This window comes from Papaver somniferum, chromosome 6 (genome assembly GCF_003573695.1).
Source record: "Papaver somniferum cultivar HN1 chromosome 6, ASM357369v1, whole genome shotgun sequence".
Classification (NCBI taxonomy): Eukaryota; Viridiplantae; Streptophyta; class Magnoliopsida; order Ranunculales; family Papaveraceae; genus Papaver; species Papaver somniferum.
In genome coordinates this window covers 173,101,208-173,173,296 of record NC_039363.1, presented here as the reverse complement: position 1 = coordinate 173,173,296, position 72,089 = coordinate 173,101,208, and the positions used below count along the sequence as shown (strand labels likewise).

Genomic DNA, 72,089 nt, shown 5'->3' with positions numbered 1-72,089 from the left:
CTGTTATCTTTCCCGACGTTTCCGGTGCCCGTGTGAACGCCAACTTTATTCAGCTGTTGCAACCATTTGACAAGATTCACAAATACTCTTGGAGCACTGCCATCCTTGCACACTCGTTGAACGAGTTGAGAAAGGCTTCTAGGCTGACATGAACCAAATCGGAGGGAATATGGATTTTCTGCAGACTTGAATATATTTGCACTTCCCAATATTTTCTAAAAGGGCTTTGGAGAACAGGGAATGGGACGGTAACTTTTATGGATACATGTACACCTACAAGAGTAAGGAAAAGTCCCAAGATGTGAGTTATCTGAAGTTGAGACGCCAGTTGGAAAACTTGACGACGAAAGATGTTGTCTTTGGCCCTTAGAAGAATGATTTTGCCAAAGAAAAAGGAAAGATGGTTGGGGGAGACGAGCAAGCTCATTATTTTGGGCCTTTGTTTCACCCAAGAGGATGTGCAACCCGACGAGAGTCGCAAGACAATGTGGATACGTACAAAAAATCCCAAAGGAACACAAGAAGTTTCAAATCGATGAGAAAAGAACCAAGTCATTTGATAATGATATTGATATTGTTCACGACCCTTTACCATCATGTAAATATTGGGATGAGAGAAGGTACAACGGACATGCTATGGATGGTCGATTGAGAACAGATGATGAGGCAATTCTGAGTTACATGTCGTGGTACCTCAATATTTCGCATACTCGAGTGATACGAGTAGATGAGAGGCCCCGGATAAAGGACAAAGATGCAGTTCTCGAATTCCTGGTGCGTATTATTTCTCAATTACGGTTTCGTTAATTGTTTTAGCATTATTTGTTTAATGTTTGTTGTTCAAAATAGAAACAGAGAAGACGAGTCGGGTACTTGATAACCCAAGCACAACTAGCTATCAGGGAAGGGAAATATGTTAAGGCCAATGAAAAGTTGATTGATGAGTTGAACAGTCTCGAAGATGTAGAAGAAGGTGCAAAGTTTGGGGAACCGGTGGAGGAGACATAGAAAAAGAGGAAGAGAGTCGCCTCAAAAAAGAATTTTGAAAGTGCATCGAGCAGCGCCCAACCTGCTAAACGAGGACGAGGTGGTCGTGGACATGGTCGTGGTGGGGATGTTGATGAATAAATGGTTTCAAACTTATGTCTTTAACTATGGATAGTTATGGTATCAAAACTTATGTCTTAAACTTATTGTCGAATTATGTTTGGTTATATTCCTAGTTTATGAATGACTGAATCTAGTTTCTTTTGATAATTGTTTGTGTTTTTCTAAGACGCGACAAAAGAACCAACTACAATATGTGTGTGCAAAAAATGCATGATTCTGGAAGTTTTTTCTGTCACAATCGGTTTACATTTACCTGTATAAAATCCGATTCTGGCAATTCTCCAGGGGAACAATTTCAAAATCGGGTTCTGAAGGTGCACCACATAGACCGATTCTGGAAATTTTGTTCACCTGGTTTTTTAGTTTTCATAATCGGTTTATAAGGATATTTCTAAAGTCCGATTCTGAAAAAACAAAAAAAAAAAATCAGTATTTTGATAACCTCAATAATCTGTTTATGTGGCCATCCCATGTAATCCGATTCTTATGAGGAAAAGTGACAATGTTCCTGTATCTTTTTTTGACAAGAATCGGATTACAAGTGACACATTAAAAACCGATTATGGAGCGGCAGATTTTGACAACCTTTATAATCGGTCTATGTTGGCATCACATGTAATCCGATTCTTGCAAGGAAAAGTGGCACCTTCTCTGTAACTTTTTTTTGCCGAGAATTGGATTACATATGCAACTTTACATCCGATTATTGAGAGGAATATTTTATACTCACTCCGTTTCAAAATAATAGGCATGTTTGTGTGTAAATTGAGGGAGTATGATTTTGCAAGGACACAATAAGTCTATTTAGACATCCCTAAATTCTGATTGTGTGAATTGAATTTGAAAAAAATAGTCGTTGAGTCTTTATCTATATAAAGACAACCTCTTTGAGCCACTCCCGCATCACACACTTAGCCTAGAAAATGGAATGGGAACCGTATGAAGATTTGTGTGTCGTTAAATCGTTTGCTAATACGTTCCGTGAACGTCCGAATGAAATTTTATTCAATGTTTTAGAAGAGAGTTAAAGAGTTCTTTTACGGGCGTACCGAGAATCCGAAGTACCGCAAATGGAGAGACTTGGCATTTCGATTCAACTACATAAAAAGTGCAACGCGAGAGTATGTTAAAGTTAGAAATATGGTGTACCAACATCATCCACAAGCTCCTCTTAGGGAAAAAGTGAGTAATCCCATAATATTTATACTTATGTCATCGTTAAAAGTTCGCATACTAACATTTAAGAATTCAATGAATTTCAGCTGGAACGTTTCAATGAGCTTTGCAGAATTCGTAATGGGGAAACTAAGTTCATTTACCACAAAGAATATACAACGTTGTACCGACGTGCTCGGAGGTTCATTGACGAACATTCGATGTGTCAAATTCTAGAATAGCCATACTGAATCCTATATATGTAATGCGCTAATTTACTAAACTATGTAATAAATATTTTTTTCCTTAAAGTAAGATATAGTCGGATTATTTGGGCATATGTAAACACCGATTCCGATAATCTGTTTATTTGGGTATTGAAAAAACCTGATTCTGGGTTTACTTCATCCTTTGAAAAAACTCAACCCAAAATCGGTTTACAACTGCACTAACATCAACAGATTCTGGATCGAGTTTTGAAAAACAAATTAAATTTTTTCAAGTTTTATGATGAATTAATGGTAGTTGATTTCGGGGTTAACTTGATTAAACATCATTTAACCTCCCAATTCGCACTAATGAATCAGGATAGTTTTGCCATTTAGTAAAATAATTGGATAAGGGACTATTCATTTTACTTCAAAATATTATTTTTTTGTCTTGTAGTCGTAGGCCCAAAATAATGGTTGTAGACCCCAAATTAATCAGGCAGATAAGGCCATCCACTGAGACATCAAAATTTGAGGCAACCAGGTGTAGTAACTTAGAAAAATAGAAAAATAAAAGTAAAAAGGATTTGTCCTTTGTAAAAGCAAGAATATTGTCATGTTAATCTCGTTAACAACCTTGGCAGAAGCTTCATGTACTTTTGCCTCTTTTTCTGTGCTAGTACCGTGCTCTCTATTGGAGGAATAATACTTGTTTTATAGCAGAGCAGAGCAGTGTACGGGTTCATCCTGCCATATTTGATGCCCATCACCCAAACAGAGAGAGACAAGGAGCAGAATTAAAACCCACAAAGAAGGGAGGAAGCAGCAGAAGAAACCCACCACCATCAGAGAGAGAGGATGAAGGCAAAAGCATCATCAAGTAGCAGTGGAGGAGGAGATGGGATGAACGGATCAATTACAGAAAGAGTAGCATTAAGGAGTGCAAGTGAAAAAGAGAAAACAAAGATGAGAGAAAGGCAAAGAAGAGCTATAACAACTAAAATATTCACTGGTCTTAGGAAACATGGTGGTTATAATCTACCCCCAAGATCTGATATTAATGATGTTCTTCGTCAACTTGCTCGTGAAGCTGGTTGGTTTATAGAACCTGATGGTACCACTTATCGCGTTCAAAATCATCATCAACAACTTTCTGCTGCTAATCCCCATTTCAATACCACCACCACCACCACCATTACTACCCCAACATCATCTTCACTGAGCCAACAGCAGCAACAGTATTACTACTATTGCAGTACTACTAGTGGTACTCCAACTCCTACTAGTAGTTTTGGAGGCGGGTCAGGTGAATGTTCTACTACTGCTTCTCCTCATCATCACCATTCAACACCAGCACCTCTATTACCACCACCACCACTGCCACCTGTCGGATCTCTGAACAACCAAACACCAGATAACCAGATTTTCTCTCCAGCTACTACTAATGAAAATGGTGATAACGGTGTTCATCCGAGTTCTGTCTACTTTGGTATGCCTAGTTACTACAACAACTGCGATGTCGGTATTAATGGACAGATGAACATTGGTACTACTACCAATACTGCAGAGATGTCGTCAATGGAGATGCCACAGCCACTACCAAATTTACAACAACTGTATTACTTCCAACAGCAGCAACATGAAGATCATCAGGAGACCCTAGCATCAAATCTGAACACACCAATAGCATCCCCTCAACATCAGTCTTCTACTCTAGCCTGATAACTATACTTCCACTAAGAATTTCCACTACTTCAGTGTGCTCAGAACTAATATTCATATGTTCTTCAAGGTATCATCTATTTGGTTGAGTCATGTAAAAAACGCCTCAAGGAATAGTTTCACTTTTTGGGTACAAATAAGAATTTCCAAATTATGTCTTTGTTATCGGTTCTTAATTTCTTATTATGTCTTTAACCAATTCTAATTTTTTTCCCTGGTCATTTTAATGAAGGAAGCTAGGATTTTGGAATGCTGATGACCTTTCATATTTTTAGTTTTAACTTCAGTCTTTATCAGCATTAACTGATTGATTGATATGCATTTAAACAGCTTTATTACTGTAGAATGGAAGGCATTTAAACTGTTACATACAGGTGCGTTTGAATGTTGGTCTGGTTAATTTTAGATACCTGCCCCTCTGGTTGACAGTCTGTTTTCAGTTTTTTTTCTGTCTCTGCTTGTATTGGTAACTTTAATACCCCTCTCTACACTGCCAAAAGCATTTTAAACACTACCTGACATTGGCAAAAGGGACTCACCAGAAAACACAAATATTATCCCCCGGACCCAATCCCAAACAGTTACTTCTAAAATTTGAAACCCTTACCTCCCAGTGTTTGAATAACAGTAATTGAACTCACTTGATATTTGATTCCAAAAAAGGAAAAGACCTTGATTAAATCACAACTTGAATCATCTAAAATATGCCCTTACAAGATAAAGGATAAAAATTCAATCTCCATCCATATAAAAATTTAACAAAGATATACTACGGCGTTCTGTGCCAAGGTTGTCGGTAACTAACTATTGGCATGAAGGATGTACGACCTACTTACCACCTAATGCACCTAATACACTGTCAGTGATAAAGATTAATTTGAGAAAGTTATCTTCTCTTCCAAAATAGACCACATTACCACTTTACCAGTGAAAAAAAGCAAAAAAAATTGAAGCAAGGGTAAGTAAAAGCTAAACAGACTATACTGCAACAAAATTCATAACCACATGACTCGATTATGAGCTCAATATCACAAAAAATATGGTGAGATGGCAGTTACAGGTGATATAGCAATAACAAGGTAGCAATACCATGAAAAGAAATTGATTGCGTTGAGGTTGCAACAATCGTGGTGGTAATGGTGAACCATGAGGTGGAAACAGTGATGGTGATCAGGCAGTAGGGGACAAATACCAGATCATGAACTTCTTATCCATATAACTATCAGGCAGATATAATGTTTGAGCAACATAATATAATGATAGCATATGTTCCATGTGCGGTGGTTGGAAGGAAAAGGTTTATATGATCGTTCGAAGAACTTACAGAAACAACAAACGCGAGAAACAGTTCATTCCCAAAGGTCTACCAAGATTGTATTATAGCATATTGTTTATAAGTAGACATAAATGTGCCCTCACTGAAGAGCTCATAGTAGTTAACAACACTGTTCTGCTGATTTTCTGAAAATCTTTTTGAAGAAAATGAAGTACACTTACAGACTTGTCTTGTCTTATACAGCAATGCATATCCTGAACAACAACGTAGCATAAGATTGTTGCCTTTAGGATTTCAAGCAGTCTTTGAACAGTAAATGTGCTTCCGAATAGTCATCAGCTGGTCTGCATCAAGATAACCATTAAATTATGATCACCTACATGTCTTTCGTTACCCAGAGGAGTTGTCACTGTGGATGTCTGAACGGAGCAAAAAAAATATTAACCAACACCACAAATGCTGAGCAAAAGCAGCAGACATGCCAAAACAGTCCTACTCAAGATCACTTACATTGTTCTTCTTTCTAGGTTTCCTTCTAAGTGTAACCTGGAATTTCCCCAGCCACTGGGGCCAGCTCATTCTTACCAAACTTCTCTTCGTCAAAGAATGTGCCACGAACTACTCTTCCACCAAAGAAACGACCATCAAGATCAACAAGTGCCTTGGTAGTTTCCTCTGATCTCTCGAACTGCACAAATATCCTAACTGCCTCGTCTACTGGGAAATCTGGCTCTGTAATCTCAAAAATCAGGACCCTAGTCACCGTTCCATATTTTGCGCATTCTGATGCTACCTCATCCTCTAGCTCATCATCCACCTCCCCAGGGCCCACCTGTAAATGAAATAGTAAGTTAGCAAGAACTTGTACAGCTTTCCAAGATAACAAGGCTGACGCGGAAATGCACAACTTTCAAAACAGCATTTGATACATTTAAGGATAACTGCTCCATTCCAGTTTCACTTTATTTCAATAAATATACTTTTGTAAGTGAAAGGAAAAGATAGTGCATAAGTGCATTAACTTCAGTGCTGGCCATCAAAGTACTAACTGGAGCATGAAAAAAAATTGGGTGTCTGCCCTAACACAAAGGTACTTCATCAAGTTATCTCAAGCATAGAACACAACCTCAAACTTCATTTGGAGAGCAAAATGCTAATGCAGCAGACATCAGCTAATGGATCTAGATACAGTACCCATTCATGGTAAACCTCTTGACATTGTAGACATTGTATCTCTTACTTCACATAACCTATGTCCTTAGTTTAAGCAGTTTCGTTTCAACTCTCAAGTACACAGTCCCATCAATTGCACCATAATAGGTCTAAACAGCGGAAACCTAACAAATTCATCACCAACCATGTCATGTAGTGCAAGAAATACAGGTTTCTGGTTACCCTTAATCAAATGAGTAAAACTAGTCATACATGACAAGATTAAAAGAGCTAGTCTATTTTCTTCTTTTCCTTCTTATTCATTCAATCCCTCCATTCACTTGTCAGATCTTTCTAAAGGAAAAAATGAATTCAAGTCTTGAAGATTGTGCAATCACGTGAATACAAGATATGGGAAATCAGTCATAAAATGTTCTTCACCATATAGGTTACATTTATTGATGTATTGTATCCCGTAGTGAAATTATATGTAATCTAATGGAATTATTTCAAGAAGAGGCATACCAATTGAATATTATGGATGTAATGCATCAATTATGGATGTAATGCATCATACAGTTATAGTTCAAACATCCATGCGTGCTTAATTGGTCAGCAAAAGTCGTTAAAATACATAAATGCCTAAACTAAACCCAATCAACTGATCAAGAAATTCCCTATTTGTATTTTACAAATCACCCTGCCCAAAGAACAAAAATTAGTTTCTACACATGGAGTCACGATGATCGTTCAACACAATTTGTAGGTTCTAGTTGGCCGAAGCTTAAGAAAGGGCAGATATTCAAGAAAGCACTGGTGTAGTATGACCATTATGACTTGTCTCTTATTCTATACGCATCAGACTAATCAGTGAAAATCTAAGCTATAATTGTTTATATCCTGATATATAAACATGCATTCTTGTATGCTGTTGAGAGTTGACAGTAGTACTTCATAATGAAAAATTAGAGAGGGATATACGCTTACCATATTCCGGAGCAAGAGAACACGAGTAGGTGCACCATTAATGTTGACACTCTTTGGTTTCTTCTCTGACTTGGGTTCACTAGCATTCACAATCACGCCAGCACGTCTATCTGTTTTCTTTGCCATCAAAGGAGTAGTTATCCCCTGCTCCTGTTTCCCAAGTCCTTGACCCTGCTTCCACCCCATCTTTGCCATCATCTTTTGTGCTGCAGTCATTTGCCCACCTGCTCCAACACCTAACCCAACAGACCCTGACTTCCCAATACTAAACCCTCCATCCCCCTTAGACGTCGGAGATGGTGATCTCGGTGCAGATGATCCACCCATATTCCCGCTCATTGCTGCTCTTCTTTTCCAAGCTTCTTCACCAGATATATTCAATGGCGCTGGTCTTGAACTTGATTCATTAGAACCCCTTTCCCTTTCTCTCTCTGCAGCTTCCCTTTCTCTTTGTTCCCTCTCCCTCTCTCTCTCCTCTTCTTCTTGCCGTCGTCTCTCAATCTCATTATTCATTTCAGCTTCCACAGCCTTTCTCTTCTTCTCTCTTCTATACTCCTCATAATCATTAGGTCTAGCAGGATCATACTCCTCCATTACATTCGACGTAACCCCAACTAATGCAGGTTGTTGATTTGTTATTTTCGGCAGTCTCACTCCCTCATCTGGCATCACCACCGAACTAACAACAACAGGCTTGGGGGTCTGTGACAAACTTTGAGTTTTGGGTTTCATCTGTGACAGTTGTGATCTCAAAACCGACTGAGGTGGTGTAAAAAGTGACGATGATGTTTTCCGTAATGCAGCCGGTGCAAATTTTGCACTACTGGACCACACAGCAGAGTTACTACTGGTGTTGTTTTTGCTTTTTTCTTCATCAGCTGAAGAAGGGGGTGGTAAATCCCCGTATAACCCACCTAACATTCTATCTCTCTGTGTAAATTTACAGAAATCTAAGTCTTCTTCTCAGATACTATACCAACCCAGAGCTTAATAATTAAAGGTTTTTAGGTATGAATTTTGGAATTTGCAATTGTTAGGGTTTAGACAAAACTGATAATTAGTTGTTCCAAAAGACAAGAGATTTCTAGGGTTAGGGTTTACGAAACTTACAGGTTCGCTTCGGCGGTGATCTCCGGAACTCTCCAACAATTTGTCTTCTTTCAAATGAAACAATGAAATCGTCGTGATTAGTTGTTTGTTTCTCCTGTGTGTTGAGTTTTTATCTCCATTCTCAAGTAGAAGAAGTCCGTGTTAGGCCTCCAAAGATTTACAGGGAGTTTGGCATCTTCCCTGTAATCATAAGGGGTGTCCTAAGACATTGAAATGACTAACATACCCTTAACCTAATTTAATTTAAAACCAACCCAATAACTACCTGTATATATAACTACCACCTCCTCCCACCACCACCTCTTCCGATTATCACCACCACCAACCACCGATTATCACCACCACCACCGCCGATTACCACCACCACCTCCGATTATCACCACCACCAACCATCGATTACCACCACCACCTCCGATTACCACCACCACCAATATATATATATATATATATATAGCTTAATTTGAAACATTAACAAAGATATTCTCACAAACTCATTACTTGTCATTCGTTTTTGGTTGAATAAATGAGAAGTAATCATTAAAATGAGTTGAAAATGGAAGTTGCAGAGAGGTTTAATGGAGGGTTTTTTTCAGAGAAAAGTTCGGTTATCACGAATTAAATTTTTCTTAACCGAACTCAAAGTTCGGTTGATTCGTAAAAAAATACGTTTAACCGAACTCCTCGTGTTAGAACAACACAAGTCCATAAGTTCGGTTCCTTCGCAAAATAAGGATATCACCGAACTTTAGTTTACGAAAATAATGAGAAGTCCACAAGTTCGGTTCGTTCGCAAAAATGTCAAGTTTTCTTTGTAACCGAACTCTACCTTTGAAACTTCGTAACCGAACTCTACCTAATTCGCCAAGAAATAAATTTCGTAGTAACCGAACGTTTTCCTAATTGCATATATGCATATATAAGCCCAGTTCGGTTGATTCGCAAAATATGTTGAAGTTTGCGAACCAACCGAACTTCTAATACTAGGTTACTTTTAACCTGCAGTTCGGTTAGAAACTTGGTTGCGTTGAAGTTTGCGAACTAACCGAACACACAAGATGTACCCAAATAAATTGTTAAGTTCAAAGTTCGGTTACCTACCATTTTATCCTAGGTAACCGAACATTACACTGTACGACCAAAACCTCCATTAACGAGCGAGTTCGGTAACCTGCGTGTTTGGAAAACGTAATCGAACTACACTGTCAGGTGTGTTCTGTTACATGTTCTTGACATATGGTAACCGAACTGGCCCAAATCTACATAAAAAATTTCATTTTTTTTTGATAGTTTGGAGCAATTCAACCAGCATTATCTAAGTTTTAAGCACACCTGGGTACCCAAATACCCTTCCTCCGGTTGTGGTTGGTAAAATCCATCGTTTTTCATGTTTTCCTTCTTCATCTTCTCTAACTTTACTCTCTCAATAATTCTACTTCTTTAAAAAAAAAACCATCTGATTTTTTAATCTCACTAATTATCTTTAACTTAATCATCTCACTAGTCATTACACTAACTATTATTAACACTAACTAATCATCACCCAAAATTAATCAGGAGGGTAATTTAGGTATTGATATAAATATCTAGATAAAGGGTGACCTAGATTTACTTCTAATGTCTTTACCCAAAATAAAACCATGGTCCCCCAAAAAAACCATGGTCCCCAAAAAATCATTCTTGGCAAAGTACGTGTTGGGCCTGAAAGATTTATAGGGTTTTAAGAAATTTTCCTTCTTTTACCTTATTAATCTGAGAATGATTTTTAAAAGCGAAAAGATAATTTTACTGAGAAGCGAAAAATCTATTCTTCTCTTTTCTGATTTCTGGAGTTGGTCGGAGAGATAGAAATCAAAAAGTTATAAGCAAAATGGTTTCACTTCACAAAAAGTTAACTTTAAGTTGAAAGCAAAGAAATTTTACTTCACCAATTTTTTTTTTTTCAGACGTCATTTTGAAATTGTATCACCTAACTAACTTTTGATTTTTGAACTAAGTCAAAAAATAACTTACAAAGGTGTGTATCCAAACAACCTATACGAGTATAACATATCCAAACCGATTTATGCTCTTTTGCTTTTAGAAGTTAGGAAACAATTTTTAGTAAGTTGTTTGAAATAGGGTGTTTAAAGTTTATTTTATTAAGTCAAAATACAAAAAGTATGTTTAATAACCCTATTACTAACGACTTATAGGAGTAAAGAAGTTATTTATTTATTTTTGAGCAAAAACTTTTTGCTTTTTCTACTTTTAAGGCTGACTCATATGGAGAAATTTTGTGGGATGATGGGACGTAAAGCCGTTGCCTAAACTTTCTTTCCCTTTTTCTCTACTCGAAAGTAGGGAAGGTTCAAGGGAAGTTTGACAAATGCGAGGTTTGAATCCTCGCCCAGAAAAAGTGGAAAGAGGGAATTTGATCCTCGCTTCCGTATCTTTTCCAATTTAATATTAATATGAAGTTGATTCGCCAAACAACATCAACAAGTGGACCTTGATCTAAGAGTTTAACTAATGGGATCAACCTAAATTCACAGAACCTAAAGCATTTCGATTGGATAACACCTTGAGTGATCTACTACTTGGTGGTTCAGACAAATAGAACCTGGTGGCGAGAACTCCCATATCCAGTGATATAAGTGTTGGATATCTAAGGCTATGGATGCTATAAGCGCAAACAAGGCTTAATCGAGGCGTGATACAATCACTGTCCTTAAGAATAGATTTCTCCCCTCAAGGTGCAACACAGTTTAACGACATCTATTCTCCAGGATTCAACGATCTCAATCCGGTATAAGAGTGCACTCTCTTACATTGGATTCTTGTGAACAATAAGATATCTGTAATGACCCGTCCCTCCACCTATACTGTCCCCACTTAGCCACTGCGGTTATCCGGCAGTGCGGGGTTTTCAATGGGCGTCGCTGCGATCATCCAAAAACAACTTCCCGGGAGGTCACCCATCCCTGGATTGCTCCCCCCCCCCCCCCCCCGAGCACGCTTAACTGCAAAGTTTTCTGCCAACTCTGGAGCCAATTGTGCTAAAAAGGCCTCGGTGTTAGGAAAGGACAAATCATTACTTATATTCCATTCGGCCAACCACTTCCGAATATCGAGGTATTACAATATCAGTTTACTGTAAAGACAATGTTTATGCACCGTAAGTATAAACATAGGACACTGCAGTATAGGAGGAAGAGAAGATAACTGACAATTAGAGTGAGAGATATTCGTATCTATTTCATCTCATAAACACCTATGTATATATAGAGTTTGAACACATGTTTGTATAGATGTGTCTCCTGGGTTGAGACCCTGATATACATCTGTTCACTTTCATGCACCTCTTTACATAAGTGTTAAACCAATCAACACTTCTCTTCACCAAGTGAAACACCTGTTGGGATTGGTATATATCTCTTTCAAACCACTTGAAGTCAGTTACTGTAACCAACATAGTGGATACAATACAATTCCTCCTACTGTATTTTGAAACCCATTGATATAAATTCCAACGATCCCCCACATTTCGAAATATTGTATGAGTTTTCCAGTACACAATATAAACCTTGTGCAATAGAATTGGTACCTTTCGGGTATGAACCAATTTTAGGATGATAAATCATAGCTTACTAAAAGAACACGGTGAAAAGACATTTTCTATGAACCAATCCTTCTTTTATGTAAATTAGAGGATTTAACAACCACACTAAGCTTATAAATGATTATTGTTCTGCGGTTTGGCGTATTTTTTGTCCTGCGCCCTCCTGGTTTCATGAGTCTATGCAGAAACAACACCTTAGTTTTTGTTGGAATTGACCTCATTCCAAACTCAAATAGGTGAACTTCCATCGAATATGTATTGCAGTCGTACACACCAACAAATGGTATGGAATTCATTAAGAGTATATGAATAACTCATCCTTACATACTGCATATAAGTACTATCACGCCACAACAGGCTTCTCACAAAGTTTTATAGTGCTTTAGAGCGAGTATAGTGACTTGTTTTGACTCTATGAACCTATTTGTTGGAGTTTCCAGACATATAGGTGAGGTTACCATCACTATTGTTCTAACATTTCTAAGCCACTAAGTCTTAGAACATGTTTTCTCTACTTTCATAACTTGACATTTCGCGCGGTCACAAAGACTGTTCACTAGAGACTACATTTCTAGTTTGTAGATACAACACTTTAGTATCTCTACAAAGACATTTAATATGGTTTGCACTTAGCAATTATTGTTAACCATAACCATGTTTTCCTTTAATCGGAAAACCTCCAACTTTTACAAGGTGCACATACACCACCATAACTCTAACCAACTTGTTAGAAGTATGTAAATTAACAATTTTCCCAATCTGTTTTTGTCGACTGATTACGATAAGTTGTCACTTGGATCATAGATAACTATCTCCTAATTTCTCAAATGTTTCGGATAGTATAAATCTATAACCCCCACATTTCCTGATTTGCCTAATTGAAATTTCCAATTATACTAGCATGACCAAGGGAAATGAAAGTACCGTGAAGTTAGTCACAATTACCATTCAGAGTACTTTGGTACCCACATCTAACAAGGTATATCCAATTCATTTACATACGTTTCAAACCCACTTTTTTATCAATAAGATATAATAGATGATATGAACTACCTTAAAACTATAACAATCATCTCCCACTGATGATATGAACTACTTTTAGTTCGTAGCAATCATCTCCCATAATGATATGAACTACCTAATATGTGGTAAACATCTCTTTATAACATCATCATCTGACACAAAGTCCAGTGAGGTTTGAGTTAGATATTCAACCCAAAGGATGTTGTTAGCCAACATCTATAGTACAAGTTGACTTATTCGACGAATTCGATTTTATTTCACACAATTCCAATTCTCATAATATACTCATTTTTGAGAAATGTAGATTCCATAATTTCCAAACATATCTTTTGGTAAACATATCAAGTTAGATGTACCATTAATCTTTAAATGGTTCACGTTATATGTACCATTAATCTTTAAATGGTCCATCTTTGCACTCAGATATTTGCAGCACATTGATATGATGAGGGTACACCGTTCTATGCCCTTATGTGGTGTTACTACTCTTATGACATGAGTTAAAACAATTGGAGATGATCCATGGCCCTAAAAGTATTTATGTTCCATTGCACTGGCATGCCAATACTGGTGGGTTTTGAAAACAACCTACAAATTGACCTGCAAGTGCACAGGGTCAGTTGTAGCTAGTGATGGGAAGAAAGGGTTTGTCCACAGGGACTTGGAGGGAGCTATTGTTGTTTTCTAAGTAAAATCTGCCTAAACAGGGAATTGGGGAAAACTAGGATATTGAATCCACCTAAATCCTCAGCTATATCATGTCCAGTGCAAGTCTTGCTCTTGGCCTTAGTAAACAAGGTGAAGGTTCAGGCCTGCCTTGTGTTCTGGGCTTTCATCTAGGAAAAGCTATTCACCTAGTTCACTAATGCACCCCTAGCATTGATGGTCTTCTTACAGCACCATCAATCACAGATGGACTTGATCACTAATTGACTAACTATCCTATATCTAAGGAAAATTGCTCACCTAGTTAATCCTGTTCACCCCTAGCATTGGTGGTCTTCTTACAGCACCACCAATCACAGGTTACTATCATCACTGAGTAATCAATTCTCCATGGTTCTAATTCAAGCTCATCAAGAACAAAACTAATCATTTACTTCACAGTGGCATAGAGGCTTCATCTACTTCCTAGTGATGAACTAAAACATGGTAGTGATGAACTAAAACATGGTTAACAAAAAGAGTAATTTGAAATTGAAATAGAAATTGAAACTGAAATTAAAATTAAACCTACTCAGACCCAAATTGGGGGTTAACTTGGCTAGCCCAAGAACACCCTTCTCTCTACACATCAATTGCCTTTTATAGTTTTACAAAATATCCCCAAATTTCGAAACCCTAACTTGCAAACCCTAATTTTTGAATTGAAAATTCCACTCACCTAATCCCTGAATTGATGTCGACCCATGCCTATTCTCTCTTCTCTGCTTCTTCTGCTCCCTATTCTGCTCCATTTGACGCCCTAAATCGAAGTGTTGTATCAAACCCACACCTAGGTCAGTGAGATGAGTGTGGGTTAGGTATAACAGCTAGATTTAGGGAGATGGGATGTTGGGGGAAGTGTGGAGGTGATGTTTAGGGTGGTAGGGTGATGATGGTGTTCGTTGTGGTGATTGAGGCAGTGGAGTTGGCGGAGTTGGTGGTGAAGGTGGTGAAGGTGATGGTGGTTCTCTGTGACGGGGTGGAGGAGAAGATGGGTTCGATGGAGAAAGGGGAAGGGTGCGTTTGGTTTGATGGGATATAGGGTTAGGTGTTATAGTGTGTGTCGGGATCAGCAAGGTTTGATGTATCGCAAAGCAAAACCGTGGGATGATAACTTCTGAAACGGATCTAACGGAGAAATTGAGACAGATCATGAGCGACCGTTGGATGCAAAAATACAACGAAACTGACGGCTCAAGATGGAGTTAGGTGCTGTGGTGTTGGTCAGGAAATTCAGACTTTGATGCACGAAGAGGAGGCGACCGTTGGATGATGATATGGATCCAATCTGACGGCTACATGAGAAGTGGGTTATGGATTTGGGTTTTGGTTTGGGAGATAAGTTGGGCTTGGGATAATTCTGAGCCCATTTCTTCTTTAAGAACAATTTCTTCCTCTTCAAGCCCACTTCTAGCCTTTTGATCTTGTGCACAACATTCTTCGCGGCTTCCTTGTGTAATTCCTCCCGGCTTTTCACCGCTCTTCAGCTCTTTTCCGCTCCGCAAGTTATCCAGACTTTATTTATTACCTAAAAATGCAAAATTAAGTAAGAAAAATATTTATTCTTGAAAACAATGAAAATACAGAATATGGGATAAAATGTAGAATTAATGCACAAAAGATGAGTTAAATGCCAAGAAAAAATATATAGAAATATGCACTTTTTAGCACTCATCAAATACCCCCAAACCTGAATTTTACTTGTCCTCAAGTAAAACAAAACTAAGGAAATCCTAACTATACCACTGTCGCTGGTCTCTCGAATGCATTTAGCGTATGCACTAAGCCTTTTAAACCACTAAGTGTCCCTAGTGGACGAGTTGAAGTCTCGTGAAGGTTTGCTTAGAACGTACCTACAAAGTTCTAGGTCAAAATATAAGCTCAGATTCCATCAAATGTGACATGTGCAAAACAGTTTAAGCTCACAGCAAAATGGAGATGTCAATCTAGCTATCGAAGGCACAATCCTAGCACTGATAACAAAAAAAGACATGTGATAAGAGTGTAAAGTGTATCTACACATGTGTAAAGAAAGATCTGAAGTTATGACTACTAATCACCAAGAGATAGTTTCTCAGGCTAAGAACTGAGGTCGAAATCTAGCTAGCTGTCCGGACTTTACGAGAATTGTGAATGAGTTGGAGGTATTTCACAATTACTCGCGTTGTACATCAATGGCATACACCCTCCTTGCTTATTACAACGAAACAACAAAATGACTATTTACATGACTCTTATTTACATTGACTACTCTCTTTTATTTTTAGAACAAGAGATGATGGAACTGATAAATACTTGATTTTTTTGTATTTTTCTGATATTATTTTTTTTTTTTCTTTTTTTTTTGTAGCTAAAAACTTTTGATACAAATACAAAAGGAAACAAAAGATTACATGACACTTTGCAAGAGGTAGCCCTTTTTGATGCACCCAGTTAAATTCGATGGTTGTCTTTCTTAATGTAACCTCCACCTTCTATCCCAACCAACCAAAGAACAAGCTAGTCAAGTTTCGTTCAGTATTCTAAAGTGATTGGCAATCGTAACTTCCTATCAAACACCTTGAAGATCGAGGCCATACATGTATTGGTAGATCGTGCGCGTGCAAATTTCTTATCACTATGTGAATTGTGCTAGAATCAGGGTGCCTAAATATCTAGACTAAGACTCCTAATAAAAATACATATTTGCACAAGAGTCAGCATTTCAAGGTAAATGAGCTCCATTTTTATGATTTTTTTCATTTTTTAATTTTTTTTTTTGAATTTTGATTTTTCAATTTTTTTTGGAATTTTTCAATTTTTTCAAAAAGAAGAAGGAGTTCGTTTTCAATTATAGCATATTATCAAAGTATCTACTCTATACCCCCAAACCTAAACTAAACATTGTCCTCAATGTTTCAAAATATGGAAAGAATTAAAATGCAACATATGGAAAGGGACATGCTGAGTAGAGTAAAAGGAGAGAGAATACCCGATTTCGGCGAAAGCAGAATTAAAACTCCGTTATTCAAGGCAAAAATCCAACATATTTCAGCCGAGATCATATTGGATTAGCAAAATATATACAAAACGAACAAAAGGGGTTTTTAAGAAATTTTATCTACTGGATTATATACAAAAATTCACCATACACTAACAATCTAAAGAGTTGAGGATCAACCCAAAAGACAAAGTGTAGAGGTTTCAGCAGCTTCACACAATAATAGGAAAGAAACGCAAGTGAAACTGTGAAACAAAATGAGCTACCCCCAAACCTGGATTTTACAGAAGATATAATTTTGAAAACAAAATCGCGCAGTTTCGGGGGTTCATCATGCAAAAGGTCTAGCTCGAAATGAACTGTGCTAGGGACGGGCAAACATGCTAATTCCAACTGTGGTTCCTCAATGTATTATACTTAGAAGCAAAATAGTCCAAGAGGACTTGGGAAGCACACAGTTCCAAACCTAGGTTGGGCATTCTCAGAAAAATTGGTTTTACAATATTGGTACAAACCAAATCTAGGTTGGGTGGAAGGCCATCAGATTGTGACTCGTGTAGGAGGATAGGCACATCATTACTAATCACATCAACATCTCCTAAGTCTTCTACAAGTGTCACAACATGCTCACAATCATCAAACAAATTGGCAAGATCACAATCAGAGTCATCAACATCATTAACAGATTCATTCTCATGCATTGGCAAATCAGGAGAAATATCACAATGTGACCTAGGTAGAGAATCAGACACATCAAATAATTTTCATGCATATTAGTGTCTACAGAAGATTCAACTATTCCTATGTCATGTTCATCTTCACAGAATAATTGTACGAATCCCATGTCAATATCAAAATCATATGAATTACAAGAGTATTAGAAAAACAACATTCATGAAGGTCGAGGGCGAGAAGCCATATGTTATTGAACCAACAGGTTCCACAATATTTTCATGTTCTTCTAACACATCATCATAATCATCATAATCATCATCATGGTAGTATGCATATTGGTCCTCATTAAAATGGTGGTGTCGTTAGTCGATTCATGTTCCTCTAAATTAGGTTCATATTCAACATCATTTACATGAATGGGACTAGACACTTCATTAGGGACAACATACATTTCCTCATGAATTTCCTCCTTTTGTAGGTGAAGCAAAATCTGATCTAAATATGCCTGAATTCGTGATGTAGATCTATCGAAGTTTTGCTCACTGAGTCTGAAAGCTTCTGTGGTGGAGTCTAAATTCATGGGAGTACAAAATTCTTCATGTTCAAATTGTGGTGATTGGTACATGTGTGCATGGTCATTAGGGTTTATAAAAGATTGATCGCAACCCTCAAAGGATTGATTATGGTCCCAATGACTACCATTCTCACAATTTATGGGCATTTCATACCTTGGATTTTCTCTAGATTGCCTAAAATTATGCAAAATATGACAATTCTCAACAGGGTGGTCTAAACTACCACATGCGGGACATGCATAGATTTTAGGTTGCCTAAGAAAATTAGATGTGACAGATTCCTCATGTGATTGCATTTCTAAAGCTGCGATCCTAGCTTCTAATTGATCCACAAGAGATGATTGTGTGAGTGAGGCACTAGCAAAATGTTCATTTTCACGTTGTGGCAAACGATGCATGTGCGAATAGTCAGTAGGGTTCATGTATTGAGCTCGGGACTTTGAAAATGTCCATAATAATTCCTATAACTATTGACATCATGGTCTGTGGGAGGTTCATAACGTGAAGTTTGTCCATACGCAAGTTCTCTAAGGGATTCGTTGTATTCCCCAACTGTAGAAAAAGATCTAGACATGATTGGGCTCAAAGGCTAAGTAAAGAGTTTACAAAGCTCAAAATTTGGTTTTTAAGGGATTGGACTTTTTGGAAAAATTTGGTTTTGTTGGGAAAAATTTGGTTTTGGCGGGACATTTGGTTTTGATGGGAAAAAGAAAAATTTTGGTTTTTAATGTGGGAGCAGAATAAAATTTGGTTTTTTGAATTTGGGAGCAAGTAAATTTTTTTTTTTTTTTTTTTTTAAAAAAAAAAAATTATCCTATCATAAATTAGCACAACCCATAAAAACAACAATAATAATTACAAACCCATAAAAGAAAGAAAAAGAAAAATTATTACAAGCCCAAATAAATAAAAAAAATAAAGAAAAACAAAAATTATTACAAGCCCACAAATTAAAAATGGAAGCCCACATGTTGGGTTCTCTTAATGGGTTTAGGCTTACCTTTGAAGCACAGCCCAGCTGTTCAGTTAGGTTGCAAAAGCCCAGTTGGGCTTTGGATCGTCCTAAGCTTTTGTCTTTGTTGAGGCCCAGTTGGGCTTGGTTCAACTTGTTAAGCTTGGCAGCAACTTCAGCAGGCCCAGTTGGGCTTGTGATTTGCTACTGATTGGCTTGTGATTTTCTCCTTCTGCAGCTTACAGCCCAGTTGGGCTTTTGTTTCTTTATTGCACAGCCCAGCAACAGAAGCTTGGCAGCAGGGTCACTACTGCAGTTCAAACAACAACAGGCCAGCAGCAGGCTTTGGGTTTCAGGCTGCAGCTTTGGTTCAGCAAGTTTCAGCCTTAGCAGCACAGCAACAGGTGCAGCAGCTCACAGGATTCTTGGCCTGGCACCAGCAGGAGCACCACAGCAGCACAAGAGCACCAGCAGCAGCAGGTGGTTCAGTTCAGGGCTTGCAGGCAAGGCAGCAGCAACAAGGGTCAAGTTCTTACAACCCAGCAGCTAGGCAAAAGCAAGAGCAATAACAAGAGAAAGAAGCAAGACAATGCACTAAAGAGGTAAGACAATGCCTAACAGAAAGCGCAAGAACAGGGACTATGCTTACACTAAATGCACAGAAGCAAGTGAGACTAAGATGCAGTTACACAGTGATGCTTATGCAAATGGATGCAGTGCAAGAAGATATGCAAGAATATAAGATGACAAGTATGCCAAGATGTTGTAAGATGCAATGCAGATGGCATAAGCTTCAGATGACAAATAAGAAAGTTACAGGACAATGGCTTCACTAAAATCTACAGCATGAGATGCAAGATGAGTTGATAACTGAATATGCAGGACAATACTAGATGCAAACTAAAGGTGATGATGCATCCATAAAGGCTAGATGGTGCAGTAAATGAAAGAATGCAAGAATGCAGTTGTAATGAACAGTAAATGCATTGAAGATGCAACAAGATGCACTAAGGATGCAACAACAAGGTTAGCAAAGGCTAGCCAGCAACAAGACCTGCAACAGCAAACAAATGCAGAGCAAAAAAAAAAACAACAACAGCGCCGCTAACCGAGTCCCCGGCAGCGGCGCCAAAAACTTGGTGGGTTTTGAAAACAACCTACAAATTGACCTGCAAGTGCACAGGGTCAGTTGTAGCTAGTGATGGGAAGAAAGGGTTTGTCCACAGGGACTTGGAGGGAGCTATTGTTGTTTTCTAAGTAAAATCTGCCTAAACAGGGAATTGGGGAAAACTAGGATATTGAATCCACCTAAATCCTCAGCTATATCATGTCCAGTGCAAGTCTTGCTCTTGGCCTTAGTAAACAAGGTGAAGGTTCAGGCCTGCCTTGTGTTCTGGGCTTTCATCTAGGAAAAGCTATTCACCTAGTTCACTAATGCACCCCTAGCATTGATGGTCTTCTTACAGCACCATCAATCACAGATGGACTTGATCACTAATTGACTAACTATCCTATATCTAAGGAAAATTGCTCACCTAGTTAATCCTGTTCACCCCTAGCATTGGTGGTCTTCTTACAGCACCACCAATCACAGGTTACTATCATCACTGAGTAATCAATTCTCCATGGTTCTAATTCAAGCTCATCAAGAACAAAACTAATCATTTACTTCACAGTGGCATAGAGGCTTCATCTACTTCCTAGTGATGAACTAAAACATGGTAGTGATGAACTAAAACATGGTTAACAAAAAGAGTAATTTGAAATTGAAATAGAAATTGAAACTGAAATTAAAATTAAACCTACTCAGACCCAAATTGGGGGTTAACTTGGCTAGCCCAAGAACACCCTTCTCTCTACACATCAATTGCCTTTTATAGTTTTACAAAATATCCCCAAATTTCGAAACCCTAACTTGCAAACCCTAATTTTTGAATTGAAAATTCCACTCACCTAATCCCTGAATTGATGTCGACCCATGCCTATTCTCTCTTCTCTGCTTCTTCTGCTCCCTATTCTGCTCCATTTGACGCCCTAAATCGAAGTGTTGTATCAAACCCACACCTAGGTCAGTGAGATGAGTGTGGGTTAGGTATAACAGCTAGATTTAGGGAGATGGGATGTTGGGGGAAGTGTGGAGGTGATGTTTAGGGTGGTAGGGTGATGATGGTGTTCGTTGTGGTGATTGAGGCAGTGGAGTTGGCGGAGTTGGTGGTGAAGGTGATGGTGGTTCTCTGTGACGGGGTGGAGGAGAAGATGGGTTCGATGGAGAAAGGGGAAGGGTGCGTTTGGTTTGATGGGATATAGGGTTAGGTGTTATAGTGTGTGTCGGGATCAGCAAGGTTTGATGTATCGCAAAGCAAAACCGTGGGATGATAACTTCTGAAACGGATCTAACGGAGAAATTGAGACAGATCATGAGCGACCGTTGGATGCAAAAATACAACGAAACTGACGGCTCAAGATGGAGTTAGGTGCTGTGGTGTTGGTCAGGAAATTCAGACTTTGATGCACGAAGAGGAGGCGACCGTTGGATGATGATATGGATCCAATCTGACGGCTACATGAGAAGTGGGTTATGGATTTGGGTTTTGGTTTGGGAGATAAGTTGGGCTTGGGATAATTCTGAGCCCATTTCTTCTTTAAGAACAATTTCTTCCTCTTCAAGCCCACTTCTAGCCTTTTGGTCTTGTGCACAACATTCTTCGCGGCTTCCTTGTGTAATTCCTCCCGGCTTTTCACCACTCTTCAGCTCTTTTCCGCTCCGCAAGTTATCCAGACTTTATTTATTACCTAAAAATGCAAAATTAAGTAAGAAAAATATTTATTCTTGAAAACAATGAAAATACAGAATATGGGATAAAATGTAGAATTAATGCACAAAAGATGAGTTAAATGCCAAGAAAAAATATATAGAAATATGCACTTTTTAGCACTCATCAAATACCCTAGAAGATGCCAAAACTCATCAGCAATTATTACGATTCTTTGTAATTCTATATGTAGAAAGGAATCTGATTTTTTTTTGTTCTCATTAATATTTGAAACAGAGATATATAAAATATTAATGAGATTAAGGCTCTTAAATCGTTTTGAAAATTTATTATTAATATTAATGCCTTCGGGGATGCTCCAATTTTAATTCAGTTAAATGGACGCTCCAATTTTAACTCAATCGGTGTTGCTGTTGAAGCTGTATTGGTGATGTTGTCGGCGGTGGTGGAGGATATATAGCAAATTTTTATTGGTTAATTCACTCAATGGTTTTTTTTAGGTCAATTTCATGTTATTAATATCAAAACTAGTGACAAAACCCCTAGGTGAACAAACTAGTGATAAGAAAAAACCGGTCATATTATTTATACCAAATAAAAACCGTTTCAAATAAAACTAGGACAAAAACCCCAAGCCAAATAATAATGTGTAAATTTAGTTTTTGTCACTTTTTAAAAAGCCAAACATACCCTTCGACCTTTTCTTCTTCTTCTTCTCTGATTTCTTCTTTCTTCCGTCTCCTTCTCCCACCATCATCATCACCAGCAGCAACAATGGAACTGCACGAGAAGAACAACGCTGATTCAAGAGGTGAAGAATTCGAGAGACGTTACCACCACCCTCCTCCGCCTCCTTCAATTCCTTAACCATCGACACCATTACCACCACCACCTCAACCTTAATTAAAACCCTAACCATAGTTTCATTTTCAAATTCAGAAGAAAACACAGGTGGATCTGGTGATGTTTTGATATTTCTGTAAGATTAGATGAATAAATTGTTGAAATTAGGGTTGGGATTGTAACTTCAATTGAAGAACAAGAAGAACAGGGATGGGTTGGTGACGAATTGATGATTGAGATCGATTTTTAAGGAAGAGATGACGGAGTGGTGATGTCAAATTTGATAACCTAATTTGTCTCATCGGCGATAGCGGTAAGAAATCACAAATTTCTTGTAATTTTTTGTTAAATTTTTTTCAAATTTGTTGGTGGAATTAGTCCGTGAGGGATCTAATTTGATGATCTTTTTTTGGTCGAAGACTTTATGATTTTTGAACTAATTTTTCATTTGAAGTTTGACAAGGATATGTATATTATTGAATGTGTACATGGATCTGTACATGGATCTGTACTGAAATTTTTCTGAATCAAATTTGGTTGGTTACATTTAAGCCAAGGATTAGATGTGGATACAGAGGAGAATGAAAATTTTAAGGTGGAAGCATTTATTTGAAATGGTAGATAACATTATAATCAAGGAATCAAATGTGAAATTGAAATGGAAATGCTAATTTCATAAAACTAGGATGAGTCTTTTGGTTGTTGTTTGATGGTGGTAGTGATTGGTTGAGATGATTCTGCGGTGGATTAAGTTGTCGATCGACAAGAAGGGATGTTGAACTGAAATGGGTTTTGTGGTGTTGGGTTTTAATAGATTTGATTGTTTGTTTTGTTCCTAGGTTATGACTGAGATGGATTTGTTGATGGCAGTGGTGACTGTAAGCTAAACTGAACTGCAGGTGATGGATTAGGATGCATATGGAACTGGGTAATAAGTTTGTTCATAATCATGGCGGCAGTGGCGGCGGAGGTGGTGGTGAGATAGCAAATATGAAATTGGTGGTAAGACATAAAGATCTTGCTCAAATTGTTGCTTGTATCAAATACTATCTTGAGAAAGCTGTTGTTGCTGGTGAGCGTGTCTCTAATCTGCTTGAAATTAGTCGTGCCCATCTAAATGAAAAGTTTGTAGTTTTGTTTTTGAATGAAAATTAAGTTTATCTGGGTTTAGGATTGATTGGGGTTTCACATTTTGACTGACCAGAAACTGTCTTTTGACAAATTTGAGTTCAAGCTAGATATCAAAACCTCCTTTGGATATTTAGTATCGATTAGATACCGGCGCGCTTTTGGAACAAGGTCCGAAGAGTCACTTTTCCACATTGGAGCAACTCTTGGCATGGGAGAAGAAGCTACACCAGGAAGTTAAGGTATGCAGAATTATACTGCTTGTTTGTGACACAAAATTGAGAACCACTAGACTAGGATATTGAACATTGAATTCATTATAAATTGGAAATTTGACCTTTGATAATTCAGATTTTAATTTGCTTGTGAAGCCATTAGGTGTCTTGTTGAGTTTCAATGTAACGTGGAGCATTAGTCTTAGTCTTAATGATTGCTTATATGTGTTATATTTTGCTTGATTTTTAGGCTCTTGAAGGGGAAAATATTGAGCATGAGAAGAAGTTATCAACATTGCAATCTTTGGAATATAGGGGAATTGGAGAAGCTAAATTGGACAAGACAAAAAACATCTGTAAAGAAGCTGCAGTCAATGATTTTGGTAACATCACAGCTGTGTCCACTACTTCATATGTTATCGTCCAAGTTAGGGACACTGAGCTTATTCAACTAATTGAATATGCCACGGGTAACTCAATTCTCCTTGTTCAATTTTTTCTTTAATCTACATGCTGCCAGTGTCAGGAAGTTGCTTGCATCTTAATTGTTTAGTGTTTGTAGCCTATCCAACCTTGAAATTAAATAAATCTCATGCTTAAGAATTTCATTTGTCACAATATGCATGACTTTCGCCCGATTATACTCTCCTAAGTGTCCTGATATCTTTGTTCTTGTTTGGTTATCAACTCTGTATATGTTGACCTACGTTCGTAGCTAGTAAAATGCGATGTAATCAACAATGGATGTTTGATTTGTGTTGATAGTCACAAAACTCATATCAGAGACTTCGAACTTGTCTACAGATTGTTAATTAACCATGTGCTAAGTAATAAGAAATTGCTTATTTATGTCATAAAAGTATGAAATGCAGGTTCATGTACATGTGGAGGTCAATGAATCAATAACATGCAGGTTCATGTACATGTGCAGTTGAATTATGACGAAACCAATTATGGTTTCATCTTATTTATGATGAAACCAAAATTGGTTCCATCTATCAATGAACATGTATAATATCTCTTATAATTTTTCTTACAATTGAAATGGGAAGCAATTGCAGGTGGTGAATTGGATTGTGGAGCTGAGTAGAGTCAGCTAGGAGATGTTGCTGCCGCTGCTTTCAGATTGGCAGTATGCAAGTGTAGTTGCTGGTATTGTTGATATGGTTATTGCAGTGATGGGTTTGATATGGTTATTGCAGTGACAGGGTCTTGTGACGAGTTTCATTTGATGCTGCTAGTAAGCTCCGGTTGCAGCTGAAGTTAATATTATAGAGAAGGTGGTACTGGTGTTGACTTTGAGTTGGTTCTCTACGAAGAATGGTTTGAGTTGATGCTTGAGAATGGTTTTTAAGTACAGTTGCAGGTTGAGAGTGTAGAGAAGAACTGAGATGCCTATGTTGGTGGTGATTATGAACTGCAGCTGGTGATAATCAGAATCCATGGAGGAACTGGTGTTGCTATGGTTGAATTAATATTGATATTGCAGGTCCAGTTGAAGATCAAACTGAGCCTGAAATGGAGCATTTGTGGTGTTCAGGTATGAGCTTGAACTGAAATGGAAGGCAGTAATGCAGTGGGTATGGGATTTGAAGTGAATTTGTAGTTGCAGGTGCAATGAAGTGCTCCAAAATCGGTTTCATCGTATTTCAACAATGTATTTCTATCCATGAAGATGTATAATACCTCTTAAAAAATTTCTTGCCGGTGATTTCTCACGAAACCAAGATGAAACCAAAATCGGTTTCATCGTATTTATGATGAAACCAAAATCGGTTTCATCGTATTTATGATGAAACCAAAATCGGTTTCATCGTATTTTTGGGAGGTGGTGGTGGTGGGCGGTCGTGGTGCTGGTTTTGGTCGGCGGTGGTCGATAGTGGTGGTGCTGGATGGTAGGGTGGCTGGTATTGGTGGTGCAATTACGTAGTATCGGTGGTGGTGGTGGTGGTGGTCGGAGGTGGTGGCGGTGGTGGTCGACAATGGTGGTGCTGGATGGTAGGGTGACTGGCAGTGGTGGTGCAATTGCGCAGTATCGGTGGCGGCGGCGTGCGGCGGAGCGGTGGTGGTCGGTGACGGCGGTGGTGGTCGGTGGCGGCGGCGACGGTGGTGGTCGGTGGCGGCGGTGGCGGAAGGTGGCGTTGGCGGTGGTCGGAGGTGGTGGCGGTGGCGGCGGTGGTCGGAAGTGGTGGCGGTGGTTATCGGTGGCGGCGTTTCTTATTGGTGGTTGTTTATTTCTTGTTGGGGGTGACAATATAATAAAAATTAAAGTGTGGTTGATATTTGTTTTTGTTGGGGTGATTTAAACTAGAAGGGTAATATAGACAGTTTATATTAAATGGGGTTTTTGTGAACAATTTGTTTTGTTGGAGTTTTTGTATATGGATAGTGACACCTTTGGGGTTATAACTCGCGGACCGTATTAATATTTATTTGTGATGCAAAATGGGTTGCTTTACAATCTAGAAGTATTTTCTATACTGTAGTTTGTACATTATATGATTTATTAATTTCATGTTCAAGATATTTTGATTTTTAATGTACATTCTTGATGTCATGGTGGTGGCGACAGGTGTTGTTGGTGGTGGATGTTTGTTGCACTTGACTATATGTCACACCAAAGAAGGTACAAATGGTGATAAGTGACTGAGATTGTGAACTGAATGGTGATCAGTGATTGAGATTGTGGACTGAATGGTATTGGTGTTTATATCAAAGAAGGTACAAATGGGTCTGGTGGTTTGATTGCAATTTGGAAATGTTTGTTATGGTTTGAACGCACATCTACTGATTTGTGGTTTTGGACTCTGAGATCTGGATATCGATGGTGATAAACTGATAATAATGGTGGTTTTGGGCTGCTATTACAGTTGGTTGTTTTGCATCAACATAATAAGTCATGTTTTTGTAGTCTAAATTGCATTAATTGAACTAGTTGCCTTCGCTTTTGAAGACAATTTGAACTAGTTGCCTTCGCTTTTAAATTAACTTGGGCTAGTTGCTTCCATTTTTGAAGATAACTTTGTGCTAGTTGCCTTCGCTTTTGAAGACAATTTTAGCTAGTTGCCTCAGATTTGGAGACGACTTGAGTTAGTTGGCTCCATTTTGTTTTGCAACTTGTTCCTGTGCACTATTTATTGGAGACAACTTGAGCTAGTTGCCTCCTATATGGACATTATTTATTGGAGACAACTTGAGCTAGTTGCCTCCACTTTTGGAGGCAACTTGAGCTAGTTTCCTCCGATATGGACACAACTTCAGCAAGTTGACTCCACATGGTAGTGGTGGTCGTCGGCAGTTGGCGGCGGTGATGGTGGTTGACGACGGTGGCGGTTAACGGCGGCGGTGTGTTTGGTGGCGGTGGTGGTGGGCGGTGGTGGTCGTCGGTGGTGGTGGTCGTCGGTGGTGGTGGTTGGCGGTGGACAATGGTGGTGGGCAGTAGATGTAATTTTATTATTTTATTTTATTTTTATTTTTTGAATAGTGGTTAGTGTTTTTGTATATACACTACACAAAAGAGAGTATTTTAGTAATGTATTAAGCTTAGGGGTATTTGTAAAGCTCATAAGCATATATTTACAAGAAGGCTATTATTGGGGCATCACACTCCATTAGAGGGGCTTCACTTGGATTCTTAGTGTCCAAGAAAGAAGTTATGGGATATCCTAACACATAAACAAAATGTCTAGATTACCCTTGAACTAAAATAAAAATTTAAAAACCTAATTTTTTCTATTCTAATTCATAAAAAAACTGTTCCTCTTCCTTCTCAATAATTTCAGTTCAATTCAACTTCAATTCACTTCATCGTTGAGATTACGTCTAGGTTCGCCAATCGTAATTTCAGTTTTTGAAGAACTTACGTCCAGACCGTAGAATTAGCTTACATGTTGGTTTACGTCCAGGTTTCTCATCATTCCAACCGTAGAAATTGAAGTCACGTCCAGGTTCCTTTTAATTCCAACCGTAGAAAATGAATTTACGTCCAGGTTTATCTTATATGCTAATCTAGACGTAATTCTTCTTGGATTTTTTAGAAGAAGCTTCAAATTGGATTACGTCTAGGTTCGTGATGTAATTTTTTCAGACGTAATCTTCCACGTCTAGGTTCGCGAAGTAAACTTTCCAGGCGTAATCTTCTACGTCTAGGTTCGTGAAATTTTTTCCAGACGTATTCTCCCACGTCTGGGTTTCTGAAGTGTTTGGCATGACATATTACCAACCGTAATTCAATTTTGTCCTATTGGAAACCAGTTACGGTTTGGAGTTCTTCCAAAATCTAGACGTAAACCTAAATTACGGTTGGCAACGAAGCTAAACCCAACCGTAATTTTCCATGAAAGTCTAAAAATCTCAAACTTTTTGAGTACTTAAGCTAGTTTTGAGCGAAATTGAACCCATGGGAGATAGTTTGGAGGTGTACATGTTGATTTTCAACCATTGGTTCTTCACTTTGTTGATTTATTTCTTCAATTGGTTGAGATTCATCATCATTTTGTGTTAAATCCTCTCTACTATCTAACAAATCATCCATCTATTGGTCTCCAACATGAGGAATGTAAAACTTGTTTTCTCTATCATACAAAGATTCACCCACCTCGAATTGATAACTTGTTTCATCCATTTTTGTTGAGTGAATCAAAAAAATCTAGGTTTTGAAAGAAATCTTTAATTTTTTTTCTTTTTCCTCTTCTCTCTAGTTTTTTTTCCCACAAAAACTTTGCCCCAGAATTAACAAAATTCATCTTCTTAGTTTAAATAGATAATAATTAAATTAAATTAAAATTAACTACATAAGGGTTGTTTGGTCCTTACAACATTGTTTGAGATAAGGGGTTTTTGATATTACTTATGGGTGACCCGTTTTTGTCCTATTAGGTGACCCCCCTCTAATGGAGTGTGACGCCCCAATAATAACCTTCATTTACAATGGGTCTCATAGTAGGGGTATATAGATAATATTCCCTTTATTTTATTTATCAACTGGTACGCGAGTTACAACCCCAAAGGTGTCACCATCCTTCCACAAAAAACCCATCAAAACAAAAGTAACACAAAAAACCCATCAAAACAAAATTAACACAAAAATCCCAAATTTAAATGTTGGTTTCATCATAATGAAACCAAAATAAAATTTGATGAAACCAACATTTAAATTTGGAATTTTTGTATCAATTTTTAAAATTTGGAGTTTTTATATCAATTTTGTTTACGATGGAGTTTTAATGGATCCCGACATTTGAATGGGATTTTTGTACCACAAGTTTGGTCACCTTGGATTTTTATGACTAGTTTTGTTTATCAACCCTTCAAAACCATTCGATATTACTCTCCTTCTCAGAATAAAAAAGAAATTAAAAAAGTTGATATTTCTTTTTCATTATTCTCTTTCTCTCTCTCTACCGTCCCCGCGATTGCAGGGCTCTAGTTTCCCTTTCTCTCTCTCCTCATTTCAGAGTTTCTTCTTCTCTAATCTCTGAATTCAATCTCTCTCGAATAATCAGTAGATCTTCAAATAAGTGCTGCCAAATCCTTCAATCTCTCGATTTCAGGATTCGTTAATAATACACATCTCGATTTCAATTTCGCGATGTTTTTCTGAGAATCTTGTATCTCAGATTTTTGTTTTTACAGATCTGAGTATTCGATTGGTTCGTTCTTGGAGGAGATTTCTCTAAATTTTGTCTGTCAAGATGTTTTGGCGCATGGCAGGATTGTCTACGGCTTCTCCCGTAAGTTCAATTCCGAATTTCTAATTGTTTTCTTGGAGGAATTTCGTTGATTGAGTGAGTTGTACTGTTTTGATTTAAGTTTAGTGTATGGAGTTTGGGATTAGATTAGGTAACTTCAGTTATACGAGAATAAGGTTTTGAGTTCATCATTTTTATAATTCGATTATATCAGCAAAGACATGAGTGTGAAGAATGGGAATGGGAACAAGGAGTCAGGAGTGAGTCAGCAAATAACTAATTAGTCAGGAGATGAATTAGTTGGGGCTTTAGAATTGAATATTGTATCCAAGTGATGATAGGAAAAGAGTAGGGAATGAATGTTTTCCCAAAGCATTTTTAACTGTTTTGTGGCAATTGATTTCGAGCTATGGATTTTGTGATTTTAATATTGTATCTTCTTACTTAGAGGGATCAGAACTATGTTGATTATAAAGGAATTAGGAAAAGAAAAGAACCTAAATATCAAGGGCATGCGTTACATTTTATTGCATAAGGAATTAAAATTTGTCCATATAACTTAAAAAAGAAGAAGTCCTAACTCCTAATGTAGAAGCCTAGAAGTAGAAAACTTATCTAAGTGATTATTAGTATAATGACCGACACTGCAACATGGTATTTATTGTCCATTGAATATTTATATTGATAGCAACTTTCAGTTAAATTTGTTATTTAGCATCAAGCTTTTGCACTTCTGTAACAGCAAGGTGTTCATGTTTGTTCGCTCATTACAGGTAGAGACCATATTGGATAAGGATAACTTTACTCTAGATGAACTTCTTGACGAAGATGAAATAATTCAAGAATGCAAAGCTCTGAATGGCCGCCTTATCAATTTGTAACTCCTCTCTCTTTTTGTCTTGTATTTGTATGTCATAACTGGTACACTTTTATAACATTATTTTTCTTAGATGGTCTATTTCGTGTATGTTATATTTCTACGTGTTGCTGTGGTTTTGTGGATTTCCATATTTTCTTTCTGTTTCTTACCGTCATTAAGTTGAATTGGTTTGCCTTACAACTTAATACATACTCATTTTCTGGATCAATCTGTGAGACACATATCAGACTAATTGTATGTTTTGCTCTGATGCCTAAACATAGACAACGTGATCTTCTTGTAGTGGAGAATATATTCTTAGATAATATATAGCAGCGTGATTATAAGGCTTGTAACTGTAGTGTATTGATCAAATTGAAAAGCATGAAAAGTATAGCATGATTGTAGGACTGTTTCAGTATTAGGTCTGCATTCTCTTAAGATATTGCAATTTTGATAGAGGAAAGTGAAACAGGATTATGTTAGTTTATATGCTTCCCCGGCCCCGGGAGTGAATTTATTGGTTTATATTGGCAGGCTTTATCTTCAGTAATCTAGTTATTGTAGTGACATGGCTGTGGTCCCTCTAATTAGAATCAACTGGGCCGTCATGAACTATCTCAACTCTTGGAATCATCTTAAAACGTGTTTAGGAAGTCAAAAGTCAACTTTTTGTAGTAGGAAAAATAGCTTTGCGTAGGAATAAGTTGGTACATAACCAACATACTGATGTCTAATCTTTTCATCTACATCATAACCATCTCAACCTTTTTGATTTTTCAATTACCAGGAGCACTTCTACATCTTTCAGAAGCACATGCGCTTCTGCTATAGTTGCCAAACATTAAGTCTTATGTATGGCTTCTCTTTTAATTGTAATTTTTATGTCATATTTTTATAGCCTTCGGGAAAGACCTCAGGTGGAGCAACTGCTTCGGTACATTGTGGAAGAAGCACCCGAGGATGCTGAAAAGAGGAGGACTTTCAAGTATATGCACTGAGCTCTTGCTAACTTAGTTGGAATTAACACGAGACATTTCCTGATTGTGTGTGCCATCTCATTGTAATGTAGGTTCCCATTTATTGCTTGTGAGATATTTACTTGTGAAGTTGATATCATACTGAAAACATTGGTGGAGGATGAAGAGGTAATAATAAGCTTATAAACTTTTGTTCAGTAAAAGTATTTGATATTCGACAATTACAACCCATCTCTATTCACTTTTAGTTTTCTGATTACCTCTAGGCTGTTGGATATGCTGTTTACCCATCTGCTTGTTGGTTAATTTTGCAGTTGATGAATTTGCTGTTCTCATTCTTGAAGCCAGACCGCTCTCACAGTACGTTACTGGCTGGCTACTTCAGTAAGGTATTAGAAGACTCTCCTTCGTTATGGGTATTGTTACTTCTTTTATGCAGTCATTGTTCATTCTCGAAATTTCCGTCTCATGATTTTTATGTGGACTTTTCCCCTAGGTTGTTGTGTCCTTGATGATGCGTAAAACAGTTCCTTTTATGAATTTTATCCAAGTAAGTTGGCGTGTTACTCCTTTGTGTTGATTTCACTTTTGCATAGTTGCATGCCAAATTTCATGTTCATGGCTTTTCATTGCGGCAAAATATAACCTTCAATGTTTGCAGCCATTTGGGTTTTATCCTCCATTGCATCAGTTTTCCTGCTAGCCAGTTACTACACGGGAAATATTTTTTTATTTTGTTGTTACTTATTACAGAGTTGGCAGAAAATTCTACTTGTGACTCATGTAGGTTTATAATTTGGGGTTTTAAATGCTGCCACTCTTGATTGCTTTTCTGTGTATGTTGTTACAGTATGTATTTATGTTTTCCATGACTTGTATTTTTTATCATGAAAGATATCAATTGGTTTGCCTTTGTGTCACATGGTGTTAGATCCAACACATTCTAGGAAATTACTATTTATTTTCTTTTGGGTTTTCAGCTACACGCTTGTTCACTTGGTGCTGTAACTCTCCATATTTTGAAGAAAAAATATGGAGTTGATCAACATGATAAAAATAAAAAGAACAGTAAAAAAACTCGTCGTTATTGGTTATAGTCAAATCTTTGTTTAGTCCGTTCTAACCAAAGTAAGAGTACCTTCATAACTTCCATGAACTCCTGTATCCTTGAGAATTGCAGTTTGTTGTTGCTACAACTAACTGTGTTGAAGTTTATCCACCAGAATTAGATAATCTACACCCACTAAGCTTACCACTCCAAAAACTGTGTTAGTCTGAATGTTTAACCTAGATGAAGACTATCTTCATGTGAATGGACATAAAGTTGATTCACAATTGTGATCTGTTGACGCTTTTTTTGTTTTTGTTTTTGTTTCATGGCGGTATTGAATATTTGACATTGGTTAGAAGCTCTAACTCAATTCTGTTTGCCTACTAGTTTTGAATGCTTGCAAAAGGCCTTATCTGCCTGCTTTCTTGTACACTGTTTGATAATCATATTTTTTTGACATGAAATTAATTCTGGTCTCCTTTTATTTATTCGTGTAGGCTCATCAGGAAATTTTTCACCAGCTGGTTGATCTTATAGGAATCACATCCATTATGGAGGTTGGTATCCAACGACTATAATGTGTTAAAACTGTAGCAAGTGATCCTTCTGGTATCTTCATTTGGGGATTGAAATAAGATCATACTTTTAACTGTTACTAGGCATTATTGCTTTGCGCATCAGTCTAGTGGTTGCAAAACCGTTAGACACGCATTATCATTTTCAACAGCTGGTTTTGTACTCTTGTGAGTACATATCCTTTTTGGTTAGGAAAAATGTTAGGACCCCTTTGATGAATGTAAGCCCTATATCATCATTTCTTCTTACAGTTTTGCCGCTTAAAATGCTATTTAGTGTCCTGTGTATGGAAACTCATTCGACTGAGGGGTCCTGGCTCCTGTAGGGATTAGTTGGGAGTATCCGGGAAAAAAAGAATTAAGTAGAAATAGAAATGTAATGTTAGAAAGAAATAAAGAGGTAAATAGAACAGTGGTAAGCATTAATGATGAAATAACAGAGAACTGAGTACATAAAAGAACGTATAGTAGAAGAGAAAAGGGAACAGGAGGGTGGCTGCATGTTTTTGTTTCCTTTTCTCTTATAACTTCTTTTACTGGCCCACTTCATATTCTAAGACATTGTAAAACTGAATATATCCATCAATAGGCCTAAATCACAGCTTAAACCCCAACAGAATATTAACTAATCGTCAAAATTCGGCGCCTTTTATAACCCAGTAGGCGCAGAACGCCTAAAGTTTTTGGGTACCTTATCACACCTGATCAGGTCTAGGCGCCGATTTTTGTTACACAGGCTGTGTGGTGTACGCTCTTTTATTCTTTAGGTTGTTGGATTATCAGGTTATGTAATAGCCTAATTGGCATATTTACTTTGATGAGCAGGTTTTAGTTCGCCTAATTGGTGCTGACGAACATATGTACACCAATTATATGGATGCTATGCAGTGGTTAGAAGAAACAAATGTGCTTGAGATGATTGTGGATAAGTTTAGCTCATCGGTAAGCAGACTACTTTTTTTGTAGTCTTACAACGGTATGTATGTTAGAAAATTTGGCACCTGAGAAAATGCCGGTGAAACTGTTACAGGATTGTCCTGAAGTGCATGCCAATGCAGCAGAAATTCTTTGTGCTATTACTCGATATGCTCCTCTTGGGCTTTCGGCAAAAATTTCTAGCCCTAGGTACTGTTTCATTTTACCATGTGAGACTTCGTCAGAGTTCAGATTGTGTGGTTTCAGTTTTTTCCTGATTTTACTGATAAGCCTTCGGTTACTATTTTTTTTTTTTTTTGTAGCTTTGTGGGAAGCTTGTTCCGTCATGCACTGGAATCATCAAGACCTAAATCTGTTTTAGTCAACTCTTTATCTGTATGCGTATCTTTGTTGGATCCTAAAAGATTAACATCGGGTCCATACCATACATACAGAGGCCAGTTGACTCAAGGTCCATCAATAACTGCAAATCCAGAAACAATAAATGGAATGTTGGAGAGTGTTGGTAAGATTATCTTTTATGTTGGTGAAGTCATATAGTTTCCATTATCTCACGAAAGCAAGCGTTAGTTTATTGTGTACCATGTAGCTTTAAGTAGAGGAAACACACATGACATTATGTTGGATATGTATATGTAACTGTGAGAAATGGTCGTTGGCTTGAGCATTTTTCTGAAACATTTGCAGAGTATTATGTGAAAAACAAGCAGCCAATTATGATCTTTATGTAATTTGTTTCTTTAGATTGAACTTGTAACAACGAACAAGACTGAAAGTAGAAAACCTGTATTACAACCTCGAATTGCTGAATGGAACACACAGGTTTTCTCTGGACGCATATGCAAAATTGATCGTAAAGCAATAGTTTTGGCTTACTATAAAGAGTAAAGCTTATCATATTGAATATCTAGGTGGGAAGGGTTCTAACATGCTTTTGATGTTGATTTATGTTGTTAAAAAGAAAATTGCATATGTTATCTCTTCCTGGAGATCTAAATATTTTCCTGATCAACACAATAGATTTTCTGATTATCTGGATGAATTTGCAGAATTATGCATTATAGTTTCTGCTCCTTTTTTTTTTTCTTTTCGATTTTATAAAATTACGTCTTTATTACCGCAGGTGATTTACTTAAGCTACTGGATGTTTCGTCTAGCGATAATGTCTTACCAACCACATATGGGAAACTGCAGCCTCCTCTTGGAAAGCATCGTCTGAAGGTGTTTTGTATTTCTCTTATTCTTGGTTAATTTTCATATAAACTGGTCATTAGCTGAAGATCCTTCGTATTCTGAGGTGTTCAAGTTGTGTGCTGTAAGATAGTCACCGGTTCACTGAGACTATATCACATTTTTTTCCGATAATTGTAAAATTCGTATTCAGTGTTTTCTTTAAATAAAACCAGCGTATAATGATGCTTAAGTACTTGCATAAAGTGTTACTTGGTGTAAGAATGGCACTCGTTGTATCCCGAGTCCATTCATGATCCAGTAGGGGGAGCAGCCCAACGAGGACCTGATTGAATGTTGTGCAAGAAAAGACCCCCGTTGTTATCTCGACCCAATGCCAATAGTTTATATGATAATTGTAGGGTTTAGTGTGGTCATCTGAATGCTTTTTCATTGTTGCTCATATATTGATACCAGTTGTATGTAAACCTTGCCAGATAGTGGAGTTCATCTCGATCTTGTTGTCTATTGGTAGTGAAGCTGCTGAGAGGGAGTTGACTGCTCTAGGAGCCATTAAGTGTATTCTTGATTTGTTTTTTGAGTAAGTTTTCATCTCTTTTAAGTTTTTGAACATACTGCTAACAGAATTTATGGATTTATAATTAGATTATCAAATTCATTTCGCATCATGATTTCTGTAGGTACCCATTCCATAACTTTCTCCATCATCATGTGGAGACTATTATTCTCGCATGCTTGGATGGTAAGAAAACAGTACTCACTGAGCATCTTCTTCAAGATTGTAAACTTGTTGAGAAAATTCTTGAGGCGGAAAAAAGTGTCACCCTGTCAACTGATCAAAATAAGGTATACATCTATAAATTGATACTCTGGTTCGTACAATGTGGAATTTTCTTTCTCGTAACTGCTGCTGCGTAAGGTTGTCTATCCTTATTGTTCTACACTCCCTGTCTATGTTTTTAGTGTATTGCCTGTCTCATCTGTATTTAAACTGCCTTTTGCAGCCAACATGTCCTGCCGAAGGAAGATCACCACCCAGGATAGGGAATATTGGACACATCACACGTATAGCTAACAAACTTGTTCAGTTGGGGAATAGCAACAGTCAAGTTCAAGCATTTCTGCAGGTTTATTAGGAACTCCTATATATTTGTTTTGCTTGATTTTTGTTTTTAAATTATGAATATCACTTCTCAGTGCTAACCTCTTCTTGCTAAAAGATTAACACAATGGCTTGACAAACCAAAGTATATTTTTCCAGTACTTCTTGTTGTCTATTATCCTTCCTATATTTTAGTGTTATTTTGTGTTCATTTATGCCGAGCTTTCAAATTACTCTTTCCATGAATTATCAAAAGCTCTCTTTCATGTGGAGAGATTGTGGCTTTTGATCAAATTGCATACCTACTGATTTAGCTTTAAAAACATGATTTATTTCTCTAATATATTTTGATCTATTTTGTCAAATTTCCGTGACGACCCTCTAGTTTGCTTTCCAATGTTTCATTTCCTTGTCAATGTTATAAACACTGGCTTCTCTCATTGGTTTTTCTTTTCAGGAAAACACTGAATGGGGTGATTGGCATGCAAACATACTGGTCAAACGTAATACAGCAGAAAACGTCTATCAGTGGGCCTGCGGGTATGTTGTTTCCTATACTCTGTTTTGAGTTGTTAATCACATGCAGCGGTATCCATCTCCCAGTTATGGTAGACCATTCTCAGGGTCTTAAGAGAAAATAGTATATGCGTCAAACAGAAAACAGTAGGAAGTGTCTTTCTGTGGGTGTGTGAGTAGGTTGATCTCTGTATCGTGTTTTGAGTTGTCAATCGCATGCAGCATTTGTCCATCTCCCAGTTGCTTGTTGACCATTCTCAGGGTCTCATGAGAGGAATCAAATATGACAGGGTATCCGTCTTTTAGCATATGATTATCTAACTTTCAGGCATAGAAGAGCATTTTAGAGTAGATATAAGACGTTCTCTTCTGCTATTTTTTCGAACAATGTTTAAGATAACGCTTAGTCATTTATTAGCTATAGAAGAGCATTTTAGCGTAGATAGAAGACGTTCTCTTCTGCTATTTTTTCGAACAATGTTTAAGATAATGCTTAGTCATTTATTAGCTAATTGCTTCCTTCGAGTAGCTTTAATTCTGATCAGGTAGATTACATGCCACCTTTGGAATTTGCTGAGCTCATAAACAGACACGACCAATATTTTGGGCAATTTGATCATTTAAGTTATATATATATATATATATATATAATCACTGTTGTCATTGTTATATGCAGAGTTTTCCTGCTTTAAACTGATTCTGACTTGTGTGACATGAAATTTTGGTAGTTATGATGAAACTTATCGCAATTAGTAGGATGAGCATATCCCAGCATCTTGTCTGAGCAGTCATCCATGTGGCTGCTGTGCAGTTAGAGAGGAGTATCTTGTATATCCCAGCATCATGTCAGATTATTGTTTTCAGCTTAATCTATTTTTCAGCACAATAGAGCTTGTCGTTGCTTCCTTGACTCAAGTCAGTTGAACTAAATAGTGCAAAAAGATAGATTTCGTTCTGGCTCACGAGGTCATCAACGATTGTCTTCCCTAGTTGTAGTAGAATCACAATTATTATTATTGTTTTTGATCGATAAAGAATTTGATTCTGCCGAGAACTCAGGTTCTTGGTAGTCACTATTATTTTGAAATAAAATAATATGTGAGTACGTGTACTTTTTTAAGTCCTTGTCTCATTCCTTGTGTAATGTGTGACTATGTGTACTTTTTTAAGTGAAGTCGGCACTCAGCAGTCTTTCTATTCACCTAATTAAAAAAAACATTCTTATATTCTGATAAGTTTGGTGTACTTTGTACTGTTGAAGTAGTGATTGTTTGTTGCCTATTTATCGTGTAACATTTACATAATAGTGCAGTGTTTGCTGAATTTATTTGTACCACACATACTAATAATATAATAATTGCAGGAGACCAACTGCATTACAGGATCGGAATAGGGATAGCGACGATGATGATTTTCGAGACAGAGATTATGATGTAGCAGCCCTAGCTAATAACTTGAGCCAGGCCTTTCGATATGGCATTTATAGTAATGATGATGCTGAAGAGGTACATTTGAGTTGCTCTTTGCTACCTTTTTTTAGGTTTATTCATGGAAGACTGCTGTTATGGGGTACATCTTTTATGACTTTACAAAAACTTGAACCCAGAAACTGGAAATGGAAACCATCAGAAGACTATGAATCTCTTACGAGATATTGAGATAACTTAGTTATCTCATTTTGTTTCATTTTGAATTTGTTAATAGTTAATTACGGTAATGTTTTTTCCACCTTTTTGCAACCAAAAGATATCCTTCTGGTTTTTTTGTGCTTCTCGACTTCCCTTGTCCCCCTGCTAGTCTTCTCGACCCAGCCTAAACTTCATCAGTTACTCACATATTTTACGCTAGTAAAGATACTGTTGGCCCACTGATGAAAATAACTATTATTTTGAGTATTCTGCAAAAATTATATACGCTCATCTATGTTACTCAATGCCTGCAGGCTCATGGCTCACTCGAACGCGATGACGAGGTATTCTCATACACAAATATTCCTGATTTTTCTGCTTATGCATGCCACGTAGATTCTCCATCTCTGATGGGCGGGCAGCCTTGTTTTTCTACCTTCACTTTTGAGAAAAAGATGTTACCAAGGATGATCATTAATGGCCACTCAGCATGACTTGATATACTCCTATCATATCTGTAGCCTTTACTTATGTTTGAACTGTTTATTTCATATGTTCTGTTTGCAGGATGTGTACTTTGATGATGAATCTGCAGAGGTTGTGATATCATCTCTTCGTTTAGGTGATGAGCAGGACAGGTATTTTGGAGGCCCTTGTACTACTGACTTTTTCGTATTATACACAACAGTAATGCACCATCTTTCTAGCAGCGCACATTTACGAGCTTAGATATGAATAAATAAGGCAACTCAGATAATATCAGGCATCCTATTACATACTGGGGTTTTTACTCTAAATAAACTGTTTGTTCCGAATTGAGGTTGATGCTCGAATTAATTGATTTGACTGTTTGTGTAGGCTTTAATAGTGGGATTCACCATGTTCAGTGTTTGAATATTGCAAGAGTCATGTTATTCCGAATGCTGACCTATTTTTGGTGCTGGTTTTTGTGCTTTCAGTAGTTCTCTTTTCACAAACTCCAATTGGTTTGCTTTTGAGGAAGACAGAGCTGCTAACGAGCGATCAAATGCAGAGAAGCCTGGTCCTCTAAGCAGTAGCAGCGATGATGAGGTCATTGTAGGCGAAGATGACGACTTAGTAGACACTGCCACGTCTTCAGTGCCTGAACCTAGCATGAGTGCTGATGATTCACAAGCATCTGTAAATTTGGATGAGAGTAGTTTGGAAGAAGATACTAAAAGACTATCTGTTGGTGAAGGTGATAAACCACCAGAGTGGGTCCAATGGAGAGAGACTTCTGATATAGAGCAGTCTCCAGATCTATCAAATGGTGAGATTGGGGCAGATTTGGAGGACAAGATCGATGGAGTTGTTGACACCATAGCTCCTGTTAAATCTGATTTGGAAGACAAGATTGATGCGGTTGTGGATGCTGTGACAACTGAACCTTCTTCCAGTTCCGACGAAGCCATAAATACTAATGAGTCGGTTGAAGCTGATTTTGAAGGCCAAACAGGTGTTGCTATTGTTTCAACTGAACCATCTATGCCCACCCTCGTTGAAGCCATTGATAGAGATGAGCCTGTTAAAGGATCATCAAATCTGGAAATTGAGAATCCTAGTTCCGAACCATCTGAAACATCAGTAGTGTGTGATATAGGTCCAGTTTCAGATCGTACACTTGATAAGATGGAAGTAGGAGAAGCAGAAGAAGCTGTCTCAACTGCAGATGTCAAGCCGAATGCGGTTGTGGCTATTGAAAATGCTGGATCAGATTGATGGAAAGTTGAGCATATTTTTGGCTGAATTTGAGGAACTGATCTTGCGCAGGACTAAGATAGTGAAGGCTGAAAGGAATGATCTGATGCTGAAGGAAATTGCATTGTCAGTCAAATTCTTACCTACATCGGTACAGCCCTTTGTACATCTTTGAGAAGGGCTTTATCATTGCATTTGAAGGGTAGGGACTGAATCCCGTTCTCTTATACCGATGGATCATCAGTGTACAAAGTGAGTGCTCACTCTCTTTTCTCCCTCTCTGTAACCGGAGGAGTCGCGGAAAGTAGTAGATTCTTAAATTGAAGTTTCTTTTACCACTACCTCTCCCTCAGCATCTTCAGCAATGGGAGGCTGATAATGTGTGCATTAATAATTTTTCACAGTTGAGTTAGCTGCATGATGTTCCTACTCACATTTCAGATGAACATAAAAAAAAAATATGGGGCCATTGGTTCTTTTGTGAAGTAACTAGATGTCTTCTTAGTGAAAGTTATTCATTTTGTTAATAATTGTTTGTCCTCGAATGAAGCTGGACCCAGATTCACTTTTTTACAATCTTACTCACTCTAATTATAGTTGGTATACCCTGTAATTTAGTTTGATGAGGCAGGCTGAAGCATTCTTGAAGTTTTTCTTGTTTCCGGGTACTTAATACGCCTGAGTTGGCGAAAATAGTAAACCATTTGTTCGTCCTTGATGTTGCTGGTTCATTGCAATAGGTCCCTTGTTCAGGGCAACCGGTACACGAGTCTAGAATTTCCATAGACGAGTCCAAAACTTCCATATATTGAGATTCTAAAATTTCCATATTCGAGTCTAAAACTTCCATATATTGAGATATTCTTTATATTCTATTAATTTCTCGCTAATGGTTCATTTATAGAAAGCCGAATATATGTAAGTAGTCGTCTTGTCCTAAAACAGAAGCTACCTCTCTCCTTGACTGATATCCGCTTTGATCCAAATTTAGCGAAAACCTCCATTATTATTACCAAGGTATCTGTGCTTTAATCCTTTATTTATGTTGATCCTTTATTTATGTTGTGATTGCTGATATAGTTGGTTTATTAACCTTTAAATGTCAAAATCTTGCCTTCATTAAATCTTGTCAAACAATAATCAATGCATTGTTAATCTTGTCCTAAATCTTTTATTGTAAAGTAGTAAAAGTAAACCCATAAACCCTAGTTCTGCAGTGAATCTTCCACACCAGAAACCCTTTAAATCTTATTTGACATAAAGATCTGCAAAACAGACGTTGGTTCATGAGTTTAAGAGATGATAATATTTTGATTGTTCATGTCATGAACTTTTGTGTCAATGCTATAGGAGACGAGATCATGCATGATAGTAGCTAATTACAGTTTACTGTTTTAAGGGACAGGATGGGACGCGCAAAACTGGATATGAAACTCATATCCAATTTGAAGAAAAGGAAAGAAACTTATCAAAAGAGGAGGATAGGGTTAAAAAAGAAGCTCGTGGAATTCACTATACTTTGTGATGTGCCTGCGTGCATGATTCTCTATGGACCCAGCCAAGGTAACCGTCCAGTTGAAGTGGAGACATGGCCGCCTGAACTTGATAAAGTTAATGGCATTATCGAACGGTATCGACAAGTACCCGAGGAAGATAAACAAAAACGGCGTCAGGATCTTTATGATTTCTTTCAAGAACGTAAGAAGAAAACTGAAGCTGATCTCGGTAAGTTACGGAAAGAACACGATGAATTTCAATACTTTGATGATCAGTTCAAAGGGTTAGCTGTTGAGCAACTTCAACAAGTTTTACAAAGACTAGGATCCAAGATGGAAAGTGTGGATGAGAGAATCGAACAAAAGAAAAACCAGGATATGAAAGGGATGACTAACCAGTCCAATGTAGCACCTTATTCCATGCCAAACACTTCATTTGAAGGAAACATGTTCAGGAATAACAGTCAACAACAACTTGACGGGTCTCTGTATAGACCATTGTTCGGTGGTCAAGGTGTCTTAACAGAATCATCACAGCCAAAGACGAATGACTATCAACCCTATGATATGTTTAATACTGCATATCCCTACGGAAATATCTCTTACGATCCCCCAATGCTCTCAAGGGGGAACATGGAATTTGGAAATCCGGGATCCTCTACATTCAGCATGATGCCGACACCGACGTTGATGCCAATACCTTGGTCAGGTTCGATGCCTTCGGCTGGGTATCCATCTCAGGCGCATTACTATCAATCACCAATGCAGCATGGATCTTCATCATCTCATGAGCCTCAACATTCGTTCACCATCAACTCATTTCCCATGTCTTCAGGACCAGCTTTACGTCAGATGAATTACCCGCCAGAAAGAATCTTTTAGCATTCAAGAACAAGTGAACAAGTACAAACCACAGTGATTTAGCTTTCAACTACTTATTGCTCCCTAGGGTTTACTATATCTGCATTGTCTTTTATTATTTTTATATATAACTAGGTGGGCAATATGGTTTTGTATACAAGCTAGAACTTTATTCTGCAACTGTTGCCTTTTGTCTCTCTCCATATATCGGTTTCTCGACGTGAATATTGTGTGATGGTGATAAGAACTGCCAGCAGGAACACAACCAGCAGAACGATTGATAACAGCCAAAATGCACAAAATAATTTAATAATTTCTCTTAACAAATTAATAAGAGCCTGACGACCTCTTTATATACACAAAAATAACAAAGTAATCCTAATGAGACTCGTAAACCAATTCCTAAAGCTATTAGACTTCTTGAGTAGGAAACAATTAAAAAACTCTCAGCAAACCCTAAATAAACTAAAAGACTGACATATTCAATATGTTGGTAGACACCAATATTTCAAATCCATTGGATGAGATAAGGGAAACCAACATTTTGGAAAATCCTGTGTAACCGTTTGCTTTTCAAAAAAATAAAATAAAATGATGTACTGTATTAATTTCAACACTTTAAATGGCATCTCATTTTTGGTGGCATGGGATTCAAATCTAGCGCAAGCAACATTTGATTTTAAACCATCTGGAGTTTACTCATTTGGACAGTTACTGATGTTTGCCGGCTATAAAACATGACACAACATCACCATGTTGACGACAAAGACTCAAACTCGAGACAAGTCGACAATTTACAGAGAAAAACTTTACCCAGGCTGGGTTAAAATCACTCCCAGTCACTTGTACAATATTGGTGGGTAAAGAAGCACTAGATGATGTAACAAATACAATAGATACTGAGAACTAAAATTATCCATCCTTTTGTCCTGCCAAATTGGGGAATTCCTCTGGTTTAAATATTTTCTTCTGAACCATGAATCAGAACATCATTACGAGCTGCTGAATTACGTCCCCGTCTTCCTAGCCGTGGCTCCTGTTCAACAAAGATATAAATTAAAAAGATAAAAGATTCAGGAATTCAAGTTATGGCTTTGTTGGACATGAATGCAAATAAACCCAAGTGTATTACCCTGGCCTAATTACTCAGCAATTTATGCATGTTGCTACCAATGAAAGCCAATTTAAAACACCAAGGATCCATACAAAAGAAACGATAACTGCCAGAGACAAATGATTCATACAAAGGATCCACAATTTAATTGGTAACCACCGGATGTCGTTAATAATCGATTGGTTACACTTGGTAACAGGTTTATTCAGGATACAGACAAATGGGAGTAATGTCATCGTCTTATAAACTGACATACATAACTGTTTTCTTCTCCAACTACATAAAAGATTTTGTGAAACTACAACATGATCGAGGTCTAAGGACTGTTTCAAATTCCAGATTCTGATAGAAGTCTTTCCTGGTGATATTTTAGTACTTTGTTCCAGTAGTGACTTTCACAGTCCAATTAACCTTACGTTACAAGCTCCCCTCAGATTCCAAGATATTGTAGTGAGCATGCAGTAGACAACACGTAAAGGGCATTTACAAGTCATAAAAGGAAGAACGATAAAAGAAAGAAAGATACGACACAAATATATGTCGGAAAGCACAAAGAGAAACAAATAGGAGCACCTGCCCAACTCCAGCTAGAAGGAACTGCCCAGATTTTGCAAATGCTAAGGAATTTACAAAGCCGACTTGTGATTCACCAGAATATCAGAATACAGGAGTACTTGAAACATTTACATAAACAATGGGCAAAGAATACAAATGTCTCTTTACGCAGAAATAAATTTAACATCCAAGATGATACGCGCAACAAAAAAACCGACAATCAATAGTTGGGTTTATTTTTTGATTGGCGGTAACCTCATGAGTGATCATCATCATCTTGACCACCCAAAACCTCATTCCTAAAGAATCTGAATAAACAGATGGAAACAATTCATCTCAGATAGAAATAGACATAGCATGTGCAGCAAATAACTCTTATGTTACAACCCCTAAGTTAACTTTTGGGGTACACAATTGCATTCATACTTGATGCAGATTAATGCTAGAATCTGGTGACTACCAGCACCATCCTATGGATATGAATTAGCCATGAAAATTAGTGTTTTGCGATGTAGTTGGTAGGCTTCGTTGGCTTATTCCTTTTAGTAACAAAATAAAGTTATTACGTAGGAATACCCACGATCGGGGGTCATAATCTTTGCATCTTCAGATTAAGATAGAGATGAATTTCGATCTCAGAGTGCAAATATTGACACCCAATGACTTACATACTACCAAAAAAACATCTAATCACATATAAAACCTCACAACGAAATTACCAACTCTATTCCATCCTAACAGGTAAGCAGTGTTTAGTGTAAAACCGTGAAAGAAACCCTAAAAGCAATGTAGGGGTTTAGACCAGTTGGAATTCTGCAGCAAAATTCAAGAACCAAATTTGAATCTGGGGTTTTAATCACACCTGTCAATTTGCTAACATAGATCGCAGTCCCTACACATATAAGAGGTAGAAAAGAACTACACACGGAATTTTAACAATCTGCTCTCATGTAACAAGTTTAATGTTATTTGAGAAATTTAGTTGTTTTCTGCATATTATCCCAATGAGCTACAACAAACAGGTAGTAAACATTTTACAAATATGTTCTGCATGCTACCCTTATTTAGTCAGATTTGAAGCTCTGAAGTAATACCATTTATTCTGAGTTTTAGTTCTCTCGGAGATAACAGTCTTTGTCGGCAAGGTAACAAAGTATTATCGCCTCTTAATACCGGCTGGCCTTCAGCAGTACATGACATTCGCCCCAAAAGATTAATTCATATTTAAGCATTTAACTTTTGCAGTGAATGCCATGTACAAGTGGGACCAGGTATTTAGAGTTGACAGCCATTTTAAGAAATAACACATATAGCTTATCATATCCTAGTCCATGAAAGTGACTGTGACTGAAGAGAATTAAATGAACTTCTTATGGAGATATCCTTTTCATCGTGAAGACTAAAGTCATTTTCAACCTTAATCTCAATGAGGATGGTCTACACAATGAATAAAACACCCCACAGACAAGTAGACACGCTCCTCTCTTCAAAGAAGCTCACTTATTCAGACTATTGAGTTGAGCAGTAAATTTTAACCTTAATCAAACTACCACATACTGCAACAGAATTTCTTTAGGACTTCAAAAAGTAAAAAATAGACCCCACAAAATGTAGTGATTCCTAAGATCAGGTAAACATTAAAATCCACACCTTTAAAAAATATTAAAATACTAATACTATCATACACGATTATCATGTGCCCCTAAATCAAAACAAAGTTTTGCTTCTCAAGTAATATCTGGTTTCATTCTTTGTAATCTACTGCAGAAAAAGGAATATACACAAAAATGCTGCTAACTAGTTCACAGTGTCTACCTATATAGTATGCATTCATATTTCTATCAACTAGATGTCAAGAATTTCTTATTAGAAAACAAAACCTGAACTCCAGGAATGCAAAATTAGGTATACGGTATACCTTATGATTTAACAAAGAACAAGATTGGAGACTGACACACTCAACTTACTCATTGTCTCCTCATGCCAAAGCAACTGTCCGTGCTGATCCCAACTATCCTCAAAGCTTGTAGATAGAACTTAAATGTCGATGAGCCCAAATAACAGCTTTACTTCTTCGGTTGTTGGAAGTCACGTTTTCTTTCTCCACCTTTTCTTCTTTTTGCGAAGTTCCTTAATATTAAATATTATCCGACATTCAGGAATAAGTTAGAAAAGGAATGAAATCACGAAGACTAGCATCCACTACAAACATATCATTGAATACAAGAATGGCAGTTAAATGGGGGGAAGAAAATGAGCTTGAACATCATTTTATCACTTAACTACTTGAGGAAAATATAAGGTACAATCAAATCAGATGTATGAATTCGCAGATTTTCAAAATTTCTATCAACTTTCATTATAAGGTAAACTTTGTAAAGAAAATATCTGAAAGTAAACTATTTGTTCTATAAAGTAAAACTGACTAGTCCTCAATGCTTACTTAGAACCACATACTGCAATAAGACAACCCATTTCAGCATCGTCAATCTAAATCCTGTCTAAAAACGTACTCAAAAAGTTAATTTTTCATGTCTTTTCCGGAAATAGGGACCAACATTAATTCCTAAACAAAGATACACAATTGGCAAACTTTTTACATTCTTAGTGGAGAGGAGTGAGCTATTTACCAAACTCCGCAGGTTTCCTAAACTTGATGGTATTTACAAATACACTAGAAGGAATTTTCAGGTAATAGTTATGGAAAAGCTGAAAGCTTTGAGGCACATCTAGTGCTTAAAGCTATTTCTTTTGAGGTGACTGCTAAAAATAATTTATGCTGAAAGAGTAGCATGAATAAATAAATTGACTTGATAATCGAGCACGAGAAACACCATATGTTTCCCACATCCCAATTTCTTTTTCAACTGGGAAAGATGAAGGAATGTTGGAGGCTAGTCTTCTTCTGCTGAGAAAAAAAAAATCAAGCTAGAAACTTGTGGTTGGTTACCTTATCAAGGGAAGATTGAATAAGTTGAAGGGGACTTGCAATACGATTCTGACCTCCAGACAAACTACGCATTGTACTTTCTTTTTTCTTATCCATTTTCATAAATACGAGAAAGGTCAGAAGAGAAGTCTTGACTATTCCGATAAGGTCAGCCGCCCCGAGGACTGGTTCATCTGACTCTTCTTCTTTATCCACCTGCTCTACTTCCTTATCTATCTTCTTAGCAACTGAAAGAAAGTCCAAAGCCATTAGGCACTTCAAAGTTCAAACATAATACTTAGCAGTTAGCATTAATATACAGTTGCTTCCCTAGATTAGTTAGCAGGAGTCCTACTATTTCTAGTCAGGCAGGTGATTTGGATTTCTAAATCAAAGTTGAGCTCGTTTAAGTCGTAGCTGGATTACCTTTAATGCTTGGAACCTAAAGCATCTTGGTGAAGGAACTTCTATTTCCAGCAAAAATTTCAGATTGGAGGCTGCTCAATGGCTAGAAATAGCTGAGCAGCACGGACGAAAATTTCTAGCTTAGTTGTGTGTATCGACAATGAAGAGCCCCCCAGGTTAAGCAAATTTGCGCTACATATGCAGTTTCAAGGTCCAGGTATGAATACCACCTTGCTGCAGGTACTCTTCTTCACCATTTTCTCGAGGAAGCTCCTTCTTTTTCTTGAAAGAGAGGGTTCAAAAAGTAGAAACGAGATTTTCAGATGCAGACCCTGGACATGGGTTTGATTGCAACTGCATGCCTGCAAATAAATAGAAGAACTTCCATGAAATTGAGCAATCATAATATCAGCAAGTCAAATGACTATAAATACTCAAGAGATCCGAAGTTAGCCATCACATGCAGCCGAAACTATGGCGGTTAGGATTAGGCAAAGACTTTCAGACCCAACCTAGAAGAGCAAGGACATGCAAAACTCAGGAACCACTTGTTGACTATGAAAAAGTATAATAACGGAAAGAAAACTGAGATCTAAAACGCTAATTGTTTACCGCCGATCCACTAAGGTTACATTTTACAAATACGTTACTGCCCCTATTTAGTCAGATTAAAGCTATGAAGTAATCCTATTTATTATGAATTTCATTGCTCGTGGAGATAACAGCGTTCGTGGGTAACGTAACACAAGTTACACAACTCTGTCTGCCTTGTTAATGAAACAGCAAATTTGATAGCTACGAACCAATCTATACAGATTCACCTAGCCAAGAGTAAATCCACTTTCGCCATGATTCTATTTTCACCCACTGTTCTCGATTCAAATTCAAAACCAAGATGGACTGAACCGCAAGAAATCAAAATTCACACTGAACGAGGTTTGAAATACAATTGAACCCAAGACTGGAAGAAAAAAAATTGACGGAAAAAACCGGTTTGGGTGGCTTCAAGTTAACTAAGGTGATTCAAAATACTTGAGCAACACATAAAAGAAAATGATATCATTAAGTACGTTTTTCTTCCACAAATGCTTGATCTTTTTGACTGCGTCTGACAAGCCTTATTTTGACTACCTGCCCTTCAGCAATACATGACATTCTTTTGATTCATTCATGTCAATGCATTAAACTAAACACATATAGCTTATCATATCCAATCCATGAAAGTGACTGGTTGAAAAAGAATTAAAAGGAACTTTTTCAGTTTTTCTCATGTGAAGATTAATGTCGTTTTCAACATTAATTCCAATGAGGATGGTCTGTACAACGTACAAAACACCCGCAAGGATAATTAGACAGGCTCCACATCTCTTCAAAGAAACTCAAGTATTCAGACAATCGAGTTATGCAGCAAAATTTAACCCTTAATCAAACTACCATACATACTGCAGCAAAATTTCTGTAGGACTTGAAAAGTACAAAATTGACCACAACATGTAGCGATTCCTAAACTCAAGCAAAAACTAAAATCCATACCTTTAAAAAAAAAACTATGTGGCCCTAAATGAAAACACAAGACAAAGTTCTGCTTATCCAAGGTATATATGAAAGACATCCCACAAAATTTTACTGATTCTTATCAGATTTCACTCTTCATAATCTACGTAGCAACCAGCAAATAACCAAAAATGGCCATTAACTAGCACATACTATCTACCAATACCCATATACGTTCATATTTCTATATACTATAACAAAACCTGAAATCCAGGAACGCAAAATTAGGTACCTTATGATATAATAAGGGAACAAGACTGGAGGCCCATCTCTCTTATGCTTTCTTTCCGATACATCTAACTTGCTCATTTTCTCCACGCACCAAAACAACTGTTCCTTGCTTATCTTAACCATCTTCAAAGCTGTAGATAGAACTTAAATGTCATTGAGTCCAAATCACAGCTCTACCTTTTCGGTTGCTGCAGGCCATGTTTTCTTTTTCCACCCTTTCTTTTTTTGTTACGAAATTCCTTTATATTAACCATTTAAGTTGGAAAAAAAAAGGAGTAAAATGATATAACTGACTAGTACAGTAGTATACAGTTCAAACTTTATAGTATCATTCAATATAAGAACCGCAGTGAATTGGGAGGAAATAAATGAGCTTGCACATCATTTTCTATAGGCCATTGGAACTTATTACTTGAGACAAAAAACATAAGGTACAATCAATCAGATGCCAGTATGATTCGCCAGATTCGAAATTTCAATCAATGAAAATAAACTATTTGTTGCGGCTCTATGAAGTAACTGACTAGTGCTCGCTTAGAACCACACACTGCAATAAGACAAACACTTTGCCAAACCTTCAACATTTGCTCTACATCATGCCTAAAACGTACTAAATTTTGGTGGATACTCAATTGACCAACTTTTTACATTCTCAATGGAGAGGACAGTACAATCTTTATTGTTTCAAAGTCAATTTAGACATATATACCTTCTAAGCTCAATTTTTAAAAGCATAACAAGAATGCACAGCAATTAACAGCTATTGGTCCACCAGCAAAACTAAAAGATATGTGTTCATCCATCTGTATCTCCATTTGCCTTACAACTTCTGCTTTGGATGCAAAATTTTGAGTTTCAACTGCTAAGACACGATGCGGATGATCTATAATTCTGAGTTTGATATCTGCGAACTACTAAGGTCATTTAAATGTCACTCAACGTGTAGACTTAACTGATTAAAGTCCTTAATAGCTCTCTATCATCTTTCTGCTGATCTAATTCTCAGCTTTCCTGAAATTCAGTTCATATGTAATCTGATATTTATTTCGTTGTCTTGCAGTCAACATTAGATAAACAGCTAACTGCAATTTCATAGCTTAATGTTAGCTTATATCTGAACTTTGTATCTTAATTGACAGTGTAACAGTTAACAACTGAGTCACTACAGATGCTTTTAAACTTTAAATTAAATCAGTAACATGATCATACTATCTTTGCTGTATTTAGCTGTCTAACAACACTTAAATCATTACTACCTCTGTATCTCTATAATACTTATAACACCCTTAGCTTGAATGCTAGCCACTGAAACTAACCAACAAATCCAGCTGTACCTGCTACTCACCTTCAAAAGAGTGCAAGTGCAGCAATTCAAGATACATCAAGTGTATATAAATCTAGCTGTATAGATACCTGAAGCTGACCTATTAACTCCCACATGGACTATATCACATGCAGACAGGACAAAAAAAATCTCTATAAGAGGTAAAATCTGAAATGAGCTAGAAGCTTAAATGGTGACACTTGCAAGTGCTCCCTCTCAACTACTCTTTGCAGGCAGAAAAGGTAACTCAAATACTTTTTCCTAGCTTATCAACTTTAAATATATCATCTTCAAATAATAAATTATCAAGGGTAGATTGAACAAGTTGAAGGGGACTTGCAATAAGTAGGAAACATCTCTGTTCTGGTCCTGAAATGCAATTGAACCCAAGAACTTGACTCGACTCCCTTACTAGTTTTAGGAGCTTGACTGAAAAAACCGGATCCAACGGCTCAAGCTAACTAAGGTGATGCAAAATACTCGAGCACAACACGATAGAAAAAAAAGACCATTAAGGATGAGATCTTAATTACTACTACTTGCCGATTATGATCACGAGATCAACTTGTTCTTTTGTTTCCTTTTAAGCTCCTAATATGCTTTTTCTTCCATTAATGAAGATTGATCTTCTATAGTTCTTCTCCCTTTTGAGCTCCGTTTGACAGGCCTCATTTTGACTAGCTATCACCTCTTAACACTGGCTGGCCTTCAGCAGTATATGATATTCAACCCAAAAAATTAATTCATATTTTTGCTTTAAGTTTTTGCGACGAATGCCATGTATTAGCGGGACCCAGTATTTAGAGTTAATAGACATTCGGGAGAAGACATATAGCTTATCATATCCTAATACATGAAAGGGACTGCTTGAAGAGAATTAAAGGAACTTCCTCTTACACGGAGATATTCTCTTCATCACATAGATTGACCTCGTGAAGATAAAAGTCATTTTCAAACTTAATTTCAAGGGTTTGGGGCTTCTTAACTTATATCCCAGTATACAAGTTAAGGAAGATAAAATATATATTATTTAATCTACCTTGACTTGTATACTGGGAGACAAGTTAAGAAGACCCTCATTTCAATGAGGATGGTCTGGATAACGAATAAAACACCCCCACGGATGACTATACACGCTCCATATCTCTTCAAAGACTTCAAAGAAGCTCACTTATTCAGACTATTGAGTTAGGAAGTAAATTTAAACCCTTAATCAAACTACCATACATACTGCAGCAGAATTTCTATAGGACTTAATAAGTAAAAAATAGACCCCAAAATGTAGTGATTCCTAAGATCAAGTCCAAACAAAAATCCACACCTTTATGTTATTATCATGTGACCCTAAACAAAAAACACAAAACAAAGTTCTGCTTCATGATGGATATCTAATTTCATTCTTCATAATCCACTGTAGGAACCAGCAAATAACCAAAAATGCCACTATCTACGGTAGCAACCAGCAAATAACCAAAAATGCCCATTAACTAGTACATGCTGTCTACTATATCTGTATACATTCATATTTCTATATACTGTACATCTAGGATTTCTTATCAGATAATAATACCTGAAAACCAAAAATGCAGAATTAGGTACCTTATGCTTTAACAAGGAAACAAGATTGGAGACCTATCTCTCTTCAGCTTGTTTTCTGATACATCTAACTTGCGAATTTTCACTTCACACCTGTTGCTTGCTGATCGCAATCATACTCCAAATTGTAGATAGAACTTAAATGTCAATGAGTCCAAATAACAGCTTTGCTTCTTCGTTTGTTGCAAGCCATGTATTCTTTTCCATCGTTTCTTCTTTTTATGAAGTTCCTTTATGTTAAACATCATCCGACATTCAGGAATAAGTTGGAAAAGAAATGAATGAGTAAAATGATACAACTGACTAGTATACTCTACAAACACATCATTCAATACAAGAATGGCAGTTAAATTGGAGGAAACAAATGAGCTTGTACATCATTTTTTTATAAGCCATTAAATTTTATCCCTTAAGAAGAAAAATATAAGGTAGAATCAGATCAGATGCCAGTTTGATTCAGCAGATTTTCAAAATCTCAATCAACTTTCATTCTGAGGTAAACTTTATAAAGCAAAAATTTGGAAACAAACTATTTGTTATGACTCTATAAAGTAACTGACTAGTGCTCACTTAGAACCACATACTGCAATTTGCCAAACCTTCAGCATTGGCAATCTAAACCATTCGCACTAAAAAGGTTGTTGTTTTATGTCTTTTATATGGCAGATAGGGGACCGACATTAGTTTCTAAACAAAGATACACAATTGGCCAACTTTTTTACATTTTTAGTGGAGAGGAGCGTACTATTCACCGAAAGCCCACAGGTATCCCAAACTTGGTGGTATTTGCAAATACACTTGAAAGGACCAGGTACGAAAAGCTGAAAACCAAGGTATGAGGCACATCTAGTGCTTAAAGCTATTTCTTTTGGGGTGATTGTTAAAGATAGTTTATGCTGAAAAAGTAGCATGAATAATAAATTGATTTGATAACACATAATTGATAAGTGTATAATCGAGCTAGAAAGTTGTGGTTGGTTACCTTATTAAGGGCACATTGAACAAAGTTGAAGGGGAGTTGCAATATGATTCTGACCTCCAAACGAAACTAAGAATTTCACTTTCTTTTTTCTTATCCTTTTTCAAGAATACGTGGAAGGTCAGATGCTAAGTTTTGATTATTCCAATAAGGTCAGAGCCAAGGACTGGTTCATCCGACTCTTCTTATTCATCCTCCTGCTCTCCTTCCTTCTCTATCTTCTTACTCTTAGCAACTAAAAGAAAGTTCAAAAGCATTAGTAGAGCACTCCAGACAAAATACTTGCAATACACAGTTTGTTCTCTAAACTAGTTAACATGATCTACTATTTCTAGTCAGACAAGGTGATTTGGATTTCTAAATCAAAGTTGAGCTCATTTAAGTCTGTAGCTGCATTAACTTTAATGCTTGGAATCTGAAGCATCTTGGTGGAGGAACTTCTAGTTCCAGCACAAATTACAGATTGGAGACCTTGCTCAATTTCTCGAATAAAGCATGGAATTCTTGAAATAGCTGAGCAACACGGACGAAAATTTCTACCTGAAAAGCCTCCCAGGTTAAGCAAATTTGCGCTGCATATGCAGTTTCAAGATCCAGGTATGGATATCATCTTGCTGCGGCTGCAGGTAGTCTTTTTCACCATTTTCTCGAGGAAGCTCCTTCTTTTTCTTGAAAGAGAGGATTCAAAAAGTAGAATCGAGCTTTTGAGATGCAGATCTTCGTAATGGGTTTAATTGCAACTGTGTGCCTACAAATAAATAGAAAAACTTCCATCAAATTGAGCAATCATAATATCAGCAAGTCAAATGAAATGATGGTTAAGGTTAGGCAAAAACTTCCCCCAACATACACAGACATCATGTCCACCCTTGAATCATAAATTACGCACACATGATGGATCTAGAGAGGTGGATCATGTTGCCACCACTGGAGTAAGCAACATTACTGCAGCACAGATACAATTGTATGGTCTGAACTAAGAAAACAAACTCCTGACATTTCAAGCACATTTACTTGCATGCATATGATGTTCGATATTCTTATTCATATCCCAGCAGCGAAATATTTGTCTTTACTTGACAAAATTCAGGAGGCAACATATTGCTGCCGATGAAACACTATAATAGGGGAAAGAAAACTGAGATCTAAATGCTAACTGAGTACTAATATCATAAAATTGATAAATGAGCGGAAAAGCAACCATAGATGATTGCAAAAGACGCATAAAAGCATTGCAATAACTGAGCTGTTGGTGTGTTTTTACCTGCATCATGTAATCATTGAACACTCATCGATCAAAAAACAACAGAAGGTCAAAATTGCTGCTGATGATTATCCCCCATTTCTGAATCTCTAAACACACTATTATAACTTGTAGTATCATCATCCTTCCGAATTCTTTCATTCAACATAACATCATCATCTTCCTCTTCCATAGTTCCATTCACAGGATTCCCATTCTCTATCATTTCCTCTGGTGGTGGAACTGGTTGATCCTCTGAATCTTTCTCCGTGAAATGTGCCCCAGGTTTTCTAAATCCTTATACTTGGAATCCATTCAAAATGATATAAAGATGTGATTTTTAGAAGATGATAAACCAAATACAGATTCAAAATGAGATATTAGATGATGTTATCAAATGATACAGATGATGTTTACAGAACCAAATCTGGATTTTAAAAGTCTAACCGACTTAAATCCAACACTTACACAGATTGATTAAATGATTAAAAACCCTAAAGGCCTAAACACAGAGGTTTATAAATCCAAATTTCTTGAAATCTATAACTCGATGGAGAAAATAACAAGAACCCTTTACTTTAATCTAACTAAATTTTCATAGATGTTTACACCTTTCACTCACATTCCTGTAAAAACCCAACATAAAAATCCCAAAAAAACCAACGAAATTTGAATTTCATTGCAATAACAAAACTTTATTTAAAGATCAAAACCAAAATCGAACTCTAAATATTCATAATAGTTGAAATCATTCAAAAGATTAGCTCTCCATTTCACTCATTTACCTCACCCTCGTCATTTTTCTCTAAGAAGAACACACTCTGCGAAAATGGGAAATTGTATAATCCTTCACGGACAACACAAAAACTGTCCCCTCGTATTGGAGCAGGAGCCCCAAAAATTTAACAGGGGTCCACATTTAGGACGCCGGTCTTACTATGATGTGAGAGGGACAGTCTTTGGGTAGTTTTTTGTGTTGATCGATACCTAGCTATTGTGCTGATCGGTACCTAGTTAGATATTCGTGAATGGGAAAAGTTTGGAACGCCAAATGTGTGTGTTATTTGTTTCAGAAGTATAAATTTGGTATACATTAGGTCGGTTTCTATGGGCATAACAAAGATTTTTATTAAAGGGAAAGCCAAAATTTTGGGGGAAAACTGACTTTAGGTCAAATATGTTTGACCTTGACTTAGGGTGGAAATATAAATCACTAATAAAACTCTTCCATAACCCTAATTTTAGTTCATCCTCTTAGTCCTTTACCGCTACCATTGCTTCATCATTCCCCTAAAAATATGATTGTATTTTTATTTATTTGTTGAATAAATAAATAAGAGTAATAGTACTGTTGGTCAATGAGGTACACTGCAGTAGTGGTTTTGGTAGCTTTATTTTTCATAGATTAGACGTTGCTATTCAAAAAGGTGTTGGAGCCCAGCTTGTTACTAGGTTACCAACCAAAAGCTTTGTATAATGATATAAAAATTGTAAAGAATTATTTGTCGAACGTTATAAATTTCTATTTGTTATAGCAGAAAAATCCATAGGCATGGGGTAGAATGATCAATGAACAAACAACCTTATGTTATTATTTCGTGGATCGGCATTTTGAACTTAAACCTTATGATAGAGTTTAAGTTCTGCAATTAGGAGATGCAAAATGCTTCGCTGCCTATGCACTATCTTGAATCTGGTCATCATTGCTCGAAATATAAGGTGGGCTAATTATATGTAATTGTTCGCCTAGAATAAGATCATGATGGTCACACATGTAGTACTCCAACAAAATAAGATGAAAACCAGTGTTTAGTGTTAAGTTTACAAATGTTAGTCCTTAGTATATTGATTATTGACGCCTAGATAACTACTGCATAACATGCTACTTTCATCACTAACAGATTAAAGCGCTTGTGTGTGTTTAAAACAACAGTTAATCGAGACAATGCGAGAATTGAATGGTTGTGTTGCCGACAAAAATATCCCTCGTAACTTGCTGTAGAGTTTGGTACTAGACTACACAATAGCATGGCTCAACCAGGTTCAATTGGATTAACACACAAGTTGGATTGATTAACAAATCTGTCTTTTACGAGGTAGAGATAAAGTGATTTGGAAGCTTCCGTCATACGCAATTGGCAGGACTAATATATGTGGATAACGTATTAACCATTGATACGTCACTACTCTCGTGTTGTGATGATATCGGTAAAAGATCGAGAGGAAGAACCAAGGTTCTTTTTTTCCCGAACGATTGGAAGAATCAAGGTTAGGGATGAGTTTTAGTAGTAATACATATTTGCACCCTAACTGAGTCAAAGTCAAACACATTTGACTGAAAGTCAGCTTTCCCCCAGATGTTTTGGCTTTCCCTTTAACAAAAATCATAGCAAACTAGCCGGTTTGTTAGTTTTGCAGCCATTATGGAGATGGGAAACAAGTAAATTGACCTGGCTAAGATGCCACTAAGCCAGGCCAGGTCAAGTTTCTACCACTCGGTGTAGTTTACACCGGACGGTTTTGTTTAGATCGCTAGGGTTTAAACTCGGTCGGTCGGTTTAGTCTTTATCGTCCCTTAGATCTAATCCAACGGACATAATTTTATTTGTCTATAAATACCCAATTCTAATTTCATTTCAACTCAGACTTGCTTCCTATTTTGTAGATTTTCCAATTTCTCAAAATATGAACATGACTCAGTTCATAGAAGAGCAACATGCTGCCGAAAATCAAAGAGTTGAACATCGAGCTAATGTGCAAAATAAAATAAGAAGACCAAGAAGTACAAGAGCTACACATCAGTGCAAATTTAGTACGTTAGAAGATGAATGCATTTGCAGGAATTATGTTTTCTTCACTAATCATTTAATCGTTGATGAATGCATTTACAGGCCATTCCATTTTGGGGACGCGTTTTATTGAAATTTGAAGAAGAAACAACGAACCTCAATAATCATGATTCGATGGCGTTGAGTGATCGGTTCTCCATAATTTCTAAGAATGTTAGCAAGTATATTGCTATGATAAGGGAAGAGGCTCGAAACATGAGAAGTGGTGAAACCCTGCTGGAAATTGATTAAAGGTATCATGCAAAGTGGCTCCGTGACAACGGAAAGGAGTTCCGATATGGAAGTTGTTATGAAATCTTAGAAGTGTTGCCAAAATTTAATCTAATTTATATGTTTTAAGTTCTTAACATAGGGGTAAAAAATACACTCATTAATCTAATTTATATGCTTTTTAATCTAAAAGTGCTCCAGAACCCAGACACTCTTAATCCATATGAGTGTAATTTTCTGAATTCTGGCTTTCCTTCAATATCATTTGAGTACAAGGAAAGTAGTTGTTTCCATCTTCCTTCTGATATCCACTTTAATTGGTTAAATTGTACTACTTCACCCTCACATTTTATTTCGGTCAACTTATACAAATCTAACGGTGTTAACCCCCAAATAACAACATGGTCATAAAATTGAAGTTCGTATGGGGAACTAAAATTTGAATCATACTAAAAAATTGGATCTCTAAAAATAAAAGTTTGTTTTTGAACCAAAAATTAAACTATTGAATGGAAAAATAGAACTTACCATACTCGAATCCTTGAAAAAAAACGTATTTGTAGTGTTCCACCAACGTTCTACTATAACTCCCATAACTTGAATCTTGTGGTTTTTGCCTTTCATGAAATATAAACGTTATCAAGGATATCTTCGCAAGGATTGTTGAACAGCTTCGGGGAGGAACCCAAATACTTCCGTTATCTCAGACCACACGCTTCTTAGTTTAGGTAAGAGAACTCGCTCGGGATGGTTAGATAAATGTGTAGTCAATACACCAGGTCCAACTAGTTGCGTAACATCTGCGAACTCTTTTTCTTTATCCAGGACCCATACGATATCACTATATGTAGCAGATTTTCCTTTGTCTTTCCTGTTTCTTTGTCTAATCGTTTTGGAATTCGCTCTGGTTTGCTCTCTAGAGAAGGAAATAAAAAATAAATTGAATGAAAACTGAAGGAAATGGTGGTATTTATACACGGTAGAGCACCGACCGAAGGAGGTCGAGTTTAGATCGCTAACGATGCAAACTAGACCTGTTGGTCGAGTTGAATGTCGCTAGCGGTATAGTCTCGACTGCTCGGTAGATACTCGATCGATTATTTCTTTTTCCATGGTGGCGCGGCCAGTTTGCCAGGCCATCTGGCATGGCATATGATGGGATTATCCACCCCCCATAGGAACCAGCCTTAGAACAATTCATATGGGATGGGCAAACATGCAGATTTTCCCGTTCTACACCTATAATGGGATTGGAAAACTAGTAAAATGGATGGACAAACCCTCAACTATAGTGGGATTGGAAAACTACGAGGGTTTGTCAATCGCGTCTTAAGTTGAGTTGAGCGTCTCAACCTGAGACGACCGGAGCAATCAAGACTGACCGTCCTTAGTTGAGCCTAGACACGGTTCAATTAAAGACGACATTCGTCCCATATTGAGATGGTCAGACTTGACTGAGCCGGCAACGGCTAGTCTATCCAACGACCATCAATCCCCTCATATAAATTGAATCGAATTGAACTTAAAAACCACACCTTCCTTTTACACCCACAAATTTTCTGAGTAATGGATCAACCGTATATTAATCCCGCAGAATTTACGATCGATGAAGATTTGTCGTTTTGTCAAAATTTTGTAGCTTTATATCCATCTAGGGGTGCATAACTACGTCAAAATAGGTTAATGAGTGTGAGTTTTATTTATAGAATCTATGAAAACTTCTGCAGTGATACCGGTACCCCAAATAACCGCAATGCGGCTGGGTTGTTTTGAAAAATTAATGATATAAAAAAAGAAGTTGGAGAATTTATAGCTTTGGTTCGGCTTTTTAATCGTTATCGACCTAGGGGAGAGACAAATACTGATGTTGTATTGCAAGCTCGAGAGAAATGGCGAATATGAAAAAGAAGAATTTTTTCTTATGAAGATCATTACACAATCCTAAAAGATTTTTTGATATCTTGTTTTGGGTATTGAAAAGTACACATAATACTCGAGAAAGAAATTGATATAGTTGTTTTAAATTTTAATCAAATGAACCTTTGAAATTAAGTTTTAATTTACTTTCCAGATAAATTAGTACTGATTACATGTAACGGTTACATACATAAATTAACTAATTATAACTTCAGTTTACAAATATTAAAATATAAAGTATAATTTTAACTATTCGACTCGACTCCAATTCCACTTATACGTGCCTCCTTGCACTATACTCCAAATCCTTGATATGATCATGCAACTTGAGACCTTCAACATCATATCGTCCACTTTAGTTTCCAAACCATGGACATGAAGCATCAGTTGGAGAGCCACAAAGTTTAATGATCCCCTATAATCTTAGTAACCTTGAAGAGGTAGTTGACTGGCATGGAAATATTTTCCACTAGACGAACTGGAGAATGTTGCACTTGAAGATATGAAGATTGTTTCCCAAGAGGTACTTGTGTTTCTAGATAGCACAACTTCCTCGGAATATGAAGTTATTGTTGAAAATGCGGGGGTACAACAACTACACCCAACTATTTCGTTCGGCAATCTGTATGGACCAACTCCAATATATTTCTGAGAACACCAAACTTAATAAGACTCAATCGATAAAGATATCAAAGAGCTTTATCTCTATCTCAACACAATCAGTAAATCAAACAGTTATGAGAATAACTCGTATGGTACCAAAGACCAATGTCCGAGTGTCACAAGTTCTATCCAACAAACAAGGTCGGATTTATCAACTGTGATTGAACTACGCACAACCTGTGATATTTTAATTATATAACAAAAATATAATGTGGAAATGAAATAACACAAACACCAGAATTTTGGTAACGAGGAAACCACGAGCGCAAAAAAATCTCGGGACCTAGTCCAGATTGAACACCACACTGTATTAAGCCGCTACAGATACTAGCCTACTACAAGTTAACTTCAGACTGGAATGTATTTGATCCCTAACCAAGTCTCACACTAATTGAGATACAGTCGCGTTCCTTACGCCTATTGAATCTCTCAAGACCCTTCCCACTTGATTCCCTTAGCTGATCTCACCCACAACTAAGAGTTGTTATGACCTACAATCAAAGACTTATAAACAAATCTGTCTCCCACAGATAAGTCTATTCTACTTGTATTTGAAAAGACGAGGGTACCCAAATATACCTCAATCTAAAACTTTTCCACCTATAAGTCATTTCTCTGAAAGTGATTGTCTATAGACTGAGTCGAGACAATACAACAAATCGGTTCACACTTCGTGTAATCGTCTATGTATACGAGATCAAGACAATACGACAACAAGATAACTTCTGTGATTGACTATGGATACATGATCGAGACAATACAACAAAGAAGTATGTTTACTTGATAAATGGTTCGGACTTAACCAAACACAATAGGATTACTATCAAGTAAATATGAATTAACTTTTGTGTAATTTACTTTAAATTATAATAATAACAATTATAATTGCGGAAAGTAAAAGTAAATGACACAACAAGATTTTGTTAATGAGGAAACCGCAAATGCAGAAAAACCCCGCGACCTTGTCCAGAATTGAATACTCTCAGGATTAAGCATGTTAGAGCATATCTCGGTCGACCTCGCATGCGTTGCTATCTCAAGCATGTTTGTCAATGTTAGTGATCAAAACTATGAGTCTTGATTTCTAGTCTACATAGCTAAGTCTCGAACTAGGATAGAAAAGTGTAGTTGAGCTCAAGGACTTCATGGCGATTCATCATACAACGACGAAGATCTACTCAAGTAACCGTGGAACTTCATCAACAAAAAGGTATGTGGAGACTTGAACTTATCTATCACTCGAAATTCTATCTCTTCTATCTCCTACTTCTTATGAGACAAAAGTCGTATGATATATAGACTGGATCATACACATCTAATACTTCGAGCCGAGTATATCTCGCCTATCTATATCTCGAAATCATGTGTTGGTAAAGCGTTTCGCTTTGATTGGATTTATCTTCATCTAATGACGAAAGTCATAATGTTTCAATCACTTTGAAAAAAGCTTTGACGAAGAAATAGTGTAACAACTATATAACGTCCTCTAAGAATGTTTCAATGGTTGGAATGAGAGTTTAGGTCTATATAACCAATGATGGATATAAGCATTGTGTGGAAACACATATGTGCATAAGTCCTATTCCTTAATATGAAGTTTGCGAACTTTGTTGATTGATAGAAACCGGAGGAATTGGCTTTGCCAAGTCCGTGAACTCAGTTTGTGAACTCAGTCCGCGAACTGACGGAAGTTCTCTAGCCGAGAATTTCTGCTGGGATTTTCCAAAAACTCGTTTGCGTGTTTAGTCCACGAACCTAGTCCGCGAACTGGCGGAAGTCTCCTTGCCGAGATTTTCTGCTGAGTTTGGAAAACTTTGCCGGTTGTCTTAAGTCCGCGAACTTGTTTGCGTACTTGAGTGGGTTATGATCTAAAGATGTGCTCTGAACATGAAACTTAAATTACTAAGGAATGCAGTATGAAAACCGTGGCTATAAAGTTCATGAGTTGATTCAATCGAATCGAATCATGTTTGTTTCAATTGTGTCTTGTGTAGTTACATAAGATCTCATAGCAATTGAACAACTCTTTAACTAGTTCATTTGAGTCAATTGAACTAGTTATGGTGAAGAAGAACAAGGATAATATGAAATGCTCATATGGTTGACCTTTTGGGTTACTATGTTGAACCAACATACACGTACACGTTTGGGTACGGCTTTCACAAACCCAATAAACGTATATCTCAAGTGTGTGTGACAAGCTAAGTTTTCGATCTAACGGTTGAAAAATATTAGCTTGAATCTAAATCAAGTTTTCATCTAACGGTGAATATTGATTGCTTTGTAAATAAGGCAAAACCCTAATTTGAAGACTATATATAGGAGACATCTAGCATTGGGAAAAACCAATCCCCACACGTCTGTGTGATACTAGTGTGCTCGCTAGAGTCGATTCTCCTCTAACCTTTGGTTTTCTTCTCTAAAACCAGGTTAACGACTTAAATACTTCATTGGGATTGTGAAGCCAGACAGATACTACTTTTTATCGTAGTTGTGTGATCTGATCTTGCATCTTCTATCGTACGAGTACAATATTTGATTGGCTTGAGATCGTGAGAGTTCTCCGATAGGCAAGATAAAGAAGTCACAAACATCTTCGTCTCACTGTTTGTGATCCCTCGACGTCTTCTTGTGTATTCAAGTAAGACTGTTGAGAGGTGATTGATTAACCTAGGCTGTTCTTCGGGAATATAAGACCGGATTATCAATTGGTTCCTGTTCACCTTGATTTCATATCTTAAGACGGAACAAAAACCTAGGGTTTTTCTGTGGGAGACAGATTTATCCTTTGATAGACTTTTCTGTGTGAGACAGATTTGTTTATTATCAAGTCTGCGATTTTGGGTTGCAACAACTCTTGGTTGTGGGTGAGATCATCTAAGGGAATCAAGTGCGCAGTATCCTACTGGGATCAGAGGCGTAGGAGTACAACTGTACCTTGAATTAGTGGGAGACTGATTGGGGTTCAACTATAGTCCAGTCCGAAGTTAGCTTGGAGTAGGCTAGTGTCTGTAGCGGCTTAATACAGTGTGTATTCAATCTGGACTAGGTTCCGGGGTTTCTCTGCATTTGTGGTTTCCTCGTTAACAAAATTTCTGGTGTCTGTGTTATTTCATTTTTCGCATTATATTGTTTATCTTTATAATTCAAATAATACAGGTTGTGCGTTAAAGGTTAATCGATTGGAGATCCGACCTTGTGGTTGTCGATTTCATTGATTAACACTTGGACATTGGTCTTTGGTACCGTCCAAGTTATTCCTTGTATTTGATAAAGACTCGCTATTGTTTTTAGCTTGAGTAAAATTCAAATCAAGAGAGAGATATTAACACCTTGAGATACTTTTATCTAGATCGAGTCTGACTGTCTAGTTGATTCTCTAGCAAAGTATTTCGGAGTTAGTCCATACAAATTGTTGAGAGAAATATTGGGTGGTGTTGTTAGACCATCGCCTTTTCAATTGGTATCAGAGCAGGCAAACACACTAAAACCTCATCAGTCTGTGTTTGTAGCGGTCTGACTCTATGGACAGAGGTGATATCTCTACTGACGTACCACCAGTCTTCGATGGTTCTAATTACTTATGGTGGAAAATTGTTATGCGAGCCTTCTGGTGGGCCCGGAGATGTGTAAAATTAAGCGAAATGAAACGCGGGCCTACAGTAATACCGCAAGTGCACGGTCGTCAGTTGTAGCTCGTGCAAGTACGGGTCGATCCACAGAGACTGGGTGTGTTTGGAGTTTCTAGCTATTTTGGGCTCTATAATTGCTATTGGGCTTCTAATTGTGCTTTGGGCTTAGTGGGTTTGTTTGATAATGAAGTGAACTGAGCTTGGGCTCAGTTGGTCTTGAAGTGCACTAGGCTTGGCCTTTGAAGTGCACTGGGCTTTGAATGTCAATGGGCTTTGAGTACCCTTGACAGTGAACTGGGCCTTTGGTGGACTGAATTGGACTTTTGGATTAAGCTGGGCCTTTGGTTGAGTTCAGGCTTTGATTGAATCAGGCTTTTACTTTTAAAAGTGACTTGGGCCTTTGTAATGACTGAGAACTGGGCTTGGTAACCTAATGATGAGCTGGGACTTGAGCCTTTAGCTTGAGCTAGGCTTTGAACCTGGGTTTTTAGCTGAGCCAAGCTCAGTTGCAGCAGCAGCAGTGGCTGTAGCACATGGCAAGAGAAGTGGAGTGGCAGCAACAGCTGCAGAAACTCAGATGCAGGAGGCAGCAGCAAGGGAGAACTGGCAGCAGGCCTAGGAGCACCAGCAGATAACAGCAGGGCAAGGGAAATAAGAAGATGGCAGTGAAGCAAAGACAATGCAATAAATAAAATGTAAAGAAGCAAAGACAATGAAGTAAAGAAGACTAACAAAATAGCAAAGAAAACAAAACAAAGAACATCAATGACAGTGGAGGAAAACAAAAGTAACAAGGAAACAATGGAGGAAATGGAACAAACCAAGGCTGTTTTAGCCAAGGGCAGTGGAGATGGTGAAGGTGAGCAAGAACAATGAAGTAAAAAAAAAAAAGAAAAAGCAAATCCAAGGCAATGGCTTTAGGCATTCATCTAGAGTGGGAAGAGAACCAGCTTGCTCACAGTCACTAGTGAGCACTAGTTTCTCCCCACTGCTCAATCAACTCAATGCTCTAAGGCTCTAACCTAGCATTGACACACAACAGTAGACTAATCCTAACATTTGGGAAGCTAACAGTTGACAAAACAAGAGAGCCTAGGCATACAACTAGAGTGGGAAGAGAACCAGTTTGCTCACAGTCACTAGTGAGCACTAGTTTCTCCCCACTGCTCAATCAATCCAATGCTTCAAAGCTAAACTTCTACCACTAACAGTGAACAAAACATGATTAAACACAAAACTAAACCTAAACAGTTGACACTAAAAGTGATTTAAACAAGCTTAAATACATTACACCACTAAAATTAACCTAACAATGATTCATACTAAAGCACTAACAGGGATTCACAGTTAAACATTGAAATTGCACTAAACATGATCAATCAAAAATTAAATTGAAATTAAAAACAAACAGAAATTAAAAGACATAAAATCAAAATTAAAAACAAACAGAAATTGAAATTAACTAAAATTAAACTAACCCTAAACTGAAACTGCAATTAAATTAACCTAACCCAAATTGGGTGGAAACTTGGCTAGTCCAAGAACACCCTTCATCCTCTACACCATGAACTATTTATACTTCAAAAGCCCCAATAATTTACAAACCCTAAAATTAAAATTAGGTATTTTCAATTCCGAAATTGCTCACCAAATCCGCTGAATTGGTGGTGACCCATGCCTCTTCTCTTCTCTCTCGATCCTTCTCTGCCCTCAATTTCAATCTATAGCCTCATCTATTTCATCAACTCTTCACGCCTAGGGTTCCAGCGAGAAAGAGGGGTGATGGGCTGATGTAATAGATGGCTAGAGAGTAGGGGGATGTATAGGTGATTGAGACAGAGGAGTTGGTGGTAGAAATGGTGGTGACAGGAGCGATGGATGATGGAAGTAGCAGGTGGAGGTGATGGTGGTGGAATGTTTTCTGCAGAGGAATGGGGGAGAAGAAGATGGAGTCGATGGAGAAGAGATTAGGTGCTGTTTGGTTTAGGGTATAGGGTTCGAGTATTAGTGTGTTAGGCGGGTGTATCAAGATGGGTATACCGCGATCTGAAGCCGCTGGATATGGAGATGGTAGGTGGATCGGACGGATAAGGAAGAAGCAGCTTGTAGCGACCGTAGGATGTAAAATACAACGAAGTCTACTGTGCGAGATTAGGTTAGGTGTTGTAGTGTTGATCGGAATCATCGGGATTTGATGCACAGGCCTAGAAGCGATCGTTGGATTCAACTACAATCTAATCTGAAGGCTTGGAATTTAGGCGCTGTGGTGTTTGGCAGAGACTTCATATTTTGATGCTCTATGAATGAGCGACCGTAGGATGATGAGTTGGATCCAATCTGACGGCTGAGAATGGAGGCGGTTTTGGTTATAGAAAATGGGTTTGGGTAAGGGTTTTGGGCCTTGGGTATGCCAAGCCCATATCTTCTTTAAGAGCAATTCTTCCTTCTTGAGCCCATTTCTAGTCTTTTGGGCTTATGCGCACCATTCTTTGCGGCTTCCTTGCGTAATTTCTTCCGGCTTTTCACTACTCTTCAACTCTTTTCCGCTCCGCAAGTTATCCAGACTTTATTTATTACCTAAAAATGCAAAATTAAGTAAGAAAAATATTTATTCTTGAAAACAATAAAAATGCAGAATATGGGATAAAATGTAGAATTAATGCGCAAAAGATGAGTTAGATGCCAACAAAAAGGGATAAATATATACAATATTAATAATTAAGACAAGCCCATAAAAGAGTAATCGGAAACAATTTGGCCCACAAGGGTTACGAAGATTTGGTTTTGAATGGGTGTTGGACTAACAAGGGATTTTGGTTTTTTTGGTTTAAAATTGGGCTTTGGAAAATTTTTTGAACTAAACCTAGCATAAATTAGCACAACCCATAAAAGAAAATAAAAACAATAATAATAATTAAGACAAGCCCATAAAAGAAAATGAAAAAGAAAAAGAAAAAAAATAAAAGAAAAATAAAGACAAAAAATAATTACAGTCCCAAAGAAAAAGAAAAAGAAAAAGAAAATAAAGGAAAAATAAAAATTATTACAATCCCAACTAAATAATTAAATTAATTATTACAAGCCCGAATTTGAATTTAAATGAGGCCCAAGTGGGTTAACTCATGGGTTAGGCTTACTTGATTTTTGGAGGGAAGCCCAAAAATAGGCTTTTGGTCCCCTTTTAGTTGCACAGCCCAGTTGGGCTTTAGGATCGTCCTTAGCAGCTTCGCGCTCAAGCCCAGCAACAACAGGTGGAACAGAGCCCAGCAGCAGCATCAACGAAGCCCAGCTCACAGAAGACCACGAGCCCAGCAACAAAAGAAGGCAGAGCCCAGCAGCACTTGGCAAGCCCAGTTCAGAAAAGTACAAGCCCACCAGTAGAAGGCAGAGCCCAGCAGCAGCAGGTGGCTAAACCAGTTGCTTTGGCTTGGCAGCAGCAGGCTTGGTTCACCAGCTCCAGCAACAGCAGCAGCAGCAGCAACTCAGTGGCACCTGCAAGTGAACAAGAGTGAAATGATCTCAGGAGACAGCTTCAAGCACAGCAAGGCCACAACAGCTTCAAGCACAGCAAGGCCACAACAAGGAGACAGCTTCAAGCACAACAAGGCCACAAAACAGCAATGAAAACTTCAAAAATATGGCAGCCAGCTCCCCGGCAGCGGCGCCAAAAACTTGGTGTGAAAATGTGGTTGCACACAAAACTTGCAAGTATACAAGGTCAAGTTTTAGTATAGAGAGTAAGCAAGGGATTAGTCCACAGGGAGTGAGAGCATAAAGAAGTTAAACTATGCTGGCAGATGATGTAAAACAAGATGCAAGATCACAATGTTATAGTGGCAGTGAAACAAAGAGGGCAAACGGCATGAACCAAGGCTGTGAGCCAAGGGCAGGGGTGAGTTTGTGCACTGACTTCAGTGCACAACAGCTTCAAAATGCAAGAAAAACAGGCAAAACAGGCAAGGAAATAAACTGAACAGGAAGCAAAACAGAACTGAATTTAAGTGACTGTAAAAGGGATTGTGGCTAAGCTAAGGGCTTAGAATCCACCTTTGTGTCCTAGCCAAGCAGTGTGATCCTAGGTTGAGTTGAAAAATCCTATGCATACATCTAGAATGGGAGGAAAACTAATTTGCTCACTAGTTTGCCCCTAGCATTGACTGTCTTTTGACAGAACAATCAATCACAGGCACTATGAGCATTAATCTCTTCCCATTGCTCAATCAAAACATACATCAGGATAACTATCCTAGCAATTCACCATTTGACAATGCACTAGGCTTCATCTGAGCCTCAGCCTAATGCAGTTTAGCTCATGCTAAACATGAGTATAACAACAGCATTCATCAAACAAGCTAAATTAAGATACAACATGCACACAGGTTACACACAATCAACTGTAGCTAAAATGGAATTTGGAAAATGAAAGTTGATTGCAAATATTGTTCACTGGCTAGCCCAGAGATGATTTCTACAACACCCATAACATCAATTTATAGTTTTTACAAAACCCTAAATTTCTACAAACCCTAAATTGAAAATCCCCAAATCAGCAGGATTAGGGTTTCGAGAAATAATAAAATTAACTCACCCTCTGATGCAAATAGACTCGACCCATGCTTCTTATGACCTTCCTGCTCCTCTCTCATGCTTCAATTTCTGTCTCTAACCTCACCTATTTCATCAACTTCTAAACTAGGGTTCTAGGGTTGAGAAGTTGATGTAATAAGTGGCTAGAGAGGTAGGGGATGTGATGGTGGTGTCTGCGATGGTCGGGGAAGAGGTGATGGTGGCGCAGAAGGTGAGGTGGTGGCAGTTGCAGAGACAGGGTATGCTGGTGGAGGAGTTGCAGGTGATGGAAGAGAGGAAGTTTGGGGAAGAGAAGAAGAGGTCGACAGTTTGGGGAGAAGGGAGTGTTTGGCTTGAGGTCGATGGGTTTGGAAGTTAGGGTGTTGAGCGGGTGTGGCAAGGGGTGATGATTTGCGAGGAAACGCGTCGGATGTGAAGATGGTAGGTGGATCCAACGGTGATATGGGAAGATATTGGAGCGACCGTAGGATGAGGAAATGCAGCAAAAAGGACGGCTCAAGATTGAGATGGGCGCTGCGATGTGAAGCGAGGACTTCAGAGTTTGATGTACGATAATGGAGCGACCGTAGGATGCTGAAATGCTTCGATCTGACGGCTGAGAACCGAGGCGGGCTTGGGTTGAGATATTTGCGTAATTCCTCCCGGCCTTTCACTACTTTTCTGCTCTTTTCCGCTCCGCAATTCATCCAACTTTATTTATTACCTAAAAATGCAAAATTAATTAATAAAAATATTTAATCTTGAAAACAAGGAAAATACAGAATATGGGGTAAAATGTAGAATTTAATGCACAAAGGATGAGTTAAATGCCAATAAAAATATATAGAAATATGCACTTTTTAGCACTCATCAGATTTTCAATCATGGGTATATGTTGTCAATGGTTATGATGCGCCTGTTGTTGCAGCCGGAGACGTAAACGTTCCCACGAATATTGGTGAATATAATGCTGCCGAGATTCTTGATGCAAAGCAGAATTCTGAAGGGTTAAATGCTATCATGCATGCCATTGCCCCAAGTCTTCAACACCATGTGTCTAATTGCACTAGGTCTAAAGATGCTTGGGATATCTTAGAAAGCGTATTTGAAGGTAACTCTAGTGAAAAGGAAGATAGGATTCAAAACCTTAATTCTGATTGGGAAAACCTTCGTATGGCAGATGAAGAATCACTTGATGAGTTTAATCACAAATTATCTGAAATTTTTAATGCATCTTTTGCATTGGGTAAGACTATTCCTGAAAAGGACATTGTGATGAAAATTCTCAGATCGCTGCCATCTAGATACGAGTATAAGAAGCATGCCATCGTTGAGGGGAATAACCTTGATAATCTTTCCATAAAAACCTTGGTTGAAAATCTAAAGATCTTTGACCATGAGCATACATCCAAAGTCGGTAAGGATGTTGTCTTTAAAGCACAAAAGAACACCAAATTACTTGTCAAAGGTAAAAGTGTTCATGTCTCTGAGGATGATCATTCTGAGGATGATTTTTCGGATGAAGATCTTGAAAAATCAGTCTCCTTGATCACAAGACAATTTAGGGATTTTCTGTTGAAGATAAGTAAACGGTTTTTAAAAGACAAACCTAAGTCATCAGACAAACCTCACAGTCGCGTACCTCCTAAAAACAGGGATGCTGACGAGGCTGATGACGAGGACATGCCTCAGTGCTTTAAGTGTAAGGGTTTTGGCAATTTTCCTAACGAATGCCCAAATCATAGAAAATACACTGGGAACAAAGGTCTAGCTGTAACACTTGATGAAATGTCTGAAACCTATGATTCTGATGAAGATAGAAAATCAAGTGTAGGGATTCTTTGTGAAATCATCGATTTTGATACTTGTAGCTATACATATATCAACCTCAATGGGTTCGGAGAAGAAGGAAACCCAATCAAGATGGAAGATTCACTGAATCCGGTAACTGGAAACCCTATTAGTGATGTTTCAGGATCAACAGTATGTCTTGCTGCTTGCACATCTCAGATGCTTGAATACTATCCAAGATTGACGTGCTCGTTTTGTTCGATGAAGGAACATGAACTATCAAGGTGTTACAAATACAAGCACCAAATAAGGCACGCAAGCAAACTTCAACGAAGAGCAGATCGATTAGCAAGAAAGCTGAAACTTGCTCAGAAGACTGCTGAGGTATGTAGGATCTTATCTTCGTCTAAGAAGTTGGTTTCCAGAGATAGAATAAGACCATTTGAAAAGAAAATATGGTCAAATCAGTTTGATAAATAGAGATAAGAGGATTCCTCTCATGAGGAAAAAGATGGACAAATCGTTGTTCATCGCAACACAACTTGATTGTGTTGTTAGGAAAATATTGTCTCATGTGCCTGATCGAAAAGAGACAAGATTGAGTGCTGATCCAGGCTTCAGAAAAAAATTTCCTTCTTTTCTTAGATTTGTTATTTTTGTCTATGAAATAAAAGAAACGGTTATTATCGACAATTCTACTCTTTATAGGGTTTTAGATTTGGGTGTTTGTGAACCTGTCAATAGGTTTCTAACCCTACATTCCCTTTTCCCATTTGACATCCTTTATAAGACTGCTTGTTGAGTTAAGTGATTTCATCACATAAATCCAGTTGTTCATAACTGTTCTCAAAGCACTATGTCATCAGATGGAAAGGATGTCAACATGATTGTTAAGCCATCAATCAAGGAAAAAGAGAAATCTCTTGTTTCTAAGTCCCTGAAAAGAAAAAGAAGGAATACAAGAAAACCCATGGATGTTCCTTCTATCTCTCAGAAGTTTTCCGATGTTCTTGATGAGTTACAGGAAATAAGAAGGGAGATTTGTGAAATAAAGACTTCCGTATCTAAATCCTTGGAAATTCAGAGGACCCTAATTCGACCTCTCCAGCCAAGACAGTTCGTGGGTATTGACACTTATCTCTGTGAACCTTATGTCTCGATGGATGTCGATAACAAGGATTTCGGGAATGATAAAGAATTTCTCTCAAAGGAATTGTTGCCTAGTATATCTTCTTTTTTGAGTAGTTGGAAGAATAACTAGCGTTTTCAATAGCGAAGATTGTGACTACACATAGCTATTTTGTTTTCATCTTCTTATGTTTATTTTTTAGGTTTATTGGTTTTATTCTAAAAATATTTGGAGGATGATGTTATTGCAGTATTAATATTTATGATTTTGTGATATTGAAATATTTTTATGGGATACGTGTTGTTTGCGTCCGTGAACTTGAAGGTCCCATATGTTGTCAAAAGTAAAGTCGTTCATGAATTGGTTTTCGTATTGATGAATTGACGAATGGACTTTTGACAAATACAAAAGTTATGCCTATGCAGTCATTTATTTGATGGAAAATAGGATAAAATCTTTTGTGTGACGAGGATAAAGTCTATTATGTCATTATGCATATAGTGATGGAAAAATAGAATAAATTCTTGTATGTATTCCGCGGTATTGATCTTCTTCGGTCCATTCTTTTTGTATTACCGTGAAGGCTCCATTGTGTGTCGTATGTTGAGC

The 72,089-nt window shown here is 37.4% G+C and overlaps 4 protein-coding genes, 1 long non-coding RNA gene and 1 pseudogene across 10 annotated transcripts; 4 read left to right on the top strand and 2 right to left on the bottom strand.

Moving 5' to 3' along the window:
- The first annotated feature begins 3,332 nt into the window (after nt 1–3,332).
- Nucleotides 3,333–4,196, top strand: LOC113291822 (BES1/BZR1 homolog protein 2-like). The gene has a single exon (XM_026541312.1). The coding sequence runs from the start codon at nt 3,333–3,335 to the stop codon at nt 4,194–4,196; it is 864 nt and encodes a 287-aa protein (XP_026397097.1).
- Nucleotides 4,197–5,480: 1,284 nt separating this feature from the next.
- On the bottom strand, nt 5,481–8,532 carry LOC113290149 (DNA-damage-repair/toleration protein DRT111, chloroplastic-like). Of its 3 annotated transcripts, none has more exons than XM_026539690.1 (3): nt 7,612–8,532; nt 5,983–6,304; nt 5,481–5,816 (listed from the first exon to the last, which is right to left on the bottom strand). In XM_026539690.1, exons 1-2 carry the CDS (start codon nt 8,530–8,532, stop codon nt 6,008–6,010), a joined length of 1,218 nt encoding a protein of 405 aa, XP_026395475.1. In that variant the 3' UTR covers nt 5,481–5,816; nt 5,983–6,007. The 3 variants fall into 3 exon arrangements, with proteins under 3 accessions (XP_026395475.1, XP_026395474.1, XP_026395473.1); XM_026539689.1 differs by having other exon boundaries at nt 5,545–5,891; XM_026539688.1 differs by having other exon boundaries at nt 5,545–6,304.
- Nucleotides 8,533–23,764: 15,232 nt separating this feature from the next.
- LOC113291821 lies at nt 23,765–25,095 on the top strand (annotated as a pseudogene).
- A 4,469-nt stretch (nt 25,096–29,564) lies between these two features.
- Nucleotides 29,565–41,059, top strand: LOC113290148 (serine/threonine-protein phosphatase 6 regulatory subunit 2-like). Of its 2 annotated transcripts, none has more exons than XM_026539687.1 (19): nt 29,565–29,921; nt 30,653–30,756; nt 31,640–31,726; nt 31,811–31,886; nt 32,033–32,107; nt 32,215–32,268; nt 33,267–33,326; nt 34,170–34,286; nt 34,375–34,469; nt 34,583–34,785; nt 35,404–35,501; nt 35,948–36,051; nt 36,152–36,317; nt 36,476–36,598; nt 37,031–37,113; nt 38,453–38,594; nt 39,032–39,061; nt 39,285–39,355; nt 39,680–41,059. In XM_026539687.1, the coding sequence occupies exons 1-19, from the start codon at nt 29,883–29,885 to the stop codon at nt 40,455–40,457; spliced, it is 2,505 nt and encodes an 834-aa protein (XP_026395472.1). In that variant the 5' UTR covers nt 29,565–29,882; the 3' UTR covers nt 40,458–41,059. The 2 variants fall into 2 exon arrangements, with proteins under 2 accessions (XP_026395472.1, XP_026395471.1); XM_026539686.1 differs by having other exon boundaries at nt 39,677–41,059.
- A 791-nt stretch (nt 41,060–41,850) lies between these two features.
- On the top strand, nt 41,851–42,814 carry LOC113291820 (agamous-like MADS-box protein AGL81). Its single transcript, XM_026541310.1, has one exon. The coding sequence runs from the start codon at nt 41,864–41,866 to the stop codon at nt 42,812–42,814; it is 951 nt and encodes a 316-aa protein (XP_026397095.1). The 5' UTR covers nt 41,851–41,863.
- Nucleotides 42,815–43,443: 629 nt separating this feature from the next.
- On the bottom strand, nt 43,444–55,679 carry LOC113290147. Of its 3 annotated transcripts, XR_003331442.1 has the most exons (9): nt 54,745–55,679; nt 54,021–54,228; nt 53,484–53,715; nt 52,505–52,731; nt 49,583–49,712; nt 47,818–48,158; nt 47,413–47,639; nt 46,430–46,592; nt 43,444–43,829 (listed from the first exon to the last, which is right to left on the bottom strand). It is a non-coding gene; the product is annotated as an uncharacterized LOC113290147 (long non-coding RNA). The 3 variants fall into 3 exon arrangements; XR_003331441.1 differs by lacking the exon at nt 49,583–49,712; XR_003331443.1 differs by lacking the exons at nt 49,583–49,712; nt 52,505–52,731.
- Between the last annotated feature and the right edge of the window lie 16,410 nt (nt 55,680–72,089).

Coding starts and splice junctions, on each gene's coding strand:
- LOC113291822 (XM_026541312.1), top strand. CDS start 3,333: ATGAAGGCAAAAGCATCATCAAGTAGCAGTGGAGGAGGAGATGGGATG.
- LOC113290149 (XM_026539690.1), bottom strand. CDS start 8,532: ATGTTAGGTGGGTTATACGGGGATTTACCACCCCCTTCTTCAGCTGAT. Junction 6,305..7,611: donor TTCTCTTGCTCCGGAATATG/GTAAGCGTATAT, acceptor TTTCATTTACAG/GTGGGCCCTGGGGAGGTGGA.
- LOC113290148 (XM_026539686.1), top strand. CDS start 29,883: ATGTTTTGGCGCATGGCAGGATTGTCTACGGCTTCTCCC. Junction 38,595..39,031: donor GTAATGATGATGCTGAAGAG/GTACATTTGAGT, acceptor CAATGCCTGCAG/GCTCATGGCTCACTCGAACG. Junction 39,356..39,676: donor TTAGGTGATGAGCAGGACAG/GTATTTTGGAGG, acceptor TTGTGCTTTCAG/TAGTTCTCTTTTCACAAACT.
- LOC113291820 (XM_026541310.1), top strand. CDS start 41,864: ATGAAACTCATATCCAATTTGAAGAAAAGGAAAGAAACTTATCAAAAG.